Here is a 72,089-nt window from a genome sequence, read left to right as displayed (position 1 = left end):
ACAAGCACCAATGCTGCGCTCTTGGTGAGAGCTGAGCATTGCCCTGGGAGGTGTCCCACACCAAACCAACTTGAGCTAAGCTTGACCCATGCTCCAAACCAATTAAACCAAGGCCAACCAGATCCACTCTTCCTCAAATCCAAAGCAAGCAAAGCCCAATTAACATCACTCAAAGGCACAAGGATCAATTAGATGAGGAATTTCATTTAAATTGTAATTTGTTTTTAATTTCAATTTCATTTCATTTTCATTTTGTAAAAAGCCTATATAAAGGCATCTTTCTCATTTTCATGGGGGAGGTGAGCTCTAATAGAGAGCATTAGAAGGCTGGCTCCAAGAGGGAGCAAGGAGAATAGAGAGCTTACTTTTACATCTTAACTTGAATTGGAGAATTGAAGGAATGCTATTTCAATTCTCACTCTGAAATCTCTTTGTTCTTCTTCTAGATAATTCAAATTTCATTTGCTATTTTAAATCTTCTTCTTCTGCAACTTTAGCTTTTTTGTTTTGGATCTTGAATTGAGGTTGAAGAGCTCCACTGATTCAAATTCTGAGAATCATCTTCCACTCCTCCTCTCAATTGATCTAAGGATTAGGTTTTAATCTTCTATGCTGTTTTTAAATCTCATTTTCTTCTGCAAATTACTTTCTGTGGGATCAAGGAAGGAATTGAGATCTAGACTTGTTTTCTAGTCTCCTCCACTCCTAAGGTCTTCAACCTTTCTTTTAGCTATTGCAATTGAGCTAAGTTTCTTTCTGTCTTGTTCTTCAAGCAATTTTTCATTTCTGTTTGAATCTACTGCACTTACTTCATCTTTTACTTCTCTGCTTGATTTCACTTTACATTTTCTTATTGAAGTTTTAATTCCCAGCACCCAATCCCTTTTAATTTCCATGCAACTTAATTATTCTTCAATTGTTCTAAGTGCTGCTTATTTCTTTCCTTTAAATTTCCTGCACCCAATCCCCTTTACATTTGATGCAATTTACATTTCTTGTCATTTAAGATTCTGTCAATTTACATTTCTTACTCTTTAAGTTTCTGCTCATTTACTTTATGCAATTTACAATTCCTTGTCATTTACATTCGGTTGCTTCAATTTTCACTCAAATTCTCTTCAATGTTAGCTTGACTAAACTAATCACCCACTAAAGTTGCTTGATCCATCAATCCATGTGGGATCGACCTCACTTTAAGTGAGTTTTACTACTTGATGCGACCCGGTTCACTTGCCGGTGAGTTTTAGGTGATTGAAATTCGTTTTCCAAAATATCCATCAAAGTCCATGAAACTTGCAATTCTGCTGCATTAGAGAAACTAATTGAGGCTTAAGCTCAAAGTTGTTTGCTCCAATTGCAGGAATTGAGATGCTTCTTCCATAGAAGTCAGAAGTGGGTGCAGTAAAGTCACCAAGCATCTTCCTTGCATTTCCACATTTGTTGTTATTTTCGGCTGCCATAACTACTTCTTTTTCGAAAATTTCTGTTAGGTCCTCTCCAGCGTGTTGTGTTTTAGCTTCCTCTTCAGAGTCCTTTCAGGTTCAGGATCAGCTTCAACAAGAATGTTCTTATCCTTGTTCCTGCTCATATGAAAAAGAAGAGAACAGAAAAGAATAGGAATCATCTATGTCACAGTGTAGAGATTCCTTTATGTGAGTAGAAGAATAGAAGAAATAGAATGAAGAAAGGAGAAGAAGAATTCGAACACAGAGAGAGGGAGAAGGTTCGAATTATAAGAAGAAGAGAAGTATTAACAAAATAAATAAATAGAAAGAGATGAGAGAGAGAGAGTATTCGAAAATTAATTCAAAAGAAAAGAAAAATATTTTTGTTTTTATTTTAATTATTAGTTAGAATTTGAATTTAAGAAGAAAAATAAAATAAAATTAGAATTTAAAGCAATTAGTTAATTAAAAAGAATTTAGAAAAAGTTGTTAGTGGTTTTCGAAAGTTAGAGAGAGAAAAGTAGTTAGGTGGTTTTGAAAAAGATAAGAAATAGTAAACTTTTAAAATCAAACAAAAAGTCAAGTAGTTAATTGAAAAATATTTGAAAATCAGTTTTGAAAAGATATGATTGAAAATCATTTTGAAAAAGATTTGAAAAGGAAATTAAAAAGATTTGATTTTTGAAATTAAATTTGATTACTCGACTAACAAGAAACTAAAAGATATGATTCTAGAATTTAAAGATTGATCCTTTCTTAATAGGCAAGTAACAACTTGAAAATTTTGAATCAAAATATTAATTGTTAGCATTAATTTCGAAAATTATAAAATAAAAATAAGAAAAAGATTTTGAAAATCAATTTCTGAAGAATTTTCGAAAAACAGGAAAGAAAAATGAAAAAGATTTGTTTTTTTTGAAAAAGATTTGAAAAGATAGAATTTTTAAATAGAAATTTTGACATGACCAACAAGAAACAACTAGATTTAAAAATTTTTGACTAAGTCAACCCAAAATTTCAAAATTTTTTAGAAGAATAAGGGAAAGATATTTTTTTATTTTTAAATTTTTAATGAGAAGAGAGAAAAACAAAACAATGACACAAAATATAAGAAATTATAATCAAAACAAATAATGCATGCAAGAATACTTTGAATGTCAAGATGAACACCAAGAACACTTTGAATTTCAAGATGAACACCAAGAATATATTTTTGAAAATTTTTAAGAAAAGAAACACATGCAAGACACCAAACTTAAAAATTTTTAATATTTAGACACTATGAATTCGAAAATGCATATGAAAAACAAGAAAAGACACAAAACAAGAAAGTCATAAGATTAAACACAGAGAATCATCAAGAACAACTTGAAGATCAAACAAGAACACAATGCATATATTTTCGAAAATTTAAGAGAAGTTAAAACATGCAATTGACACCAAACTTAAAATTTGACACTAGACTTAAACAATAAACACAAAATTTTTGGTTTTTATGATTTATTAATTTTTTGTATTTTTTTCGAAAATTATTTAAAAAAAGAAAATAAATAAATTCAAAATTTTTAATAAGAATTCCAGGATTCATGCCATGCTAGTCTAAAGCTTCGGTCCAAAAGAATTAGACATGGCCAAATGGCCAGCCAAGCTTCAGCATAGAATTATGAATGAGAATCTGAAGGCTCATGCAATGTGATTCTAAAGCTCCGGTACAAAAGAATTAGACATGGCCAAGTGGCCAGCCAAGCTTTAACATAACAAATACAAGCATATCCTTTTTACAATGGAAGGTGGAAACCTCGGTCCAACAGATTAGACATTGCTTAACAGCCAGCCAGGTTTCACTATATCTCATGAAGCTCTAGAATTCATTCTTAAAAAATCTGAAGAACATTTTATTATTATTTTTGAATTTTTCAAAAATTAAAAATAAAAAGCTTAAACATAAAATAAAATTACCTAATCTAAGCAACAAGATGAACCGTCAATTGTCCAAACTCAAACAATCCCCGGCAACAGCGCCAAAAACTTGGTAGTGGGAAATCATGATTCACACTTTTCACATCTCCGCACAATTAACCAGCAAGTGCACTGGGTCATCCAAGTAATACCTTACATGAGTAAGGCTCGATCCCACGGAGATTGTCAGCTTGAAGCAAGCTATGGTTATCTTGTAAATCTCAGACAGGAGGATTAAAATGGTTACAAGGTTTTAATAATTAAAATATAAATAAAACATAAAATAAGATAAAGTTACTTATGTAATTCATTGGTGGGAATTTCAGATAAGCGTCTGGAGATGCTTTGTTACTTCTGAGCCTCTGCTTTCCTACTGCCTTCTTTCATTCATGCGTGCTCCCTTCCATGGCAAGCTGTAAGATCCTCTCAGTGAAAATGGTCCTCTACGGTTTCTGCACGGCTAATCAACTGTCAAATTTCTTGTCTCAGATGAAAAATACCAGGCATAGCTACCGCATGGCTAATCATCTGTCGGTTCCCGCTAGCATCGGAATAGGATCCATTGATCCTTTTGCACACTGTCACTATGCCCAACATTCGCAGGTTTGAAACTCGTCACAGTTATCCCTTCCCGGATCCTACTCAGAATACCGCAGACAAGGTTTAGACTTTCCAGATCCCAGGAATGCTGCCAATGATTCTACCCTATACCACGAAGATACTAATCTCATAGACTCGGTTCGTGTATTAGATATCCAAGAGAATATACTCCGGCTATCGTCCAATGACTACGTTGAACATCATGTAGACCGCTTTGTGGCTGTCATGCACGCGGATCTTGGCTAAGCGAGTAACGAAGATTGGGTGATTGTCACGAGTCACCCCTTCATTCTGACTTAACTGAATTAAGTACGAGGGTATATCTTGGAGAAGAAGTAGGCGTGAATTGAAAGAAAAATAATAGTACTTGCATTAATTCATGAAGAACAGTAGAGCTCCACACCTAAATCTATCGGGTGTAGAAACTCCACCGTAGAAAATACATAAGTAAAAAAGGTCTAGGCATGGCCATGTGGCCAGCCTCCAAACATGAACAATAGTCAAAAGATGTTCCAAAAGTCTAATCAAAGATCCAGATACAATAGTAAAAAGTGCTATTTATACTAAACTAGTAACTTAGGTTTACAGAAAATGAGTAACTAAGTGCAGATAGTGCAGAAATCCACTTTCGGGGCCCACTTGGTGTGTGCTTGGGCTGAGCATTGAAGCTTTTTCGTACATAGGCTATTCTTGGAGTTAAACGCCAACTTGGGTGCCAGTTTGGGCGTTTTACGCTAGAAAGTTTTAGGATGGCATTGGACGCCAGTTTGGGCCATCAAATCTCGGGCAAAGTATGAACTATTATATATTTCTGGAAAGCCCAGGATGTCTACTTTCCAACGCAATTGAGAGCGCGCCAATTGGGTTTCTGTAGCTCCAGAAAATCTACTTCGAGTGCAGGAGGGTCAGAATCCAACAACATCTACAGTCCTTTTTCAGCCTCAGAATCAGATTTTTGCTCAGGTCCCTCAATTTTAGCCAGAAAATACCTGAAATCACAGAAAGCACACAAACTCATTGTAAAATCTAGAAATGTAATTTTTGCATAAAACTAATAAAAATATAATAAAAAGTAACTAAAACATACTAAAAACTATGTAAAAACAATGCCAAAAAGGGTATAAATTATCCGCTCATCAAGCTCTCTTTGCAATCTTTGAGGGTATGGCAGAGGAGGGATGTAGTGTTTAACTTTCTTTCTCTGTTCTTGTGGAGGCTCTATCATGACTTGTTTTCCCTTCTTTGAAGCTTGTGACTCTTCATCCTTCTTTTTAAGCTCTTCTTAGTCCTTTTCTTTAATTGTCACTTCTTCCTTGCTGTTGGCCTTATCATCCTCTGCTGGCTTCTTGTTAGCTTCTTTGTTATTTTCCAATGTCTTTCCACTCCTAAACTGAATTGCTTTACATTCTTCCTTGGGGTCGGGAATAGTGTCACTTGGCAGAGCATTGGTTGATCTTTCAGCTACTGTTTGCTTGGACAACTGTCCAATTTGTCTTTCCAGGTTCCTCAGTGAAGCTTCATGGTTCTTGTTGGCCAATTCTTGGTGCTTGATCATTTTCTCCATCATCATCTCTAGGTTGGAGATTCTTTGAGATTCTTGGGGTGGTTGTGGCTGAGTATGGGATGTGGAAGGGGGATGAAATTTGTTTTGGTTAGTTGATAAGTTATTGGGTGGATAGAAGTTGGGTTGGGGTTTATTGTTTTGTGGTTTTTTGTATGGATTTTGGTTAGTGTTTTGATTGTTTTGGTGGTTTGTGTTGCGAAAATTATTTTGGTTGGAGTTCCTTTGCCAAGGTTGCTGGTTCTGGTTCTCTTCCCATTTCAGATTGGGGTGGTTTCTCCAAGATGAGTTGTAAGTGTCTCCATGAAAATCATTTGGTCCAGGACCTTGATTTTGCATGTACTGCACTTGTTCAGGCTGCTGTTCTTCATAGCTTTCCTCCTGCTGTCCCCACACCACTGGTGGTTGGTTAGTTGTGCCCACTGCTGCAAGTTGTAATCCATCCATCCTCGTTGACATCATCTCAATTTGCTGTTAAAGCTGCTGGTGCATGAGTTTATTCTGAGCTAATATTGTATCAACTCCTTCCAATTTAAATACACCTTTCTTTGGAGCTGCTTGCCTTTCAGAGGAGTAGAAGTACTCATTGTTGGCCACCATGTCTATAAGATCATGTGCCTCTTGAGCAGTTTTCATCATTTGCAAAAGATCCTCCTAATGAATAATCCAAAGCTTTCCTCGAGGGCAAGGACAAGCCTTCATAGAAATTCTGGAGCTCCACCCATTCACTGAACATTCCTTCTGGACACCTTCTGATCAAGGCTTTATACCTCTCCCATGCTTCATACAATGATTCTCCTTCTAGTTGTCTGAAGGTTTGCACATCAGTTTTCAGCTTAAAGACTCTTTGGGGTGGATAGAATTTGGCTAGAAATTTGCTAACCAAATCATCCCAATTGGTGATGCTTTCTTTAGGGAAGGTTTCTAACCAATGTAAAGCTTTGTCTCTCAGTGAAAATGGGAATAACAAGAAATTATAAATTTCAGGATGGACTCCATTGGTTTTGACAGTGTCACAAATTCTCAAAAATACAGAGAGGTGTTGGTTTGGGTCTTCAGCAGCACTTCCTCTATATTGACAATTATTCTGAACCAGGGTAATCAATTGAGGCTTGAGTTCAAAGTTATTGGCATGGACATTGGGGGTTAGGATACTGCTCCCATAATTCCTTGGCTTGGGGATAGTGTAAGAGGCTAAAACTCTTCTCTAAGGCTGGCCATTGTTGTTAGCTACATCCTCACGTGAATTTGGGATGTTACCATCCATCTATTGATCCTCTTCTTCTGATTCTTCTTCTCATATAGCATGAACCAACGTCTACCAATGGAAAGGCCAAGAAGAAGGGCCCATTATGGCAGATCCTGAGTGAAGGCTTTGAGAGATACATGCTTGTGTTTACTATAGGAAGGGAGTTGGGAAGCGTTTATACGCTGATTCGGAGGCGAGGCATGCTACCGAACGCAAAGGTTAAATTAAAGGAAAGAAAGACAATAAAGCCAGTAGTTGTGCCGATCTTGTTCGCCTGAGCGAATTTGTTAATTCAAAGAGATCCGGTGGTATTCAACCCCAGGCCAACGGCCAATTCTAGTCCCTTAACAACCACATCCGGATTCGTTGAGACATCAAATCAGTCCGAAGACACTAAAGGAAGATGTGGAAAGGGCTCATTATTACTTATTCTATTTTCTCCAGCCCTTTCCTCTTGCTTCTCTTCTCAATCTCAGGAATGTCCTCTCTGGCTCAGAATCAAAAGAGGTGGATGTACCTCTTCTTCCTCCTGGCATACAACACAAACAAAACCAGAAAAATAAAATAAAAAACACTCTACTGCTAGAGTGTGGTTAAGGTTAGTTGAAACAAAATCTAAAACAGTTAAAATGCTTCACAAAAACAAAGAAAAAAATACTCAATCTAGATCATCACGTACTTAATCATTGTCAATCTAAATCAATTCCCGGCAACGGCGCCAAAAACTCTACGAGGAAAAAAAAATGATTCCACACAAACTCACTGGCAAGTGAGGTCGATCCCACAGAGATTGATGGATTGAGCAACTTTAGTATGGTGATGAATTTAGTTAAGCGAATATTTGATGAATTTGGTGAAATTTGATTAACAGAATATAGATTGTAGCTAAGTTAAAGAGCAGAATAAAAATTTGCAGAATCTTAAATGCAGAAAAGGTAAAATTGCAGAAACTTAAAGTGCAAGAAATTAAAAGAACTGAAACTTAAATTGCAAGAAAAGTTAATAACTGAGACTTAAAGTGCAAGTAATGTAAATTGCTGAATTTAAACTGCTGGGAAACTAAAATTGCATGAGAAATAAAAGGATTTGGGTATTGGGAGTCAAAATAGGATTGGAAAGAGTAAATTACAGCAAATTAGAGAACCCTCAAATGAAGGAATGAAGAAAATAGGTAAATTAGGCTTTTAGTTTCAAAACAGAAATGGAAGCAGAAGAATCAAAGAAAAATGAAACTTAGATCTATTATGAAATCTTAAAAGAGAATGAATAAACTACATAAGAATAACAAAACAGAAAGAAAACTAGGATCTCAATTGCTCTCTTAACAAAAAAGAAAAAAAGAAATTGTAGAGGAAAGCAAAATAGAAAGTAAACTATGATCAGATCTCCAACTCATAAAACTATCAAAGGAAAAATAAAAGAAAACTCCACGATGAAGAAATTCAGAAGAATTCTTCAATCTCAAGTCCATGACCCAAAACAGAATAGTAAAAGTTGCAGAAGAGAGAAAACAAAACAGAAAGGAAAATTCAAATCTGATCTCAATTCTAAAATTCTAAAATGAAAAATTAAAAGAGATCCTTTCAATGAAATCAAATTCTTCTCTATTTATACACTTTCTACTTCTGTCATCCAATACTTAGAGTGGGCTTTTTGGCTTGTGAAGAAGTGGATCAAAATGGCACTTGGTTGCTGCCTCCAGGGGAACGTTGCGTTCTCAAAGTGAGCACAGAATTCATTCAACCACGCGTACACGTCTCTGATGCGTGCGCGTCCTTTTGACCTTTTTGCTCATCGACGCGTACGCGTCGCTTATGCGTACGCGTCACTATCAGTCTTCAGCTCCAGCATGCTCGCGCGCTCCTTTCACACGTACGTGTGCTTCAATGGCGTTTACTTAGTGAGCGCTACGTTGGCTTAGTGAATGCTGCCCACGCGTTCGCGTCCTCCACGCGTGCGCGTGGGTAGCAAAATACCAATTCCATGCTTCAGCATCACTCACGCGTTCACGTGATCCTTCCAAGTCCACCATCGACGCGTGCGCGTCATGTACGCTTGCGTGTCGACTCCAAAATTTTGCCTCCAAATTTAAATATACCCGAAAATATTGAGTAATTAAATGTAGCGCTCTCTTTGAAAACGAGCGTCATCCACTTCCACGCGTACGCGTCATGCACGCGTACGCGTGGGTCTTCGAAAATCGCCCCTGACGCGCGAGTGTCCCGTACGCGTGCGCGTCGTCAAGTGAGCATGGCGTTGTCCTTTTGAACGCTATGTTTCTGTAGTGCTTCTTCTTTTCTTCTTTTTCTCACCTACAATTAACCAAACAAACAATCAAAGTCTAACCAAAATCATAAGGATTAGCATCATTCATAATATTCACTTAATTCTTGAATAAATCTCATGATTTTGTATAAAATAAATTATGTTTGATTGAATCAAAATAAACACAAAATTCCACTCCAACCACTTACTTATTGTGTAAGAAAGTGCATAAAACCTAATGAAACAAATGAAAAATACTTGTGAAACTAGCATAAGATGACTTGTCATCAATCATAGGTTATATTCCCCTAGGAATAAGCTTGAATTGTGTATTTGGTTGGGATTGATGTGTGTAGTTGATGTGTTGTTGAAATTATTGATTTGTATAGTGAATTGTGTATTTATGAGTTATGTATTGAATTGATGAATGTTGGACCGGAGGCCGTGAATTTGGGCCGAAAGCCAGAAAAGGTAAGAATGGTAAGTTGGTGAATATATTATATAATGATGCATGAGTTTGAATGGAAAAATTTTGTATTGAGTGTGTGAGATTTGATAATGATTGTTAGAGTAGTGGAATTGAGAATTTGAGATGTGAAGTCGATAAATTTTGAGTTAAAATGTGTGAATGCAGCAGGTTTGAGTTTGGTTGATTGTGAGTCTGTGGATTGAAGTGGTTTGCGGTTATTTTGTTGATGTTAACACTGTTTTGGCTTGTGATCTCTTGGAAAAGTTGGTAAATTCTATTTTTGGTTAAAACTGATTTTTGGCCAACTTTGGCGGGCTGTATCTCGGTCTTCAGAGTTGGAAATTTTTTGAAATTTAATTTTTATGAAAATTTATTTATCGATCTTTCCAAAGGTTCAATGTTGGTTGAAAAATAAATTTTGTGAAAAAAGATATGAAGGTTTGAAATTTGGGCTGAAAAACTGGTTTCTGCAGCATATCAGCATTTTTCAAGTGCTTATATGCCATGCGTATGCGAACATAGGTTGCGTACGCGACTTTATCACGTTTACACTCTTGCGAACGCGACGCATGTCATGCGTACGTGATTGAGTGATGCCTGAGCATCTTGTACCCTTTTTCATATCATTTTTTAGTTGTTTTTAGTTGGATTTTATTTAGTTTTACTTAATTTTAGTACAAAATTCCTATTTGGATGCTACTTTGAGTTGTTTTAGTGTTTTTATGATTTCAGGTGAAATTCGGAGAAATTTGATATAGTTTTGAGCTAAATAGGAGAAGCTGGAAGCATCCCCCCTAGGCGCTAGAGCCACAATTCAGAAACGTTGCTGCCCCCTCTAGGGCGCTAAACTCCCATCTTACATTTAGCGCCAGGCCAGGCAATCCGAATTCACTCTCTTTGGGAATCTCAAGTGTATTTAGCATTTATTAGTCATATTTTATTTTCTTTTTGTAATTTTTATTTACAAATAATATCTTTTAGCTTTAGAATTTATTATTATTATTTTATTTTCGAATCAAATTAGGTTAGTATAAAAGGAGAAAGATTCACCCTTTGTGGGCATCTTGATTTTTCTCTCTCCCGCATGGTACCCTTTTGGAAGAACCCTAGTTTTCTCTATAAGTCATGAGCAACTAAACCTCTTTCGTTAAGGTTAGGAGCTCTGTTTATTTCTATAGATTAAGACTATTGTGTTTCTATTTTAATTAATGTACTGGTTCAATTTCAAGGATTGTTTTCGTTCTTAATCTTATGACGAGAGTATGACCCTTATTTTATATGAGTTCTTGTGATTCTCGAGAGAGTTATCTAGCTTGAACAACAGCTTGAAAAAAAATTCCTCCTAAATTTCTAATTACATGAACTAATTGGGATATATGACATATAATCCTGTTAGCTTTGGGTAATTAGGGTTTTTGTGGCAATAAACTAGTTTTGAACTTAACCCTCTAAAAATCGGAATTAAGTGACCACGAGAGTGGCGGTTAATGAAGGTTAGAGGAGGCTAAATCACTAAGAGATTAGGGTTTAGTCATTTACAGTTTGCCATGAATTGAATAATTCATTGCTAAAATAGTTGGTAAGAACTTTTAATCTGAAAAAGTAAACATCTCCGAAGCCTTAACTGATTTCTCTCACTGTTTTTACACTAAACCTCTTATTTGCTTTCTTTATTCTCTTGTATATTTTTTTATGCGAATTAAACCATCAAACAACCTTTTCTGTTTGCTTAACTAAGACAATTGGATAACCATTGTTGTTTAGTCCGACAATCCTTGTGGGATCGACCCTCACTCACCTGAGGTATTACTTGGATGACCTACTGCACTTTCCGGTTAAGCTATGGGTATCTAAATTCCCGCACCATGTTTTTGACGCCGTTGTCAAGGATTATTTGTGATTGACAACTACTAGTTTTCTAGTTGCTTAGATTAGGTATTTTTCTTAGTTTTGTTTATTTAATTTTTCTTTTAATTTTCAATTTTAGTTTTATTTATTTTTCCTTAATTATTGATTTTAAATTTGGTGTCCCTTTAGGGTTTTCTCCTTTTTATTTTCGAAATTTTTAGTGTCTTTCTCTCTGTTGTTTTTGAAAATTTTTAGGTTACTTTCTCATTCTTGTTTTCGAAATTTTTAGTTTAATTGCTTGCTTTGATTTATTTTTATTTCTTTTTATAGAGAATATCTCACTGGGAGCTCTCTATACTTTGACATAGAGACTCCCACTTTTTTTTGTCTCTTGTTTGTTTATGAGCAGGAACAGGGATAAAGAACCCCTTCTTGAGTTTGATTCTAATCTTGAGAGGACCTTAAGGCAGCGTTTGCAACAAGCTAAAGCCTACAAAACCGGAGAGAATCACAAGAAAACTTTTGAGAAGGAAGCTATGGACGCTAATAGTGGGAACCCGAATGCCAATAAGCAAGAAAGGAGGACGCTTGGCTTATATACACTGCACCCACTCTTGACTTCTGTGGCCACAGTATAGAAGTACCTGCCATTGGTGCTAATAATTTTAATCTTAAGCCACAACTGCTCACTCTAGTGCAGCAGAATTACCAGTTTCATGGACTCTCATAGAAAGATCTAAATCTATTCATCTCTAACTTTCTGCAGATCTATGACACTGTGAAGACGAATGAAGTGAATCCTGAGGGTCAAGCTCATGCTCTTCCCATTTGCTATGAGGGATAGAGCAAAGCAGTATCTTGATTATCGGCCCAAGGAGAGCCTGGACACATGGGACAAGGTGGTCACTGGATTTCTGACCAAATTTTTCCACCTCAGAACCTGACTAAGCTATGGGTGGATGTCCAGACCTTCAAACAGAAAGATGGAGAGTCCCTCTATGAAGCCTGGGAGAGATATATGTTGAAGATCAGGAGATGCCCTCCTGACATATTTTCAGAATGGACCAGGCTACAGATCTTTTATGATGGCCTCTTTGAGATGGCTGAGATATCACTGGACAACTCTACAGGTGGCTCTTTGCACATGAAAAAGATACTTGAAGAGGCCAATGAGCTTATTGAGATGGTTGCTATCAACCAATATCTATACATTTCTGAGAGGAACCCTGTGAATTCTAGAACTACTCAGAAGAATGGAGTCATTGAGGTAGACACACTGAATGCCATTGATAAACCCATATTTTATGATATATTTTGTGCTTAATCTGAGTGATTTATTCAATCCTTCACCCACTTATTCATATTAATTGTATGGTTTTACTTTCCCTTCCTTATTATGTGATGTATGTGAAAAACATGTTTCCTATGCTTAAAAATAATTATTTTGATTACCCTTTATTTCCATTTGATGCCGTGATTCGTGTGTTGAGTAGTTTCAGATCTTCTAAGGCAGGAATGACTTAAAGGATGGAAAGGAAACATACAAAAATGAAAGGAAAGCAAAAAACAGTGTTTTTGAAGAAACTGGCAGCCACGCGATCGCATGGGCGACGCTTGATGATTGGATTTTTGACGGTTTAGAATTTCACTAATGAAATCTCGTTGTAAAGTATAGTTTCTAAACCAAGCAATAATCCTTTCATACAAAAAGTTGTTTGTCACTAGTACAAACCCCTAAAATTTATAAACCGAAGTATTGGACCTCGGGTCGTTCTCCCTAGGAATTACAATAAAGTGTCTTGTTATTGGTTATGAGTTATTTTGGGGTTTTGGATAAGAAGCATGAAAAGTAAATGGCAATGAAAATAAACTAACTACTATAAAAGCTCTTGGCAAGGTATGAGAACTAGAAATCCTATCCTAGTCATCCTTCTCAATTGTGATGAGAATTGTTCATTGCTCCCACTTAGTTAACCTCTAACCATGGAGGAAAGTCAAGTGGATGAATCAATTTGATTCCTCAAGTCCTAATTAACTCCTAAAGGAGAGACTAGCTTTAGAGGCATTCAAGTCAATTAGCAATCTCTAATTATCAATCGAAAAAGGAATTAGATTACTCAAGAGTCACTAATCACTCTACCTAGGCCAGGAGGAACAAAGTCTATACAAAAATCCAACCAAGCATTTAATCAAACACTTGGAAGGCACAAAAGAAAAGTATAGTCAATCACAACAAGAATGAATTCTAACTACAATTGAATGTAAAGAATTAACAACAACAATCAAGAAAATCACAATTATCACGAATTACCTCAAATTGCATTATTAAAAGGGAATAAAAGAAACAACAATCTATCCAAAACAAAGTGAAGAATTACAAGAACTAAAGTACATAACTAGGGAGAGGAAGAGGAGAAGATTAAGAATTGGCAAAGGAGAATTGAATTAAGGCATGAATTAAACCTAGATCTAAGAAGGGATATTAACCTAAACCTAATCCTAATCCTAGAGAGAAGTGAGAGCTTCTCTCTCTAAAACTACTTAAAACTAAAGCTATCACTTCCTTCTTCTCCAATTGTTATGTCTCCCTTTAGGCCTTGATCCTTTTATTCCTTTCTATCAGCAATTGGCGCCAAAAATGGGTTCAGAAACCCCTCAAAATCGCCAGGCACGTGTTGTCTTAATGAAGTCATGTGCAGACATCGATGCGTGCACGCACGGTACGCGTGCGCGTCCCTGGCTGATTCCGCAATGTGCGCGCGAGAGCCTTGTGCGCGTGCGCGTGCTTAGCCGTAATCAATTCTTTGGCTTTTTGTGCTTCTCTCCACTTGCATGCTTCCTTCCTTGCTTCCTTTGATCCATGCCTGGCCTATTTCAATCCTGGAATTACTAGCAAACACATCAAGGCCTCTTATGGAATCAAGGAGAAATCAAAATTCATCAAAATAAGGCTTAAAAAGCATGTTTTTACACCTAAGCACAAATACGGGAGAGATAACAAAACCATGCTAATTCATAGGTTAAATGCGAGAAAAGGTCATCAAAATACTCTAAATTCAATACAAGATAAACCCTAAAAATGGGGTTTATCAACCTCCCCACACTTAAACCTTAGCATGTCCTCATGCTAAGATAAGAAGGAACTAAGGGGTATGACATTTATTAAATGCAACTAAACTATATGAGTCCTATCTAAATGCAACTACCTAAAGTGAGTGCAAATGCTTAGTTCAAACAAATCAATTCCCAAGAGACATGTATAGGCACAATAGCTAAGGCAATAGGAGTTAAGTCCAATCCACAATTGTATTGAATTATCAAAAAGAGTTCAAACTTGCAAGAATATAAATAATATGGGTGAGCACATGTACTTGAACTTTTGAACCCTCACCGGATGTGTATCCGCTCTATTCACTCAAGTGTTTAAGGGTTAATTCACTCAATTCTCTTCTAATCATGCTTTCCAAAATTTGATTTTCTTCTAACAATCAACACCTATCCAATGCATGCATACATTCATCATGAGGTCTTTCATTTAGGTTGTAATGGGGTTAGGGTCAAGGTAGGATCATTTATGGTTAAGTGGACTAGAGTTTAGATCTTTGATTAGCATAGACTTTCCCACCTAACCTATATAATGACCTATACAATTAAGTACTAATCTAACTACCCATTCCTCACTTTTTCACATACTCATGCATTTTCTTTTCATTTCACAACACTTATGCAGTGATTCTTATTGAGCTTCACTTTGGGACATTTTGTCCCCTTTATTGCTCTTCTTTTTTTTTCATTTTTATTTCTTTTTCTTTTCATTTGTTTTTCCTTTTCTTTCAAACTATACACAAGAACATCAATACATAAGGTCTATACATTCAATCAATACATGAGTATGTTCCCAATTCTTAAATATGGAAGTGTACTACCCCTTTTATCCCATCCAATGTTCCCAAGCCTCACCAACCTTGAGTAATAGACACTCTCACTAGCCTAGGCTAATCAAAGATCCAAACAAGGACTTTTCATTGGTTTTCCGCCTTGGGCTTGTAATATGCTAAAATGAGAGTAAGTCGGTTAAGCATAGGCTCAAAATTGGCTAACAATGGAGAGTAAAAGGTAGGCTATTTGGGTAAGTGGGCTAATGAAATAATGGCCTCAATCATACAAATGCATGAATACAAGAAATAATTGGACATATAGAATCAAGCAAATCAAGGATCACAATCATAGAAAGAGAACAATTGCACACAAGAATGGAAAATAAGTGGTTATAAAAATGTAACCACACCATAAGGCTCAAGTCTCACAAGCTTGTGTTCTTAGTTCAATACATGCTTCACAAAGTATGAATTCAAGCAAGTTTCACCAAAAATTTTCTTCAATCAATTGGGTTAGTGTCCTATGTTCTATAATTAAAATTCTTGGAAAATCTCAATATTTGACTAAGCATTGTTGTGATTGAAAAATTCAAAAATTATTTTCCTTAGTTTACCTTTTTCTTTTTCACTTAAACCGATTTCTTATGTAAGAAGGGTGACTAAGTTTTCACTTAAAACATTATTTCTAATCACAACCACAAACTAAAACGAAAGATATGCAAAAGAATATATGCAAAAATGTATAAAGAAAAATCCAACTAAAATATGGAATCTATCATCTAAAACATCTAAAGATATCCAAAAGCATCAAAATATCTAAAATCCAAAATAAGTAGTAAAGGTATCCAAAATGGCAAGAGTATCCAAAATAAACTCTAGATGCATCAAATATATACAAGAGCTATGCAAAGTAAGGTAACTCAGAAGGTAGCCAAAATGTTCACCGGTCCTCTAATGATGCTACCGGTGACCTCCCCACACTTAAGACCAAGCATCGTCCTAGATGCTAAACCGGAGGATCAGTGGAAGGTACAACGGTAGCTGCTGAATCTATCTGAGGCTGTGGAATCGGCTCCTCATGGATCCGTGGAAACTCTGTGGTGTCAGGCGCAGCTGGAGGTGCATCCTGCTGAAGCGGCTCATCCGCAGCCTCCTCCTGATGATCCTGCTCATCAGAGGTCGGAGAGTCTGGAAGCGGAGGTAACTCAGCGCCAAGGGAGATGAGTGCCTGATCCATCCGATCCAGTCGGCATCTGACATGGAGCCTCTCGCGCTCCAAGAACCGAAACAGACGATGGACCAGTAGGTAAGTGGGCTCGGGTGCTGAAGGAGGTGGGGCTGCTGTCAAAGAAGATGGTATAGCTGCCTCGACTGCCGCTCTAGCTCGAGAACGGCGGCTAGTCGGGGGCCTCTCGTGCACCCACACACCCCAGGGAATAGTAACTTCCTTGTCGTCGTCATCTGGAGGTGGTGGCGTCACGTCATTGTCCTCCCACGGGACATCAGCTAGCTCAGCTAAGCTAGTAACTAGTGTCGAAAACGGTAACAAGCCGCAAATATGAGCTCTCCACATGCTATGCCTAATTAGTCGGGGAAAATATACTTTCTTCCCCTCCATGACACACCCAATCAAGACTAGCATATCCATCAGAATCTCTGAAAAGTGAGTGGTAGGGAAGACATATTGGGCAAATATTTGTTGCCAAGTCCTAGCCTCCCTAGTCAGATATGCAAATAGCATGCCCTTGGGCTTTGTGTTGCTCGAATCCATTACCCAAGAAGCATCTGGTGTAGTAATTACGCGCCTAAGCGCCTCATAGTTGAAAGTCATGAAGAGGAGAGCTACCTCTGCCTGCTGGTAGGCACAAGTCTCAGGAGTACCAACTCTGCAGAGCAGTGCATCCCTCAAGGCATCCTCAGTGATCATAATCTCTCTACCCCTCAAGTATACTGAATCCAAGCTTGGTCGAAAGAAATTACAGTAAAATTCCTTGACCCACGAGATGTTAATCCGTCCCAAGTCCCTATCGACGAAATCCAAGCCCAGCTCAGAAATACGGGCGTTTATGGCACGCCTCACATCATTGGGAAGATTCAGCTTCTTCTCAATATTCAAATTTTTCTTTGCATAACGGGAAAGGCGTAGCTCGCAGTAGAGATTTGGAAATTTGGTTGGATCAGTGGACGGGAGTAACTGATTTTCTTTCTCCTCCTCATTCAGCGGATTCCTCGCATAGTTAGCAGATGGTGGGGGTGTAGAGGTCTTGGAGCGCTTCCTTTTTTTGGAAGCAGTGGCTATAGCTTTTCCTTTATCCGACATCCTGAAAACATAGATAATATAACATAAGCCTATAGCCAAGTAGATACAAAGCGCTCAAAGCAAAGCATATTCATGAAGTGAATAAAGGAAGAAGGTTTCTTGGAATGCAAGCAACAGAATACAAAATTCAAATCGAACTTCAAACCAGGAATGCAAACCATGTCTTGCACACTATTCATTAATTGAGTTCAGAAAGCACCATATCCAAAAGAATGACATAAAGAGTTAGGTGGAAAACCAAAAGAAGTTAGTTGGTTGAACGAGTTAGACTTAGAAAGCAGTTTGAAAATTAGTGATATGGTAATTACTATCTCAATTTAAAATGAGTGAACAAAACAATGCTGTAAGCACGTTCACAATCATGAATTGCAACAAGTCATTGATGATGAAATATGATATTGCTAGAAAGCAACTAATATGAAACAAAACATCAATCAATGTGAACGATCACTAGTAATGTATAACTTCCAGAGAACTGCAAGCCATGGTCAATCAAAAAGCTTATTCAACCATGCAATGCATAGAAGCAAATCAACATGAATAACAAACAGGAATATGGAAACATGACCAAAGAACTTGTTCTTGAGAAGTTTTCAAAAACCATGTAAGCAACAGAGCACTAATTTAACAGAATTCATCAACTAAGGCTGTTACATTCATCAAATAAGTTCAATATAAAAACTGTGGTTAATGAAAATCCGGCAGCATTTCAGCAGCAAATTGGCTAATCCCCAAAATTAAACGGTCGAAGCAGATTCCATACGGATTCATTAAGGAATCAGAAAACAAGCTAGTAATGCAGCACAAACAGCAACGAAACAGAGCAACTCCACAGTGACAGGAAAGCAAACAATGCCTAAATCCACTATTCAGCCCAGATTCGCTAACCACCTAAATCAAACTAAACTAACTAACTAACCTAATTCTAACTACATTAACAAAAACAAGAAGAGGCAGGAAAGGGAAATAGAACAGGGGGTATGGAACCTGGCGTGCTGGAAACTGAGCGGAGCAAAGGGAAAGAAGGTGAAGCGGAGTGGTGAAAAGAAGAACTGGCCGGGGCAGCGCGGTTGAGCTTGCGCTGGCGACAGCGGCAGTCGCGGCGAGTGGCGCTGGGCGGCACTGGGACGCTGAGAGACAGATGGGTAGAGACAGAGAGGAAGGGTGAGTGGAAGAGAGGGGTCGATGAAGGGAGAAGGGCGAGGCAATGACGGCGGCGGCGTCGATGTAGCGCTCGCCGGAGGTTGCTGGGAATTGAGTGGTGGGAGAAGAGAAATGGAGCGTTAGAGGGGAAGAAGTGTGGTGCGCGAATGCGCTAGGGTTCACGTCTCTGGGGTAACTGAAAATTCGAATCCGCGCGTGCGTGCACTGTGCGCGTTCGCGTGAGTGGAGGGAATGGAAGAACGGTGCGGAAGCGCCATGCACGCAGGCGCGTATGTGAAGGAATCGGGATGGACGCGGGCGCGCAAGGCGTGCCTCAGCGCAGATGTGCTGGGCTGGAGGCTTAAAAGAGGCCCAGAGTTGGCACAACTCTCGGGTCCTTTGGCCTTGGTGATGCTAATACGCATCGACGCGCACGCGCACTGTGCGCATTTGCGTGAGTTGAGTTGAGCTGGGGGCTTAAAGTTGGCCCAGATCCAGCGCAACTCTCTAGTTTTTGGCCCAGAAGTCGTAGCAGCGGATCGACGCGTATGCGGCAGGTGCGCGCACGCGTGCATTTCCTGATAGCTTTATAGGCGCGCACACACGTGGTGCGCGTCAGCGTGGAATGAAATGGGCTCGAGGCACAAGGCTGGCCTAAGAGAGGCCCAACTCTCTGGAAAATGGGTGATGAGGCGTCCGCTCAGGGGCGCGTGCGCGTATGGTGTGCGCACGCGTCCTTCCCACCCTTCTTCTCTCTTCTCTTTTTTTTTTTCAAGCAGAAAAATTATGCTCAGGTACTCCCTAGACTGCTCACAACTCTTTATTCAATCAACCATCATACAATTCACAAAAATGCAATTTGATATTATTCATCTACTACTAAACACAACATACACGTGACTAGGCTAACAATTAAGTTGTACAAACAAATTATGTGAAACATCTACCTACAATGGTAACTCAAATCACTTATTAGGCAAATTTAAAAGAGAATGGAAAGAGTTTACCATGGTGGGGTGTCTCCTACCTAGCACTTTTAGTTTAAGTCCTTAAGTTGGACATGTTGAGAAGCCTATTGTCATGGTGGCTTGTGTTTGTATTCGTCCTTGAATCTCCAAGGATCTTTGCTTCTCAATTGGTTGACAGAATTCCCAACCATTTTCGTCAAGCTTGGGCACAGTTCTACCCAAGATATGAGTCCCCATAGTTGGTCTTCACATAGCGAACCGGGATCCCATATCTTGTTTTCGCACCCGTCTTCGATTTGGTCTTCATACTCTCTCTTTCCGGGTGGTTGACATATAGAATTCTCTTTAACATACCAAGCCTTCCGTCGAGACCCTTGTAAAGTGGCATTCTTCCAATCATCGTTCCTATACCTTGAAGCTTTGACCTTAATGGGCCTGATTCCTAACTTGCAACCACTACACAACTCATTCTTGCTTTTAATTCCACAAAGAGCTCTAAGTTGTCCATCCGTTTCAATCAAACCATATTCAAGCGAGAAAGCGAAGCTTATGGATAGGAATGTTACCCACTTGAATGTTGTGTTGGATGGTGACTCAGGAAGGGAGACCTCCCCACACTTAGACAATGCAAGGTCTACTTCCTTGTGCTCTTCTTTGTGTATTTCCACCTCTTTACGAGCTTCCTTGATTTCAACCCTTCCCCTTTTATCACATAGCTTGGTGTTGTCTTCAAGAACTTTCATTTCTTGCCTAATGGGAGGTGGTTCAATTTTGGATAGAAATTCATTGATGAATAAATCCATTTCTTGGTTAACCTCTTCATATTCTTCAATTTCGATATACACCATGCCAACGTTTTCCTCTTGGTAGCTCTCTTTCTCATTGCTCACCAAGGGTATGGGAGGTTGTGCACACTCTTTTATACTTTCAACTCCATGTCCAATGGGAGAGGATTCCATTGTAGAGAGAAATTCATCCATGATTGAATCCATCTCTTGATAAACTTCTTCCAAGTCTCCAACGATGATATGCCTTGGGGGTTGCGCACCTTCTTCAACTTCAATATCAAGCTCCTTGGAAGAGTGCTCCATGAGACTACATTCCCTTGGACTTTCAACATCTCCTAAATCTTCAACCACTTTTTCCTTTTCTTCAATGATTATAGCTTCCTCTAGTTGCTCCAATACAAAATGGCATTTCTCATCCCCCACCGGAGTTTCCAATCTCTCCTTCATGCTTTGCTCTTCTTTTGCGGTTCCACATGTGGCTATGGAAGCACCTTGAGTATTCAAACATTGGTGGGCGAAAGTGTGCACCACCTTAGTCAAATTGGCCACAAACTCAAGTGTATCCTGCTTCATAGCTTCTTGTCCTTGAAGTAACAAAGTGAGAGTATCGTCTATTTGGGCTTGGGGTGGGTAGGAAGGTTCATCATTTTGGAGAGAGGGTTCATAGTAGGAAGGTGATTCTTCTTGGTAAAGGTATGGAGATGGTGAGTATTGAGGTGGTTCATGGTAGTAATCTTGATAGGGTTGTGGTGGTTCTAAAGGTTCTTGCTCATAATGATCACAAGGATGTGATATGGGTGATTGGTCATGTGGTGGATATGGATCATAGGAAGGTGCTTGGTATGGAGAGGCTTGTGAGTATGGTTGAGCATCATGTTGAGGATAAGGTTCATAGGCATATGGTGGTTGATTATCACAAAAGGGGTCACCATAGCCATTGAGTTGACATGCATTAGGATGGAAATTATACCTATAAGTATCCGGAGGTTGTTGCCAATAGGAGTGATCAATTCCTTGAGGCTCCTCCCATCTTGGAGTGTTCCATCCTTGGTACATGTTAGTATTGAAGTTCACATTCCCTACAACACAATTAGAGCCAAACTCATAGCCAAAGTGAGAATTCATTATGGAAAAATAAAATAAAAATAACAAAATCTAGTAACCAAGCAAAAGACAAACTATTTACACTATTCACATATGTACAATAACCAATAACATAACACCATTGCAAATCCCCGGCAACGGCGCCATTTTGATGATTGGATTTTTGACGGTTTAGAATTTCACTAATGAAATCTCGTTGTAAAGTATAGTTTCTAAACCAAGCAATAATCCTTTCATACAAAAAGTTGTTTGTCACTAGTACAAACCCCTAAAATTTATAAACCGAAGTATTGGACCTCGGGTCGTTCTCCCTAGGAATTACAATAAAGTGTCTTGTTATTGGTTATGAGTTATTTTGGGGTTTTGGATAAGAAGCATGAAAAGTAAATGGCAATGAAAATAAACTAACTACTATAAAAGCTCTTGGCAAGGTATGAGAACTAGAAATCCTATCCTAGTCATCCTTCTCAATTGTGATGAGAATTGTTCGTTGCTCCCACTTAGTTAACCTCTAACCATGGAGGAAAGTCAAGTGGATGAATCAATTTGATTCCTCAAGTCCTAATTAACTCCTAAAGGAGAGACTAGCTTTAGAGGCATTCAAGTCAATTAGCAATCTCTAATTATCAATCGACAAAGGAATTAGATAACTCAAGAGTCACTAATCACTCTACCTAGGCCAAGAGGAACAAAGTCTATACAAAAATCCAACCAAGCATTTAATCAAACACTTGGAAGGCACAAAAGAAAAGTATAGTCAATCACAACAAGAATGAATTCTAACTACAATTGAATGTAAAGAATTAACAACAACAATCAAGGAAATCACAATTATCATGAATTACCTCAAATTGCATTATTAAAAGGGAATAAAAGAAACAACAATCTATCCAAAACAAAGTGAAGAATTACAAGAACTAAAGTACATAACTAGGGAGAGGAAGAGGAGAAGATTAAGAATTGGCAAAGGAGAATTGAATTAAGGCATGAATTAAACCTAGATATAAGAAGGGATATTAACCTAAACCTAATCTTAATCTTAGAGAGAAGTGAGAGCTTCTCTCTTTAAAACTACTTAAAACTAAAGCTATCACTTCCTTCTTCTCCAATTATTATGTCTCCCCTTTAGGCCTTGATCCTTTTATTCCTTTCTATCAGCAATTGGCGCCAAAAATGGGTTCAGAAACCCCTCAAAATCGCCAGGCACGTGTTGGCTTAATGAAGTCATGTGCAGACATCGACGCGTGCGCGCACGGTACGCGTGCGCGTCCCTGGCTGATTTCGCAATGTGCGTGCGAGCGCCTTGTGCGCGTGCGCGTGCTTGGCCGTAATCAATTCTTTGGCTTTTTGTGCTTCTCTCCACTTGCATGCTTCCTTCCTTGCTTCCTTTGATCCATGCCTGGCCTATTTCAATCCTGGAATTACTAGCAAACACATCAAGGCCTCTTATGGAATCAAGGAGAAATCAAAATTCATCAAAATAAGGCTTAAAAAGCATGTTTTTACACCTAAGCACAAATACGGGAGAGATAACAAAACCATGCTAATTCATAGGTTAAATGCTAGAAAAGGTCATCAAAATACTCTAAATTCAATACAAGATAAACCCTAAAAATGGGGTTTATCAACGCGGCCGCATGCCAGCGCGAAAAGGCATTGACGCGGCCGCATGACTGACGCGACCGCGCGCCTCGAGCGAAACACATATGACGCGGTCACATGACTGACACGACCGCGTGACAAGGAAAACTCCGAATGACGCGACCGCGTGACCCACCCGGACGCGTGACAGAGGCCACGCACCAGGAATTGCAGAAAATGCTCATAGCGAATTCTGAAGCCCTTTTTGGCCCAAATCCAAGTCCAGAAGGCATAAACCAGAGGTTATGAAGTGGAGGAATGCATCCATTCACAGAGAGTCTCCACTTTAGTTAGTTTTTCATGATTTAGATTTAGTTTAGAGAGAGGTTCTCTCCACTCTCTCCTCTCTTTAGGATTAAGATTTAGAATTAGGATTTTATTCGCTTTCAGGATTATCTCTTTATTAGGTTCAATATTCCCTTTTATTTACTTTTGCAATTTAATTTATGAATTCTTCCATGTTACAGATTACTCTTTTGAATTAATGTTATTTGAGGTATTGATGCATAGAAACTTGTCCTTTAACAAATTTCCTTTGGCAAGTATACCGAATTGTCGTCAAGTAAAAACTCACAATAGAGTGAGGTCGAATCCCACAGGGATTGACTGGTCAAGCAACTTTAATTGGAGGAATGTTCTAGTTAAGCTATGCAGAAATTTGGGTTGAGAATTGCTGGAAATTAAATGGCGGGAAAGTAAATGGCAGAAAATAAATGACGAAAAGTAAATTGCAGAATCTTAAATGGGGAATGGGAGTTTAGCATGAAGGTAAATAGCAGAAAGTAAATAGAATGGGTAAGATCAGAAATGGGGAGTTCATTGGGCTTAGGAGATGTTGTATTCTCCGGATCAAGTTCATTTTCATCTCTTCCTCAATCAATGCATTCATTGATCTCCTTGGCAATCTTAAGTGATTGAATTCAAATTCCTTGGTAACTCAATCTCTCAAATCAGATCAATAGCCAATTCCTTGGTCTAATTGCTCATGAGAAGAGATGATGTATGGTCACTGATTATACCACATGTATTTCCGAATCAAAGTGTTGGTAGGATTATATGTCACTATATCCATCCAAACCCAAATTTGGTCCAACATGAGAAAGCATTTCTAGCATGATCTCTTCATTCCTCTTCCAAGGTTCAGAAGAGATCCAAGTATGAATAGCTTCTTTCCCAAGACAACTATCCAATTGGATGAAGATTGAAAGCTTTCTAGTAAAAATCAAGAGAAAAGAGAGAAGAAGAATAATGAAAACTAATATTGATCCATCAAATTACAACAGAGCTCCCTAACCCAATGAAAGGGGTTTAGTTATTCATAGCTCTGGGAATGAAAAGCATAGATGGAGAGTACATTCTGAAAGTTAAACTAAAAGTTGCAGAGAAAGTAAAATACAGAGAGTGATTCTAATAATGCCCCAAAAAGCTCCTCTCTAGTTCAAAGTTCTCCCTATTTATACTATTCTTCTGATCTTTTAGTTGGCTCTTCAAGTCTTGGATATGGGCCTTTGGATCTTGAGTTGAAGCAGTTATCTTCTTCAGTGGGCTCAGCTTTACTTGCAGAGAGAAAGTGTGAAGTAGGCAGGGATTCTAGCTTAGGACGTTAGTGGCGTTAACGTTAAGTGAAAGTGTGGGTTCGAGAACGTTAGTGGCAATCACCTTTTTCACTAACGTTCCAATCCCAAGGATGATCCACATTAACTTCAACGTTAGTGGCATCGTCGTGACCACTAACGTTGCCTCTTGGTCCTTCGCACACGTTATTGGGACTTACTTTTTCCAATAACGTTGAGAATTCTCCTTTCTCCCTATGTTAGCGTTCACGTTAGTGTGGCTAACGTGACCCTTAACGTAGGCTTGCCACATCTTCGAGAACGTTAGTGACACTTACCTTTGTCACTAACGTTCTAAAACGCCCCTACTTCCCAAGTTAGAGTTCACGTTAACTAGGTTAACGTGGCTTCTAACGTGGTATTGCTAGCCATTTCCAACGTTAGTGACAAAGGTGAGTGTCACTAACGTTGGCTCATTATCCCTTTTACTCACGTTAGCTTCCACATTAATGTAGTTAATGTGGGAGTTAACGTGGCTCATAGTGGCTCATCCCAACGTTAGTGACAAAGGTGAGTGTCACTAACGTTGGCAATTCTTTGCTTCCTCTATGTTAGATTCCGCGTTAATTGAGTTAACGTGGCAACTAACGTGACTCAAAGTGGCTTAGCTCAACGTTAGTGACAAAGGTGAGTGTCACTAACGTTGGCCATTCTTTTGTTTCCTTACGTTAGAGTCCACGTTAACTGAGTTAACGTGGCTCTTAACGTGGCCAATATGAGCTTGGTCCAACGTTAGTGACAAAGGTGAGTGTCACTAATGGTGGCCTCATTTTCTTCTTCCACGTTAACTACCACGTTAATGTAGTTAATGTGGCAATTAACGTGGGCTATGATGACTTCGAGGACGTTATTGGCAATTACTTTTCTCATTAACGTTTCAAGCTAGCTCCCCTTCCACGTTAGAGGTCACGTTAGTTAGACTAACGTGGCTGCTAACGTGGTTCTTCCTTGCTTCCTTTGTCCTGAAATCAAGCAATATAGTGCATCAAAGTTCTATGAGATATGCATCATCCAATTTGTCATTCAATTTATGCATAACTCTCATGAATTCATATAAAAATCACAATGTTTTCTTGAATCAAGATGTAAGTGAAATTCTACCCAAAACTTACTTATTTCCTAAGAAAGTGCATGAAACTACCCTAAAACCATAAAGAAAAGGTCAGTGAAACTGGCCAAAATGCTCTGGCATCACAACACCAAACTTAAAGCTTGCTTGTCCCTAAGCAAGTACTGGAACAAGAGAATGATGAATGAAATGCTAAGAGATATGAGTCATTATTGTGGAAGTCATGTCCTTGGTTTTATGGTAGTTTCATGTATAGCAACTTAGGTTCATTCCTTCACTGGCTTTCAGACCTTTATCATGTCTTGAATACTCACTTGATTGCACCCTATGAGACTTTTATTCATTGATCCTTTTATTGTTTTCAGGGTTTATTGCATCCTTAGGCTAAGTGCTTTGTGAGGGGGCGACTCTTTAAAATAAGCTTTCAGCCAACACTCCCGAACCAGTTAGTTCAAGATGCTAGGTGTTGAAGCACCCCTAAGGACTTACTCCCTCAAGTCTCTCTCCCCCATACATGCACACCACAGGCACATGGTTTATTATTTTCTTTCCTTGAGGTCTTGGTGTCTGGTGCACGAATTGTGAATCACACTTTTCACAACTCGTACCACTAACCAGCAAGTGCACTGGGTCGTCCAAGTAATACCTTACGTGAGTAAGGGTCGAATCCCACGGAGATTGTTGGTTTGAAGCAATCTATGGTTATCTTGCAATTCTTAGTCAGGAAGTCAATTATATTTATCAGTTGAATTGCGAATAAACAAGAGAGCATGGGTTAAAGGTTACTTGTTGTGCAGTAATGGAGAATATGTTAGAGTTTTGGAGATGCTTTGTCTTCTGAATCTCTGCTTTCCTCTGTCCTCTGATTCACGCACGCACGTCCTTCTATGGCAAGCTGTGTGTTGGTGGATCACCGTTGTCAATGGCTACCATCCATCTTCCAGTGAAAAGGGTCTAAGTGCGCTGTCACCGCACGGCTAATCATCTGTAGGTTCTCAGTCGTACCGGAATAGGATTTACTATCCTTTTGCGTCTGTCACTACGCCCAGCACTCGCGAGTTTGAAGTGCGTCACAGTCATCCAATCCCAGAATCCTACTCGGAATACCACAGACAAGGTTTAGATTTTCCGGATTCTCATGAATGCCGCCATCAATCTAGCTTATACCACGGAGATTCTGATTAAGGAATCTAAGAGATATTCATTCAATCTGATGTAGAATGGAGGTGATTGTCAGACACACGTTCATGGATTGAGGAAGGTGATGAGTGTCACTGATCATCACCTTCTCCATAGTTAGGCGCGAATGGATATCTTAGATAGGAACACGCATGTTTGAATAGAAAACAGAAATACTTGCATTAATTCATCGAGACACAGCAGAGCTCCTCACCCCCAACAATGGAGTTTAGAGACTCATGCCATCAAAGAGTACAAAGTTCAGATCTAAAAATGTCATGAGATCCAAAATAAGTTTCTAAAAATTGTTTAAATACTAAACTAGTAGCCTAAGTTTACAAAAAGTGAGTAGACTATGACAGATGGTACAGAGATCCACTTCTGGGGCCCACTTGGTGTGTGCTGGGGCTGAGACTTAAACAATTCACGTGCATAAGGCTGTTTTGGGTGTTCAACGCCAGGTTTGGATCCATTTCTGGCGTTGAACTCCAACTTTTAATCCTTTTCTGGCGCTGGACGCCAGAATTGGGCAGAGAACTGGCGTTGAACGCCAGTTTACGTCATCTATCCTTGAGCAAAGTATTGACTATTATATATTGCTGGAAAGCCCTGGATGTCTACTTTCGAGAGCTATTGAAAGCGCGCCATTTCAAGTTCTGTAGCTCCAGAAAATCCACTTTGAGTGCAGGGAGGTCAGAATCCAACAGCATCAGCAGTCCTTTTTCAGCCTGAATCAGATTTTTGCTCAACTCCCTCAATTTCAGCCAGAAAAATACCTGAAATTATAGAAAAACACACAACTCATAGTAAAGTCCAGAAATATGAACTTTTCCTAAAAACTAATGGAAATAAACTAAAAACTAACTAGAATATACTAAAAACTATATGAAATTAACCCCAAAAATCGTATAAAATATCCGTTCATCACAACACCAAACTTAAACTGTTGCTTGTCCTCAAGAAACTAGACAAATAAAATAGAAGACTAATAGGTTGAGAAGCAATAATATCTCAGAGTTTTTGAGTGAAGCTCAGATTCTAATTAGATGAGCGGGACTAGTAGCTTTTTGCTTCCGAACAGTTTTGGCATCTCACTTTATCCATTGAAGCTCAGAGTGATTGGCATCTATAGGAACTTAGAATTCAGATAGTGTTATTGATTCTCCTATTTCAGTATGATGGTTCTTGAACACAGCTATTTCATGAGTCTTGGCCGTGGCCCTAAGCACTTTGTTTTCCAGTATTACCACCGGATACATAAATGCCACAGACACATAATTGGGTGAACCTTTTAGATTGTGACTCAGCTTTGCTAAAGTCCCCAATTAGAGGTGTCCAGAGTTCTTAAGCACACTCTTCTTTCTGCTTTGGACCTTGACTTTAACCGCTCAGTCTCAAGTTTTCGCTTGACACCTTCACGCCACAAGCACATGGTTAGGGACAACTCGGTTTAGCCGCTTAGGCCAGGATTTTATTCCCTTAGGCCCTCCTATCCACTGATGCTCAAAGCCTTGGGATCCTTTTTATTACCCTTGACTTTTGGTTTTAAGGGCTATTGGCTTTTTTTTTTTTTGCTGCTTTTTCTTGCTTCAAGAATAATTTTTTTTTATTTTTCAGATTATCAATAATATGTCTCATGTTCATCATCCTTTCAAGAGCCAACATATTTAACAGTCTTAAACAACAAATTCAAAAGACATATACACTGTTCAAGCATTCATTCAGAAGACAGAAAGTATTGCCACCACATGTAACTAATTAGAATTTCTCTTGTTAAAAACTCGAAATTTTATTGCCTCTTATTCAAAAGATCTACTATTTTATTCATGTTTGCTAATGATGAGAAAAATAAACTATGGCTTAATTGGAGATAAAATCAAAATAGATACTAATTACTACTATATGACTCCTAAAGTGAACTTCTATAATGACACTATCATAGAGTTAAAGCAGAAATTGGAATTTAACAACCTTTATTCTGGGAAGTGGGTGTTCCTCTGATCTGTGGGGTGCTTGGTCCTTCAAGAGATAACTTCTGGCGCTTCAATTCCCTTAAGTCACGCCCTTGCTCCTCTTGTTCTTTAAACAAATAGGTAAGAATTTGACTGTGTTCCTTCTGTTCTTTTATTATTTGTTCCATAGCCTCCCGTATCTTGGTAACAGACGTCTCAAGATACTCCCAGTATTCAGATTGAGGGATTTCTAGGAGAAATTCTTGTGTTTTCTTCTTGATGGGATCGTCCTGTGCTTGTTGTTTTTCCATTGATGCTTTGGTGATTGGTTTCTCAACTGAGATATACTCAGTTATTCCTATCCTTACTCCAGCATCCTTGCAGAGCAGAGAAATCACGCTTGGATAAGCCAACCTGGCCTCTTTAGAATTTTTGTTAGCAATTTTGTAGAGTTCAGCTGAGATCAGCTGATGAACTTTCACTTATTTTCCCATCATGATGCAATGGATCGTCACTGCTCTTTTGACAGTGACTTCAGAACGGTTGCTAGTGGGCAACAGAGAATGCCCAATGAAGTCCAGCCATCCTCTGGCGACTGGTGTGAGATCTTCTCTTTTGAGTTGATTCGGGACACCCTTTGTGTTGGTGGTCCACCTGGCTCCAGGGATACATATATCCTCTAGAATCTTGTCCAAGCCCTTGTCTGTTCTCATCATTCTTCTATTGAAGGAGTCTGGATCATCTTTCAGCTGAGGTAGCTTTAAGATCTCCCTGATCCTGTCAGGGTGGGTATGAACAATCTTTCCTCTGACCACGGTCCGATAGTCATAGAAAGCAGTCCCAGATAGTTTCTGCTTGTCTGTTTGCCACATATTACCATAGAACTCTTGGATCATGTTCCTCCCCACTTTCGTTTCAGGATTAGCTAGGACTTCCCAGTTCCTGATTCGAATTTGTTCCTGGATCTCCGGGTATTCATCTTCTTTCAGATCGAATCTAACTTCCGGGATCACTGATCTTAGACCCATTATTTTGTAATAATGGTCTGCATGTTCTTTAGATAAGAACTTTCCTTGATTCCAAAGTGGTTTTGGAATGCTCTCTTTCTTGCCTCTTGAAGTGGGTTGTTTTCCCTTAGGAGCCATGCTCTTAGTGATCACGGATAAACACACCAAACTTAGAGGTTTGCTTGTCCTCAAGCAAAAGAAAAGAAAGGAGAGGGATAGAAGGAGAGCTAGGTGCAATTGTTGATGGAGGAGGGTAGAGGCCGAACCCATATATAAAGGGAGGGGGGTGGGTTCGAAAATTTTGAAAAGATATGATAAAAAGATTGATTTGGAAAAGATAAGATAGAAGATATGATAAGAGAGGATATAGTTTAAAATTGAAAAGATATGAAAAATTTTTCAAAAAGATAAATCTATATTTTGAAAAAGATAATGTGGAGATTTGAAAAAGATATTAGTTGAAAAAAATAGATTTGTTTTGAAAATTTGAAAAAGAGTTGGAATGAATTTGCAAAAGAGGGTTTGTGCTTATGGATTAAGATACATTTGATATTTTTAAGGTAGGGTTTTTAGAAATTAGGGATTTTAGAAATCAGGGTTCTTAACATGTTTATGCAAGAAATCATGAATTGGAGCATGAAAATTAAGATTAAAATGGAAAATATGAAGAAAAAATGAATTTACCTCCTCCCCGCCATCCTGGCGTTTGAACGCCCAAACACTGCTTGTTTTAGGCGTTCAATGCCCAAATGCTGCTCTCCTGGGCGTTCAACGCCCAGTTGTTGCCCTTTTCTGGCATTGAACGCCAGATAGCTATCTTTACTGGCGTTTATCTGGCGTTCAACGCCCACTGGATGCCCCTTTTGGGCGCTGAACGCCCAAAATGGACTTTCACTGGCGTTTTCTTGCCAGTGAGCTCTTTTTCTCTGTTTTGAATGCAGATTCCTTCTGTAACCCTGTGAATTTATGCAATTGATTCTTTACCTTAGTGTCAGTGAACTTTATATAAACAAATAAAAATAAAAATAAAAATAGGGCAAAATGCTTAGAGGATTGATGCCCCATGGCTGGGTTGCCTCCCAGCAAGCGCTTCTTTATTGTCTTTAGCTGGACCTTGCTGAGCTTTTAGTCTAGCTTCAGCCTTGAGCACTCTTGCTCAACGTTGCCTTCAAGATAGTGCTTGATTCTCTGTCCATTGACAATGAACCTCTTATCAGAATCAATATCTTGAAGCTCTACATAACCATATGGTGATACACTTGTAATCACGTATGGTCCCCTCCACCGGGATTTCAATTTCCCGGGGAATAGCCTGAGTCTAGAGTTGAACAGCAGAACCTTCTGTCCTGGCTCAAAGATTCTAGATGACAGCTTTCTGTCATGCCACTTTTTTTATTTCTCTTTATAAAGCTTGGCATTTTCGAAAGCTGTGAATCTGAATTCCTCTAGCTCATTTAGCTGGAGCAATCTTTTTTCTCCTGCTAATTTGGCATCAAAGTTTAGGAATCTGGTTGCCCAGTAGGCTTTATGTTCCAGTTCCACGGGCAGGTGACATGCCTTACCATACACAAGTTGGTATGGAGAGGTCCCTATAGGGGTCTTGAATGCTGTTCTGTAAGCCCACAGAGCATCATCCAAGCTCCGTGCCCAATCCTTTCTACGAGTACTTACTGTCCGTTCTAGGATTCTCTTTAATTCTCTGTTAGAGACTTCAGCTTGCCCATTAGTTTGTGGATGATATGGAGTAGCCACCTTATGGCGAATTCCATACCGAACCATGGTAGAGTAAAGCTGTTTATTGCAAAAGTGAGTGCCCCCATCACTGATCAGTACTCTAGGGACACCAAACCTGCTAAAGATATGTTTCTGGAGGAACTTCAGCACTGTTTTAGTATCATTGGTGGGTGTGGCAATGGCCTCAACCCATTTTGATACATAGTCAACTGCCACCAGAATATAAGTGTTTGAGTATGATGGTGGGAAATGTCCCATGAAGTCAATTCCCCATACATCAAACAACTCAATTTCCAAGATTCCTTGTTGAGGCATGGCGTAACCATGAGGCAGATTACCAACTCTTTGGCAACTGTCACAGTTACGTACAAACTCTCGGGAATCTTTATAGAGTGTGGGCCAATAGAAGCCACATTGGAGGACCTCGGTGGCTGTTCGCTCACCTCCGAAGTGGCCTCCATATTGAGATCCATGGCAATGCCATAGGATCCTCTGTGCTTCTTCTCTAGGCACACACCTATGGATTATTCCGTCTGCACATCTCTTAAAGAGATAGGGTTCATCCCACAAGTAGTACTTTGCATCAGTAATTAATTTCTTCTTTTGTATCCTGTTATACTCCTTGGGTATGAACCTTGCAGCTTTATAGTTTGCAATATCGGCAAACCATGGTGTTTCCTGGATGGCAAATAAATGCTCATCCGGAAAAGTCTCAGAGATCTCAAGAGAGGGGAGGGGCGTCCCTTCTGCTGGCTCTATCCGGGACAGATGATCAGCCACTTGGTTCTCTGTCCCTTTTCTGTCTCTTATTTCTATATCAAACTCTTGCAGAAGCAACACCCATCTGATGAGCCTGGGTTTTGAATCCTGCTTTGTGAGTAAATATTTAAGAGCAGCATGATCAGTATACACAATCACTTTTGATCCTACTAAGTATGATCTGAACTTGTCAATGGCGTAAACCACTGCAAGTAATTCTTTTTCTGTGGTTGTGTAATTCTTCTGGGCATCATTTCGAACGCGACTAGCATAATAAATGACGTGCAGAAGCTTGTCATGCCTCTGTTCCAACACTACACCAATGGCGTGATCACTGGCATCACACATTAGCTCAAATGGTAATGTCCAGTCTGGTGCAGAAATAACTGGTGCTGTGACCAGCTTAGCTTTCAGCTTTTCAAACGCCTGCAGGCACTCTGTGTCAAACACAAATGGCGTGTCAGCAACTAGCAGATTGCTTAGAGGTTTTGCGATTTTTGAAAAATCCTTTATAAACCTCCTATAAAATCCTGCATGCCCCAGAAAGCTTCTGATTGCCTTAACATTGGCAGGTGGTGGTAATTTTTCAATTACCTCTATTTTTGCTTGATCCACCTCTATTCCCTTATTTGTGATTTTATGTCCAAGAACAATCCCTTCAGTCACCATGAAGTGACATTTTTCCCAGTTTAAAACTAGGTTAGTCTCTTGGCATCTTTTCAGAACAAGTTTCAGGTGATCAAGACAGGAGCTGAATGAAACTCCATATACTGAGAAGTCATCCATGAAGACTTCCAGAAAATTTTCCACCATATCAGAGAAAATCGAGAGCATGCATCTCTGGAAGGTTGCAGGCGCATTACACAGCCCAAATGGCATCCTTCTATAAGCAAACACTCCAGATGGACATGTGAATGTTGTTTTCTCTTGATCCTGAGGATCTACTGCAATCTGGTTATAGCCTGAGTAGCCGTCCAAAAAGCAGTAATAATCATGACCTGCTAGTCTTTCTAGCATCTGGTCTATGAATGGTAAAGGAAAATGATCCTTTCTGGTGGCTGTATTGAGCCTTCTGTAGTCAATACACATGCGCCACCCTGTAACTGTTCTTGTAGGAACCAGTTCATTTTTTTCATTATGAATCACTGTCATGCCTCCCTTTTTTGGGACGACTTGGACAGGGTTCACCCAGGGGCTATCAGAAATAGGATAAATAATCCCAGCCTCTAGTAATTTGGTGACCTCTTTCTGCACCACTTCCTTCATGGCTGAATTTAGCCGTCTCTGTGGTTGAACCACTGGTTTAGCATTATCCTCCAATAAGATTTTGTGCATGCATCTAGCTAGGCTTATGCCCTTAAGGTCACCTATGGACCACCCAAGGGCTGTCTTGTGTGTCCTTAGCACTTGAATAAGTGCTTCCTCTTCCTGTGAATTTAAGGCAGAGCTTATGATCACTGGAAAAGTGTCACCTTCTCCCAGAAATGCATATTTCAAGGATGGTGGTAATGGCTTGAGCTCGGGTTTAGGAGGTTTTTCTTCTTCCAGAAGAAATTTTAGAGGCTCTTTCATGTCCTCTGAATCCTTTAAATCAGGCTGAACATCTTTAAAGATGTTTTCCAACTCCGATTCGAGACTCTCAGCCATGTTGATCTCTTCTACCAAAGAGTCAATAAGATCAACTTTCATGCAGTCTTTTGATGTGTCAGGATGCTGCATGGCTTTGACAGCGTTCAACTTAAACTTATCATCATTGACTCTCAGGGTTATTTCCCCCTGTTGGACGTCAATGAGGGATCGTCCAGTTGCTAGGAAGGGTCTTCCTAGAATGAGAGTAGCACTCTTGTGCTCCTCCATTTCCAGCACAACAAAGTCAGTGGGAAAGGCGAATGGCCCAACTTTGACAATCATGTCTTCAATCACGCCTGATGGGTATTTAGTGGAGCCATCAGCAAGTTGGAGACATATCCGGGTTGGTTTAACTTCTTCAGTTAAGTCAAAGCTTTCTGATAGTGGATGCATGTATTAGGTTGATGCTTGCCCCAAGATCGCATAAAGCTGTCTTGGTGCATTGACCTTCTAATATGCATGGTATCAGAAAACTCCCAGGGTCTTTAAGCTTTTCAGGGAAGCTCTTCAGAATGACTGCACTGCATTCTTCAGTGAGGAGAACCCTTTCTGTTTCTCTCCAATCCTTTTTATGACTCAAGATCTCTTTCATGAACTTGGCATAAGAAGGTATTTGCTCAAGTGCTTCTGCAAATGGAATCTTTATTTCAAGAGTCCTGAGATAATCTGCAAAGCGAGCAAATTGCTTATCCTGCTCCTCTTTCCGGAGTTTTTGAGGATAAGGTATCTTGGATTTATATTCTTCAACCTTAGTTGCTATAGGTTTATTGCCTACAGTGGTTGAAGAAGCCTTTTTAGAGGGGTTGCTATCAGCATTTGTGTGTGTCTGATCCCTCACTGGCAATTGAGTGCCAGAGTTAGAAACTGGAGTGACGTTAGATGCCAACTCCTTGTCTGTTCCTGGCGTCTGAATGCCCGAAATGTGCCCATTTTGGGCATTCAGCGCCAGATCTTGCCCATTTTGGGCGTTCAACGCCAGATCCTTGCCTATTTCTGGTGTTGAATACCAGTCCTGCCTTGTTTCTGGCATTGAACGCCAGTCCTGAGCATGGTCTGGGCGTTCAGCGCCAGCCTTCCACCAATTTTCTGGCGTTTTAGTTCCAGAATTACTTTTCCCTGGGCTCTTACTGTCCTCAGGTGAATTTTGGATGGTTTGCTCATTTCTTAGCTTTTTACTGCCTTGAGGTGGGGTATTTAATATTTTCCCACTTCTTAATTGAACTGCTTGGCATTTTTCTGTTATTTGCCTTGACAGCTGCTGCTTTGTTTGCTTAAACTCTTCTTCCATATGTATATTAGCCATCCTTGTCTCTTGTAGTCTATCTTTGAATTTGGCTAACTGCTTTGTTAGAAAGTCCAATTGCTGATTGAATTCAGCAGCTTGTTTTACAGGACTGAGTTCAGCAGTTGCTGTTTTAACCTCTTCTTTCATGGAAGGGTCACTGCTCAGGTACAGATGCTGATTCCTAGCAACTGTATCAATGAGCTCTTGAGCCTCTTCAATTGTCTTTCTCATATGGATAGATCCACCAGCTGAGTAATCTAGAGACATCTGAGCTCCTTCAGCAAGCCCATAATAGAAGATGTCTAACTGAACCCACTCTGAAAACATTTCAGAAGGGCATTTTCGTAGCATCTCTCTGTATCTCTCCCAGGCATCATAAAGAGATTCACTATCTCCTTGTTTAAAGCCTTGGATGTCTAGCCTTAGCTGTGTCATCCGTTTTGGGGGAAAGAATTGATTCAGGAATTTTTCTGTCAACTGTTTCCATGTCCTTATGCTGGCCTTAGGTTGGTTATTCAACCACCTCTTAGCTTGATCTTTTACAGCAAATGGAAACAGTAATAGCCTGTAGACATCCTGATCTATTTCTTTATCATGTACTGTGTCAGCAATCTGTAGAAACTGTGCCAGAAACTCTGTAGGTTCTTCCTGTGGAAGACCGGAATACTGGCAACTTTGCTGCACCATGATAATGAGCTGAGGATTCAACTCAAAGCTACTGACTCCAATGGAGGGTATGCAGATGCTACTCCCATATGAAGCAGTAGAGGGGTTAGAATATGACCCCAGAGTCCTCCTGGACTGTTCATTTCCGCTTAGGTCCATGATGGAGAAAGGGAGATGATGTAAAATAGAGAAAATATTTTTATTTATTTATTTATTTATTTATTTCAAAAATAAGATAAAGATAAATAAAAATGGGTGAAGATTTTCGAAAAATTGAGGAGAGAGAAAGTGGTTAGGAAGTTTTGAAAAAAATCTGAATTTTAAAAATTGATTTTCAAAAAAGATGCTTTAAAATAGAGAGAAAAGATATTTTTAAATTTTAAGAGGAGAGAGAAAAAAAATAAGATAGCATAAGATTTAAAATTTTTAGATCTAATGCTCCTTATTTTCGAAAATCTTTTGGGGGGAAAACTCCAAGGAACACCAAACTTAAAAATTTTAAGATCAAGATACAAGGAAGACTCAAGAACACTTTGAAGACTCACAAGAACACAAGAACATGAATGAAGAACACCAAACTTAAAATTTTAGAAAACCAAACTAAAATTTTCGAAAAACACCAAAAAATCAACAAGAAAACACCAAACTTAAAGTTTGGCACAGGATTTAATAGAAAAATTATTTTTGAAAAATATTTTAAAAAGAAAATAAGAATTCTAAAATTTTAACACGACAATAATAAGAGACTCTAAACCAAAAAAGAGAAATTTTTCCTAATCTAAGCAACAAAATAAACCGTCAGTTGTCCAAACACGAACAATCCCCGGCAACGGCGCCAAAAACTTGGTGCACGAATTGTGAATCACACTTTTCACAACTCGTACCACTAACCAGCAAGTGCACTGGGTCCTCCAAGTAATACCTTACGTGAGTAAGGGTCGAATCCCACGGAGATTGTTGGTTTGAAGCAATCTATGGTTATCTTGCAATTCTTAGTCAGGAAGTCAATTATATTTATCAGTTGAATTGCGAATAAACAAGAGAGCATGGGTTAAAGGTTACTTGTTGTGTAGTAATGGAGAATATGTTGGAGTTTTGGAGATGCTTTGTCTTCTGAATCTCTGCTTTCCTTTGTCCTCTGATTCACGCACGCACGTCCTTCTATGGCAAGCTGTGTGTTGGTGGATCACTATTGTCAATGGCTACCATCCATCCTTCCAGTGAAAAGGGTCCAAGTGCGCTGTTACCGCACGGCTAATCATCTGCAGGTTCTCAGTCTTACCGGAATAGGATTTACTATCCTTTTGCGTATGTCACTACGCCCAGCACTCGCGAGTTTGAAGTGCGTCACAGTCATCCAATCCCAGAATCCTACTCGGAATACGATAGACAAGGTTTAGACTTTCCGGATTCTCATGAATGCCGCCATCAATCTAGCTTATACCACGGAGATTCTCATTAAGGAATCTAAGAGATATTCATTCAATCTGATGTAGAATGGAGGTGATTGTCAGACACACGTTCATGGATTGAGGAAGGTGATGAGTGTCACTGATCATCACCTTCTCCATAGTTAGGCGCGAATGGATATCTTAGATAGGAACACGCATGTTTGAATAGAAAACAGAAATACTTGCATTAATTCATCGAGACACAGCAGAGCTCCTCACCCCCAACAATGGAGTTTAGAGACTCATGCCATCAAAGAGTACAAAGTTCAGATCTAAAAATGTCATGAGATCTAAAATAAGTTTCTAAAAGTTGTTTAAATACTAAACTAGTAGCCTAGGTTTACAAAAAGTGAGTAGACTATGACAGATGGTACAGAGATCCACTTCTGGGGCCCACCTGGTGTGTGCTGGGGCTGAGACTTAAACAATTTACGTGTATAAGGCTGTTTTGGGCCTTCAACGCCAGGTTTGGATCCATTTCTGGCGTTGAACTCCAACTTTTAATCCTTTTTTGGCGCTGGATGCCAGAATTGGGCAGAGAACTGGCGTTGAACGCCAGTTTATGTCATCTATCTATGAGCAAAGTATTGACTATTATATATTGCTGGAAAGCCCTGGATGTCTACTTTCGAGAGCAATTGGAAGCGCGCCATTTCGAGTTCTGTAGCTCCAGAAAATCCACTTTGAGTGCAGGGAGGTCAGAATCCAACAGCATCAGCAGTCCTTTTTCAGCCTGAATCAGATTTTTGCTCAGCTCCCTCAATTTCAGCCAAAAAAATACCTGAAATTACAGAAAAACACACAACTCATAGTAAAGTCCAGAAATATGAATTTTTCCTAAAAACTAATGGAAATAAACTAAAAACTAACTAGAATATAAAACTATATGAAATTAACCCCAAAAAGCGTATAAAATATCCGCTCATCAGTGTCCAGCACCTCTTTGGGTTACTAAATGTTCTGTAGCCAGGTTACTCTTGATAATGGATTTTCAGTTGATAATCCTGGGTTAGTTAACCCAAGTTACCAAGTGATGAAGCACTCCTAAGAACTTATTCATCCAAGCAGATCCTTGGTATAAGAGCACCACAGACACATCCCTCAAGGTTCAAACCCTTGGTGCCTAGCCTTATCCTTTATTAACTTTTCTTTCTTTTTCAACTCTTATTGTTCTTTTCCCTTTTTCTTATTAGGATCTTATTATTTAGCTAGCCTCATGGGGTGTGTTTCAAGCATATGATTCAAGACAGATAGTTGCCTTCCCACCTTGTTGGTGAACCAACTTAGCTAAGTGATTACTACACCACAATCTAAGAACTTACTCCACAACTTGAACTCCACTCTGGTCTTTCATAACATCTCTTTTTATTTGATTCAAAAGGAGACAAGCAACACAATAAGCAAGATGGAATTGAAAACAGGCAATTTGACTAGTAATCATAGACCTAAGCAAGGAGAATACTAAAAACAGAATTGAAAATCCTAAACTACCATGAAAGCATGTTCTATTTCATACATGATTTTCCTTATTTAAAACTTGAAAAAGATGGGACAATGAGGGAACTCCACCACCTTTTACTCTTGGGGGTGCTCATGCTCTCCTTCCTGTTTGTCCTCTTTGTATTTTTCTTGAGTGCTTGCACTCCCACTTCCCTTGCTTTTTCCAATCAACTTCTTCCAGAAGCCAGCATCTTCCATCTTCTTCTTCAATGTTTCCTTCTGTTGTTTCACCTTCCTTTCCTCTTGTTCTGTAAAATCTTTTTGGACCTCATCATACTTGGGATTGCAGAGTGTAGATTATACATATGACTAGACATGTAGTTCAACTTGGCTTGAGTGTTTATGTTGAACTCCTCCCTATGTAGTTGTCGTCCTTCATTAAGTACACTGAACTCATTGAATGCCTTCGTCTGAGCTAGCTGACGTTGGTTGAGTTCTTGAAGGCGTTTGTCTTGATGCTCTTGCCTTTCAGTCACCTGATTGATGGCTTGAGTGAGCTGGGAGTAGTGTTCCATTTGCTATTTCTGCCACTCCCCTTGTTGATTCATCCAATTGGAGAGGAGTTCTTCTTGACGATCCATCCTTTGGGCTTGAATGTGTAGTTGTTGCTCTTTCCCTTCCATATATCTCCTTGCCTAGTCTTCAATGGCTCCTTGAATGTGATTCAGATTTAAATTGGTTGGGTCATAATATTCTTCTTGTTGGTGTTCTTCCTGATGAGACTCTTCTTGGTGAGATCCTCCTTTTGGTTTTGGCTTTCCTATGTGAGGTCTTCTTTGTTGTTGGGCTGGTGTCACATGAGTTAGACGCTGAAATGTAATTAGCCTCCCAGGATTTAACCAATCTGGGTTGCTATCCTCGAAGACAACCTTGGCCTTCGTGCACAGTCTGAGGATGGTACTTGGGTACCAAAGCCTGGCACCCGAATCAATCTTCTCAACTGACTCTTGAATCCCCTCAGCTATAAGTTCGTGCACATTGATATCTCCACCTTGTACTAAGTAATGTACCATAGTAGCTCGAGTGACGTTGACCTCAAAATTGTTCACTGCTGGGAGGATATATCTCTTCACGAGTTCAAACCATCCCTTGGCTTCAGGGCTGAGGTCTCCTCTCTTGATGAACCTGGGTCTCTTATCCGCATACCTTTCCCAGTTAGCTCCTATAACACATATGTCATTCACAATTTGTTCAAGTTCATCATTGTCAGGGCTCTTACTTACTCTTGCTTGATAACCAAGCTCATCAAAATGTGGTGATTTCAACTGAAGAGTCCTTGTTATAGCATTGGGGCTGAAGTCCACCTCTCTCCCTCTTACGTAACTTTTGAAGGTGGGGCCCTTAGTTTTGTCTTCTCTAACCACATTTGCATAGAACTCTTTGATGAGGTTTGCATTTATCTTCCCCTCCGGGTTCGTAAGCCTTTGCCAACCCCTTTGTTCAATCTTCTCTCGAATTTGTGGGCACTCATCCTCGTCAATTTGGAATATTAACTCAGGCAGTATCTTCTTGAGCTTTATCCGTTCAAATTCGAGTTCATGGAATACAGTTTTGAATCTCCTCTCATCGAAAGGGGTGCTCTCCACCGGTTCCTTCCTCTTTTGCCTTTTGGAGCTTGATGATGCCATGAGTCTGAGTTGATGTGTGAAGAGGGTGGAAGGTACGGATAGATGAGGAATTCGGTTGGTTAGGACAAGGTGTGATGAAGGGATTTAGATGCCGAAGGTGTGTAGTGTAAGGAATGGGAATTGGAATGTGAAGGGAAGTACGGACTAGGACTCACTTATATAGGAAAGTGATGAGTGAATGAAAGGTGTGGATTGATGGGGCGGTTGTGTGATGGACGGATGGGGTTTAGCATGGGTGAGCACAAGGATCACCAACTTTATGATGGGGTTGGTTCAGTTTCCAAGCTTGTTCTTCTTCCAATGTTGCATGGCAACCATTCCCAATGCAATCCCCTTGAAGACACGTGTATAGTATCTTCCTTTTGTGTTATCTGAACCCTTCAATTGCCCCATCAATGCTCCTACAAAATAAAAGAAATGTGATTAAAAACACACTTGTAGAAAGTGGCGGCAAAATTAAAAGGCTAACTAATTTTTAAAGTTTTTGTTTTAACTAACTAAGTGCTATTCATGAGTGCAGACCAACTGACTAACTCAACATCCATGTATGCAACATTGGCAACACCAAACTTAGTTTGGTTCCATGTGGTGTAAAAGATTTGTTCAAAGCCCCTAAGAGTGACATGATGTGGGTTACATTTATGTTCTCTTAGTGTGCCTTGAACACCAAACTTGTTCCTCACTATATGTTGCACACAAGGATTCATTCAAGTGAATATCAAGTTGATTTGAAATTCATGAACCTTGCATTATTAACTATTTTTAAAAGCATGTAAAACATGGGTTGCCTCCCATGAAGCGCTTCTTTAGCGTCACTAGCTTGATGTTCTGCCTTTATCAGGGTGGTTGGTAGTGCTTCAAGTCATCCCCCCTTACAGTAAATCTATCTCCATTGGCTTCATCAAGGATCTCCACATGTTCTAGGGAGAGAACTCTGTTGATGGTAAAGACTTTAGGTAGCTGAGATGGGATGGTGGGGAGATTAGAGGGAATAGCTGGAAAGTAAGCTGAGATCACTTTATCTCCTGGAGAGAAATCTTCTGTAGGGATCTTCTTGTTCCTCCATCTCCTTGGTACCTTCTTCTTTGCTGTTATCCTGCTCTTTGTGGTCTCTTTTCCTGTGGAGATTTTGTTGCCGGTCTCATGTGATTCTGGTGGTTTTGGCTCCACTTGAGTTTTCTCTAGCTGTGACAGCTGTTGATTATCTTGTTTTTCAACCAAGGGGACTCCCAGATGTGCTGGTTGTGCTTCAGTGCTTGTTTCTTCTATCAGTATCTCACTGTGATCTTTTCTTGGTTCTTGGTTCTCTTGATCTATTTCGTGTGAGGGTTTGAAAATATTGAATGTGAGTTGTTCATCATGGATCCTCAAAATTAGCTCTCCTCGCTCCACATCTATAAGTGCTCTGGCTGTGGCTAGGAATGGTCTCCCCAATATGATTGGATGGAGATGACTTTCCTCCATTTCCAATATGACAAAATCTTTGGGAAGGAAGTAGTTTCCAACCTTCACCAGCACATTTTCAACCACTCCTACTACTTGTTTTTGAGTCTTGTCAGCCAGCCTGATGACTACATCTGTGGGTATTATCTCATTGATTTGCAACCTCTTCATAAGGGATAAAGGCATCAAGTTGATGCTTGCTCCCAAATCGCAAAGTCCTTTATCAAACATGGTTTCTCCTATGACACAGGGGATGTGAAAACTCCCTGGGTCCTTCCTTTTTGTAGGCAACTCGGGTTGAATGAGGGCACTGCACTCCTTATTCATCACTATTGTTTGTCTTCTCTTGAGTGAGCTTTTCCTGGTCAGCAGCTCCTTCATATACTTAATGTATGAGGGCATTCGCTGAAGGGCCTTGATAAATGGTATGTTTACATGGAGGGATGCAAACATGTCAAGAAACCTTGAGTATATTCTCTTCTCTACACAGCCATTTAGTAAGTGGGGAAAGGGTGCATAGAGTCTCAGCAGCTCCTTCTGTGTCAGCTCCTTCTGTGTAATTGTGGTTTCTTGATGATTCTCCCCCTGCTTTCCTGCTGAAGTATCTTCAGGTTGTTCTAGTGGGTTGTTCAGCTCTTCCTCAGTCTCTTTATCACTTATAGTAACCATCTTGCAATCTTCCCATCTGACTTTCTTTGCTTCACCTCTCGGATTTTTCTCTGTGTCACTTGGGAAGCTATCAGTAGGTTTGGGAATCTTCTCAGATAAGTATCCCACTTGAAATTCCAGCCTCTTGATGGTGTCTCCCTGGTTCTTCATACTGGCTCGCACCTCCTCTTTGAACACCTTGTTATCTTGAAACTCTTTGCATATGCCTTCAAGTATAGTCTCAATCCTTGAGAGTCTATCTTCAGATAATGGTGAGTTGAGGTTGGAGGGATGAGAAGGGCCATTTTGGCTTTGGTATGGATGTTGAGGTGTGTTGTTAGGTGGGTGTTGATAGATCTTTGCGTGGAATGTTGGTGGGCTGCATTGTTGTTGGCGTTGTGGCCTCTCTGATCTTGGTCTTGGTCTTGTTGATTTCCCCACCCAAAGTTTGGGTGGTTCCTCCAACCAGGATTGTAGGTCTTGGAGTATGGATCATGTGCTTTCCTAGGTGAGTTTCCAATGTAGTTGGCTTGTTCTTGCTCATCCTCTGCCTCTGTATTCACTCCCTCTTGGGTTGCTGATGAGGTGGTGATTGCTGTTACTTGGTTCCTCTCCATCTTCTTGGTAAGATCAGCCAGCTGCTTGGTGATAAGCGTGTTTTGGGCTAGTAGTGCATCCACATTGTTTAGCTCCATCACTCCTCTAGTGTTGCCTCTTTCAGAAGCATAGAAGTAGTCATTCTCGGCTATAGTCTCAATGACATCTATGGCTTCTTCAATGGTCTTCTTCTTGTTCAGAGATCCCCCAGATGAGTGGTCTACTGCCTTCTTCGATTCATAAGAAAGACCTTCATAGAAAATGTGCAACTGCACCCATTCATTGAACATATCTGGTGGGCACCTTCTTGTCAGGTCCTTAAACCTCTCCCATGCTTCATATAGAGTCTCACCATCTTGCTGCCTGAAGGTTTGTACCTCAGCTCTCAACCTGTTGATCCGTTGAGGAGGATAGAATCTTGCCAAGAATTTGTTCACCACATCTTCCCAGGTTGCTAAACTCTCCTTTGGAAAGGATTCTAGCCATTTAGATGCCTTGTCCTTGAGTGAGAAAGGGAACAGAAGTAGTCTATAGGTGTCAGGATGAACACCATTAGACTTCACAGTATCACATATCCTCAGGAAGGTGGTTAGATGTTGATTGGGGTCTTCTTGGACACTCCCTCTGAATGAACAATTGTTCTGAACAAGGGTGATGAGCTGTGGCTTTAGTTCAAAGTTGTTGGCATGTATGGTTGGACTTTGGATGCTACTTCCACAATTTCCTGGGTTTGGATTGATGTACAAACCCAGAACCCTTCTCTCTTGCCCAGCCTAATGTGCTAGACCTTCTCGGCCATGGTTGTGAGTCTCTTCTTCATGATGGTTCTCCATATTCTCATCCATATCTGGTTCAAAGTACTCCTCCTCATCCTCAGCACCAACTACTCTCTTTCCTCTTGCTTCCCTCCTTAATCTAAGGAAAGTCCTCTCAGGTTCAGAATCAAAGGAAATTGAAGCCCCGCTTCTTCTAACTGTCATACAACCAACAAGGCAACCGCAAGAAAGAAAGATGCAGATAGTAACTTCTTCAGAAATGTTGTTAGTGTGAGTGATGCAATATATCAAACAGTTAGTGGGTTAGTGGCTGAATTGTAAACAAGTAAGAAAATGGGTAAGGAAAAGGGAAGAAAATAACTGAACAGAAAGTAAATTACTCAAATAAACTTAAATCAAATAAAATAAAAACAAATGCTCAATCTAGTTATCCACCAATTTAATCATTGTTGATACAAAATCAATCCCCAGCAACGGCGCCATAAACTTGATGCATGGAAACTTGTCCTTTAACAAATTTCCTTCGGCAAGTATACCGAACTGTCGTCAAGTAAAAACTCACAATAGGGTGAGGTCGAATCTCACAGGGATTGATTGGTCAAGCAACTTTAATTGGAGGAATGTTCTAGTTAAGCTATGCAGAAATTTGGGTTGAGAATTGCAGGAAATTAAATGGCGGGAAAGTAAATGGCAGAAAATAAATGACAGAAAGTAAATTGCAGAATCTTAAATGGGGAATGGGAGTTTAGCATGAAGGTAAATAGCAGAAAGTAAATAGAATGGGAAAGATCAGAAATAGGGAGTTCATTAGGCTTAGGAGATGTTGTATTCTCCGAATCAAGTTCATTTTCATCTCTTCCTCAATCAATGCATTCATTGATCTCCTTGGCAATCTTAAGTGATTGAATTCCAATTCCTTGGTAACTCAATCTCTCAAATCAGATCAATAGCCAATTCCTTGGTCTAATTGCTCATGAGAAGAGATGAAGTATGGTCACTGATTATACCACATGTATTTCCAAATTAAAGTGTTGGTAGGATTATATGTCACTATATCCATCCAAACCCCAATTTGGTCCAACATGAGAAAGCATTTCTAGCATGATCTCTTCATTCCTCTTCCAAGGTTCAGAAGAGATCCAAGTATGAATAGCTTCTTTCCCAAGACAACTATCCAATTGGGTGAAGATTGAAAGCTTTCTAGTAAAAATCAAGAGAAAAGAGAGAAGAAGAATAACGAAAACTAATATTGATCCATCAAATTACAACAGAGCTCCCTAACCCAATGAAAGGGGTTTAGTTGTTCATAGCTCTGGGAATGAAAAGCATAGATGGAGAGTACATTCTGAAAGTTAAACTAAAAGTTACAGAGAAAGTAAAATACAGAGAGTGATTCTAATAATGCCCCAAAAAGCTCCTCTCTAGTTCAAAGTTCTCCCTATTTATACTATTCTTCTGATCTTCTAGTTGGCTCTTCAAGTCTTGGATATGGGCCTTTGGATCTTGAGTTGAAGCAGTTATCTTCTTCAGTAGGCTCAGCTTTACTTGCAGAGAGAAAGTGTGAAGTGGGCAGGGATTCTAGCTTAGGACGTTAGTGGCGTTAACGTTAAGTGAAAGTGTGGGTTCGAGAACGTTAGTGGCAATCACCTTTTCTACTAACGTTCCAATCCCAAGGATGATACACGTTAACTTCAACGTTAGTGGCATCAACGTGACCAGTAACGTTGCCTCTTGGTCCTTCGCACACGTTATTGGGACTTACTTTTTCCAATAACGTTGAGAATCCTCCTTTCTCCCTACGTTAGAGTTCACGTTAGTGTGGCTAACGTGACCCTTAACGTAGGCTTGCCACATCTTCGAGAACGTTAGTGACACTTACCTTTGTCACTAACGTTCCAAAACACCCCTACTTCCCACGTTAGAGTTCACGTTAACTAGGTTAACGTGGCTTCTAACGTGGTATTGCTAGCCATTTCCAACGTTAGTGACAAAGGTGAGTGTCACTAACGTTGGCTCATTATCCCTTTTACTCACGTTAGCTTCCACGTTAATGTAGTTAACGTGGGAGTTAACGTGGCTCATAGTGGCTCATCACAACGTTAGTGACAAAGGTGAGTGTCACTAACGTTGGCAATTCTTTTCTTCCTCCACGTTAGATTCCACGTTAACTGAGTTAACGTGGCAACTAACGTGGCTCAAAGTGGCTTAGCTCAACGTTAGTGACAAGGTGAGTGTCACTAACGTTGGCCATTCTTTTGTTTCCTTACATCAGAGTCCACGTTAACTGAGTTAACGTGGCTCTTAACGTGGCCAATATGAGCTTGGTCCAATGTTAGTGACAAAGGTGAGTGTCACTAACGTTGGCCTCATTTTCTTCTTCCACGTTAACTACTACGTTAATGTAGTTAACGTGGCAATTAACGTGGGCTATGATGGCTCTGAGGACGTTATTGGCAATTACTTTTCTCATTAACGTTGCAAGCTAGCTCCCCTTCCATGTTAGAGGTCACATTAGTTAGACTAACGTGGCTGCTAACGTGGTTCTTCCTTGCTTCCTTTGTCCTGAAATCAAGCAATAAAGTGCATCAAAGTTCTAGTCCAAGTTATGAGATATGCATCATCCAATTTGTCATTCAATTTATGCATAATTCTCATATATTCATATAAAAATCACAATGTTTGCTTGAATCAAGATGTAAGTGAAATTCTACCCAAAACTTGCTTATTTCCTAAGAAAGTGCATGAAACTACCCTAAAACCATAAAGAAAAGGTCAGTAAAACTGGCCAAAATGCCCTGGCATCAGGTATTTCAGTTTAATCTTGCTTTATTTTATTTATGTTGCTGTTATTCCCATCTGAAGACATTTTTTATTCCAGTAGATTTACTTTTCTCCTTTTGGTCTTGGTTAAGAAATCAGTAACTCAGGAGTTATCAAACTCAAACATGATTGATAATTGTTATCTTTGTTAATTAAATTGAACTTCAATAATCCCAATCTTTTCTTAGGAAATAAATAGGATCCGAAGATCAAACCAATTAAACCCTTGACCTTCCTTTGCCTTAGTAAAGTTAACAAAGTGGAATTAAGATTCAATTTTCATCATCATTGATAAGGATAGCTAGGATAGGACCTCTAATTTCTCATACCTTGCCAAAAGTTTATTTACAGTCATCTATTTATTTTACTTGCCATTTAAATTACTTGTTCTTCATTTACTTTAATTGCTAATTAAACCATTCGCTCCTCATTCTCAAAACCCCAATTTACAACCTCCATAACCAATAATAAGAACATACTTCCCTGCAGTTCCTTGAGAAGACGACCCGAGGTTTGAATACTTCGGTTATCAATTTATTTAGGGGTTTGTTACTTGTGACAACCAAAACGTTTGTATGAAGGGATTTCTGTTGGTTTAGAAACTATATCTACAACGCGACTATTTTTATAAATTCTTTACTAGCAAAAATTCCAACGTCAAAATGGCGCCGTTGCCGGGGAACTGCAATCGTGTGCCTTATTATTGGTTATTGTAAATATTTTTCTTTTACTTGTTTATTTGTCTTTATTTTCCCCTTTTTATTTCTATTAGCTACTATGAATTCTCACCCCTTTCGCTTTGAGTTTGGTTCTAATGTTATTGAAAGGAATGGAAGTTATAACAGGAACATGCATCAAGGTCAGAACAATCAAAGATGGATGGAGCCAAGAGGATCTGATCAACCCTTTAGGCAACAACACCCTCCAAGATATCATGGACAAAGACCATTCTACAATGCATACCAAGCCAATAGACATGGTGGATAACCTTGTAATTACCCAGAAGCCCCACCATGTGCTTATAGACCATCTTCTCAACATAACTTCGAACCACCACACTCACAAGCTCCTTTTCACCATTCACCACCGTATGATCCTCATCTACCCCGATTTCAATCCAATTACTCCCAAACATCACCACTTCCCCATGTACCATATCCAAATCTATCACCCCGAGAATCAGAGGTTCGCCTCAAGGAAACAGTATATTAACTTCAAATAACCCTTCATCAACTGGAGCAAGCAGTAAGTCTATTATCTTTTAGATGTTCGAAAATTCAAGGACCTCCCACAGCCCCATGTGGATAATCTAACGAAGAGCGTAGCATGAAGGAGATACTAGAAACTCCAGTGGACAAGACAGAACATGGCTTCATCCTGGAACAAGTAGAGGAAGCTGTCATTATTAAAGAAGAAGAGTTGGTTGAAGACTTAGGAGACGCTGAACTTCCATGGGAATCCAGAGTTGTGGAAAATTCTGTCAAGGACATTACAATTGATGCTAAGGAGGATAGTGCCCAACCCCTATGTAATGAACTTGCATCCGCGAGTGAATTCTCTGAGATCCAAGAATCTTCCCCAAGTGAATACGAAGATGATACGGAGGTAGATTTCTCTCAACCTCCAGTCTATGACTTAAGTGATGAGGAAGACATAGATGGCTTTGATAGGACATGGATACATTTGAAGAATCTTGCAAAGAAGTGGAGAAATTCACAGAAGAGAACAAGGGAATAGAACTCACAGAACCACGAGAACCACCTATCCCAAGGCCATTACCACCCAATACAAGTTTCAAGTGGGTACAATCCTTAACCTTTAACTGTATTTTTCCTCTTGAATATGGTTTGCTTGAAACAGATGGCCAGCTTAGAGCTCTCTGCGGCTTTAAGAGTAAGTGGGAAATGGCTCGTACTCAGAGCTGGTGCACAAGGTTTAATAAGGTTCCACGCTTCAACTCGAAGTGCACGGATTGGCATCATGATCAATCGGATGGATCTCGGAAAACGTTTGGTTATCCTGGTGAGAATCTAATTTCTAAACCGCCCAGATGGAAAAGTATAGATCAAGATGAAGGCGGATTTAAAAGCAAAATTTGGGATCTTGGAATCTATGCTGACAATCATCACCCCGGGAGCCTGACAATCTGTTTGAAGCTGCTCAGAAGCTTCACATGCCTAGTTTGGGACTCCGGAGGCTATTAGCATTCCAAGCGTTGGTGGAGATTTCTGGATGAATTTAAGCACAAGCCACCATAATAGGAAGCTCATCCAATGTCCAACTTAAGGACTTTAACTAAAAGTGCTAGGTGGGAGACAACCCACCATAGTATGATTGTTCCTTTTTTTCAATTTTAATTTTATTCCGTTTTGTTTATTTTTGAGTTTTATTTTATTTTACTTCATTGAACCTGGAATCATGCATAACATTCATACTAGCATTGCATTCTGCATTTTGCACAAAAAAAGGGTGTGCGACGCAACCGCATCATTCATGCGATCGCGTCAAGTTACGAAAAACACTTCCCACGCGACCGCGTCATTCACGCGGCCGCGTGATCTGGAGATCGGCATAAAGATCCAACGTCCAGAAAGTTAGGCTGGAATCGTGCGGCCATTGTGCGTTTTGCACAAAATGCCCACGCGATCGCGTCACTTGCACAACATCAATCCCACGCGATCGCGTGAGCGACGCGATCGCGTCGTATGGATTACACAACACCCCTAGAAGAGACAGAGAGTTACGCTGAAACGACGCTGGATTCGTGCATTTAGCACAATTTCCAACGACCCGATCGCATGCCCCAGGCGATCGCGTCATTCACTCTTTTAGCTATCCCATGCGATCGCGCCACTCACCCAATCGCGTCGACCCCCATTTCACTCCAGCCACGCGACCGCGTTCCCCATGCGATCGCGTGGATTCAAATTTATAACCCCCCAGTCACGCGAACCCTACCATTCGCGCCCCCTCCCCCCAAACCCTTCTCATTCCTCTCTTCTTCTCCGATCACACCACCACCACCCAGCCACCATCACCGAACGACCGCCACCCCGCCGACTACCCAGACACCGCTGCCACCCACCCCTTCCTTCCCCTCCTCTTTCTTCTTCTTCCTTCTTCTTCCTTCCGCCACCGCCCCTGCCCTCCTCCGCGATCACCACCACCGCGCCGCCGTCACCGCCCAGTGCCACCCACGCCCCCTTCCTTCCCCTATTTCCCCCTACCCCCATTACCCCTACCTTTCCCTCCCTGCCTCCGAACAGCAGCCACCGCCGCCGCGCCACCCTCTTCCGCCACACCAGACACCACCGCCACCATCTCCAGCCACCTCTCTGCCCCACTCTCCTTAATTCGCCTACCAGGTTCCGACGAATGCCACCCTTCTATCCATTCTTAGTTAATTCATATTTTTCTGTTTATGTTCATATTTAGGCTAGTTAGTTATGCATGTTGTAATGGATTCTAGGTTGTTAGGTAGCCTAGGATGTGGTTAGTGGATTTAGGTCTGTTTATTTGCACTGTTCGTGTTTCTTGTTTTATCAATTTGCAATTCTGCTGTTGCTGTGAAGTTAGTAATTTTCATATGCTGCTCTTCAAGTTCATGCTGCTATGCTCTTTCTTATTCATACTATTTAATTGCAGCTTTAATTTTAATTCATATGAACTATTCTGTTGCTGTTTATTTTCCGGGACAATCCAATTTTAGCCGGAATGCTGCCCAAATTTCTGTAAAATGTTCCCATTCATGTCTTGGTTTTGGCATTTTCAACTGTGCTTTCCTTAGATTTAACCAAACCAATTCATGAATGACAGGGCAAGCTTTCCTATTCTCTTTGATTTCCTGGTTCATAAATTGCATTTTTGATGCTTAGATTCCAATTTATTTTGCTATTTCTATATATATCTGAAACATCATCAACCTAATTTCCTTATTTGGTTATGAGTTACCTGTAGCCTTTAATTGTGAATGCTTGTTACTTAGAAACTTATCATTATGCCACTTACATTAACCCACTTTTTACTAACTCACTAATTTTAACTTCTTACACTCTTTTTCAATTCTAACCAACCTAACCTTTCATACTCTCTCTTCTTGGTTTTTCACTTTCTCTTTAACCTTCTAACCATGGCATACTGATAATTTTTCCTAATTAACATGCCTTCTATTACATTTTGGATTGTGAATTCTTCTTTTTACACTTTTAACTCCTATACAATCCTTAATGCACATTTACTTAACTTATTTTCCTTATCCTATTGCTCCTCTGCCACTTTGTGTTTCTTTTGACTATTTGCCTATTTGTTTTCCTGTTTTTATTATATCCTGGTTTTCTGTTTTTCAGGATGTCTGCCACCCAGAGAAAGGGAAAAGCAAAGACAACTACTGGCAAACGTAAAAGAGGAGAATCCGATATGTCCATCATGGATATCATGCACGATGACTCCTGGCGGGAGAAAAACTTTACCCCGCAGGAGAAGGCCGACCAGCTACTCCCTGCTACTGATCCAGTAAAGTTTGCAAACCGATACTGTGAGCTGAAGTATCCGGTGTTTGCAACTTCTAGGAACCTATACCTGGAGAGGACTTTGAAGATCCCAGAAGAACTCCAGCAACACACCTCTGATCAGATCAAACAAAGAGGCTGGTTCTTCCTGGAGAGAAACCTGACTGAGGTCAATGCATCTTGGATCCTGGAATTCTACTACAATTACTTCAAAACTTCCCTAGATGCAGTGAACCTTAGAGGGAAGCAGATTCTGGTCACTCAAGAAGCCATAGAAGATGTTCTGAAACTTCTGCCTAAATCTGATCAGTTGGATGGTTATCAAAGAGCTGAGGAGGATATGCACTTTATGAAGTTGGATTGGGATGCAGTCAAGGCCAGGATAGCCCTTGACCCGACCGTTCCTTGGATTATGGGTCAGAACACTACCATGCCAAAGGGAATCAAGCAGATTTACTTGAATGATGAGGCTCGGCTATGGCATCAGATACTTAGCAACTTCATCATGCCGAGCACTCACGAGACTGAGATACCTGCCGCTATGATCACCCTCCTATGGTGTGTGATGGAGGGTAAGGACCTGTACCTGCCACGCTTTATCCGATACTATATGGCCAGGGTCCACGTCCGAGGCACTCTTCCCTTTCCTTATCTGATTACACAGCTAGGCCGTCGAGCTGACATGCCTTGGGAGGATGCTGATGAGAAGCCACCTGCAGTAGAATGCAAGAAGATTATCCCTCACAGCAGGAACTTTCTGGCTTTGGGCTACAGACCTCCTTTCCTCACTGCTACTGCTGAGACAGCCACACCATCTGCCGGCCCCTCTTCCTCTATAGCTACCCCTGCCACCACCACTGCACCTCCACCTGCCCCAGAGCCCGTCTATCATCTAGTGCACCACCTGTTTCGATGGCTTGACCAGATGGAGCGTCGCAACAAGCGACGCTATGAGCACCTGAAGCTGATGATACGATCTGGCGACATCCCCTCCGAGCCTGACACACCATCCGAGGCATCTGAGGAGGAAGCAGATGATCACGAGGCAGAGACCCATCCACAGAGCGAGGCTACGCAGGCAAACACAGAGCAGGCCACATCACATCAGGAGGCTCCACCTCAGATTCAGGCTGTAGACCCCGAGATCCCTATCCAGTCAGCACCTCCTCTGCAGCAGGCAGATCCTCAGACCACCACCACAGAGACTCCAGCTACCCGTCCTTCCAGTGATGACACCTCTTCACACCCTGCTTGAGTGAGCATCAGGGACGATGCTTCATTTTAAGTGTGGGGAGGTCGCCATCTCTGGCGTACATTTTTTTCTGTGAACCACTACAGACTCTTTTTATTTTATTTTGCTACTTTTCTGTATTTTTATTTTTATTTTTATTTTTCTTTTCTCAATGCTTATATATTGCTATTTTTATGTATTTTTACTCTATTTCTGCATTTTGTACCTTAGTTCATATTTTAGCCATTTAGTTTAGTTGCAATTCTAACTTATTAGTTATAGAAATTGTGGATTAATTAGTATAGCTTACCCCTTTTTAGCATAAGATAGCTCAGTTCAAATTGAAAAATATAAAAAGGGAGTAAACTAGGAACTTGAACATAATAAGAAACATTCCACACGACTTGTATATATAGCATTACATGTTAGTTAGTTAACAACATTTCATCAAGGAGAAACACTAGAACTTTAAAGCCACCTTAAGTTTTACATTGAGAATAATGGGAACTTTTAATTTTACTTGCATGAAATACATAATTGATAAATGATTTTTGAGCTAGAGAACACACAGCCTGTGAGTTTTGAGCTTAATTGTATGGTTACATTCAAACCATAATTTTTATTCCTGTGTGTTCCATCCTTCTTATTTATTCTAATGTTCTTTACTTTGTTTTAATCTATATGTCCGATTATAGAATAGAAATACATACCAAGAGAGTGATTGAGGCCATTATTTGATTTTAGCTCACTTATCCCAAAATAGCCTACCTTTTACATCACCCTTGTTAGCCCCCTTGAGCCTTTAAATCCCCTCTTATTCTATCAGCCACATTACTAGCCTTAAGCAGAAAAACAAATTAAAAATCCCAAGTTGAATCCTTGGTTAGCTTAAGATAGAAATTGTTTAATTGTTTAAGTGCGGGAAACCTATTGGGAACATGGATGATAAAAACAAAAGGTAGAAAAGTTGAAAAGAATAAAATAATTCAAAATAAAAGTTTTGGGAAGCATGCTCATGTGAAATCAAAATAATTGAATTACCATGTGCATTAAAAAAAAGTGTTATTTTTTAGTAGTTGAATTAAAGGGACACAAAAGAATCCCCTAAGTTTTAAATAAAGCAATGCACATGGGATAAAAATAATAAACATTGAAACATGAGCATGTAACATCGAAAGTGGAAAAATATGGGAAAGTAGGTAAAGAAGCTTTGCTTTACAAAACATGTATGTTAGGTGAGATCTTAGACTAATTAAGGATTCACTTATTAGCTCACTTAGCCTTATACATATACCCTTACATTTACCTTGGCCCCATTACAATCTTAACTAAAGACCTCATGATTTTTGGTATGTCTATATTCTATAATTGTTGATTGGTTAGATGAAGAACAAAGTTATAGAAAGGAAGGATAAAAAGAAGAATAGAGTGATTAACCCAATAAACACTGAGTGACTAGAGAGTAAACACAAAATCCAGTGAGGGTTCAATAGCTCATTAACATATATATCTGCTGAAATTATTAATTGTCTTGCAAGTTTATAAAATGTTTTTCCCTCCCATTTCAATTGTAAAGGCACTTTATCAAATATCTAAGGTTTGGCTATATATATATATATATATATATATATATATATATATATATATATATATATATATATATATATATATATATATATATGACTCCTTGAGAATGTGAATTAATTCAACTACATGCAAGCTTTATATACAAGTGAATAAAAATTAGAATTGCATGATGCATCTAGGTAGTTGCATTTAGATTAGATTGCATTGCATGGCATTCCACCACTTTAACATAACATTACTTTTGGACTTAGCATGAGGACATGCTATTGTTTAAGTGTGGGGAGGTTGATAAACCCATATTTTATGATATATTTTGTGCTTAATCTGAGTGATTTATTCAATCCTTCACCCACTTATTCATATTAATTGCATGGTTTTACTTTCCCTTCCTTATTATGTGATGTATGTGAAAAACATGTTTCCTATGCTTAAAAATAATTATTTTGATTACCCTTTATTTCCATTCGATGCCGTGATTCGTGTGTTGAGTAGTTTCAGATCTTCTAAGGCAGGAATGACTTAAAGGATGGAAAGGAAACATACAAAAATGGAAGGAAAGCACAAAACAGAGTTTTTGAAGAAACTGGCAGACTTGGACATGCTACAAAAGAAAGTGGTGGTGGTTGGGAGTGACTGGATTGGAATTGGGGTGGTTCTATATATGGTTCATATGGCTCATAAGGTGGTTTGTATGGTGGTTGAGGGTTAGGGTCATATGGAGGTGAATGGCGGAAAGGGGCTTGTGAGTTTGGTGGTCCAAAGTTATGTTGAGGAAAGGGTTCATAGGCATATGGTGGTGGTTGTTGATAATTAAAAGAGTGCTCACCAGAGCCATTGCCTTGATATGCATCACAAAATGGTTGTTGATGGTCCATTGGAGGTGGTTGTTGCCATGAGGGTTGATTAAATCCTTGTGGCTCCTCCCATCTTTGATTCTTCCAACTTTGATGCATATTTTCATTATAGTTTCCATTCCTAACAACAACATTGGAATCAAACTTGAAGCGAGAGGGGTAAGAATTCATAGTAACTAATAAAAATTTAAAAACAAAAATAAAAATAAATTGAAATTAAAAGGTTATTTAAAATTTGAATTTGAAAATTAAATTTTGAATTTGAATTTTAAATTTTTGAAATTTGAATTTTTGAAATTTGAAAATTGAAAAAAAAATTTTGAAATTTGAATTTTGAAATTTGATTTTTTTGAAATAAGATAAGATAAGATAAAAATTTTAAAAATAAAAATCTGAAATTTATTTTTCGAAAAAATTAATTAAAAATATTTTAAAATAATAAAATGACACCAAATTTCAAATTTTTAGATCAAAACGAAGAAAACAACTAAGAACAACTTGAAAGTCAAGATGAACACTAAGAACAAATTTTTGAAAAAATTTTTTTTTAATAACTAAATAAAAACAAATAACCTCTTAATTTATGGAAAAGCAAAAATAAAAATAAAAATAAAAACAAATAAACAAGCAAAAAGCAAATATTTACAATAACCAATAATAAGGCACACGTTTGCAATTCCCCGGCAACGGCGCCATTTTGACGTTAGGATTTTTGCCAGTAAAGAATGTCATAAAAATAGTCGCGTTGTAGATATAGTCTTTAAACCGACAAAAATCCCTTCGTACAAACGTTTTGGTTGTCACAAGTAACAAACCCCTTTGAAATTGATAACCGAGTATTCAAACCTCGGGTCGTCTTCTCAAGGAATTGCAGGGAAGTATGTTCTTATTATTGGTTATGAGTTTGTAAATTGGGGTTTATTAGCAAGTAAGGTGGGAATATGTTATATGACAAGTTCTATTAATGTATAAGATAAGAAGCAACAATAGTAAATGGCAGAGGAAATAAAATAATAATAATAAAAATAAACTCTTGGCAAGGTATTAGAAATTGGAGGTCCAGACCAAATTATCCTTATCATTGATAATAAAAATTGAATCTTCAAGTGACTAATTAAATTGATCTTCGAATCCTATTTATTTCCAAAGAAAAGATTGGGATTATTGAAGTTCAATTCAATTGACAAGATAACAATTAACACTTATGCTGTTGAGTTGGATAACTCCTGAGTTATTAATTTCTTAACCAGAGCCAAGAATGTAGAAAGCTAAATTAAAATCACAAATATCTGGAATACCTCAGATAAAATACATTCCAAGCAGTAAAATCTAACATGTAAAAGTTCATAAGCCAATTGGGCAACATAAGTCAAATACAAATAAAAGCATTAGAGTATCTGAAAGTAAAAGAGAAATATGAAGAAAAAGGAATATTGAACCTGGATCGAGAGTTACTCCTAAAACTAAGAGAAATCCTAAATCCTAATCCTAAGAGAGAGGAGAGAACATCTCTCTCTCTCTAAAAACTACATCTACTCCTAAAATTGTGTATTATGAGAACCTCTCCCTGAATGGATGTATTCCCCCACTTTATAGCTTCTAATCTGTGTTTTCTGGGCCGCAAACTGGGTCAGAAACAGCCCAGAATTCGCTGGTTGCAAATTCAGATTTGCTGATTTTCGTCACTTGCGACGCGGCCGCATGGAGCACGCGGTCGCGTTGCCTAGCGTCAGAGCAACCATGGCCTATTATATATCAAATCGAAGTCCCGGACATTAGCTTTCCAACACAACTGGAACCACGTCGTTTGGACCTCTGTAGCTAAAGTTATAACCGTTTGAGTGCAGAGAGGTCAGGCTGGACAGCTTACAAATTTCTCCAACCTCTTGCATTCCTTCCACTTTTGCATGCTTTCTTCCCATCCTCCAAGCCATTCCTGCCTTATAATATCTGAAAACACTTAACACACATATCAAGGCATCTAATGGTAATAAGAGAGGATTAATAATAAGCAAATATAAGATCAAAGAAGCATGTTTTCAATCAAAGCACATAGTTAGCAAGGCAAATGTAAAACCATGCAAATAGTATGAATAAGTGGGTAAAGAGTAGATAAAAACCACTCAATTGAGTACAAGATAAACCATAAAATAGTGGTTTATCACGCGCCTCGAGCGAAACACATATGACGCGGTCGCATGACTGACGCGACCGCATGACAAGGAAAACTCCGAATGACGTGACCGCGTGACCCACGCGGACGTGTGACAGAGGCTACGCACCAGGAATCGTAGAAAATGCTCATAGCAAATTCTGAAGCCCTTTTTGGCCCAAATCCAAGTCCAGAAGGCATAGACCAGAGGTTATGAAGTGGGGGAATGCATCCATTCACAGAGAGTCTCCACTTTAGTTAGTTTTTCATGATTTATATTTAGTTTAGAGAGAGGTTCTCTCCTCTCTCTCCTCTCTTTAGGATTAGGATTTAGAATTAGGATTTTATTCGCTTTCAGTATTATCTCTTTATCAGGTTCAATATTCCCTTTTATTTACTTTTGCAATTTAATTTATGAATTCTTCCATGTTACAGATTACTCTTTTGAATTAATGTTATTTGAGATATTTCAGTTTAATCTTGCTTTATTTTATTTATGTTGTTGTTATTCCATATGAAGACATTTTTTATTCCAGTAGATTTACTTTTCTCCTTTTGGTCTTGGTTAAGAAATCAGTAACTCAGGAGTTATCAAACTCAAACATGATTGATAATTGTTATCTTTGTTAATTAAATTGAACTTCAATAATTCCAATCTTTTCTTAGGAAATAAATAGGATTTGAAGATCAAACCAATTAATCCCTTGACCTTCCTTTGCCTTAGTAAAGGTTAACAAAGTGGAATTAAGATTCAATTTTCATCATCATTGATAAGGATAGCTAGGATAGGACCTCTAATTTCTCATACCTTGCCAAAAGTTTATTTACAGTCATCTATTTATTTTACTTGCCATTTAAATTACTTGTTCTTCATTTACTTTAATTGCTAATTAAACTATTCACTCCTTATTCTCAAAACCCCAATTTACAACCTCCATAACCAATAATAAGAACATACTTCCCTGCAGTTCCTTGAGAAGACGACCCGAGGTTTGAATACTTCGGTTATCAATTTATTTAGAGGTTTGTTACTTGTGACAACCAAAACGTTTGTACGGAGGGATTTATGTTGGTTTAGAAACTATATCTACAACGCGACTATTTTTATAAATTCTTTACTAGTAAAAATCCCAACGTCAGCCATCCTAGCTTAGAACAAGATCACGTCCCATCAAATTAGTATGATCTTTCAGCACTTGAGTGGGATGCATGTCTCAGCTATCGATACCCAAGATGCATCCCATGATATGAATGGAAGCTACAACCAAGGGGGTGCTTATGGCTATGCTCAACCCACCAATGAGAAAGTTAATTACATAGGCAACTCCTCCAGAAATCCCAACAATGATCCATATTCGAATACTTTCAATCAGGGATGGAGGAATCACCCTAATTTTGGATGGAAAGAGTAGCCACAGAAGCCCCAACAAAATTTCAACAATAACCAGGGTGGCTCTCATCAAAATAGGTTTAACAACCGAAAATTCTCGCCCTCTCAGCAACAACAAGCCCCTTCTCAGAGCCAAGACACTCCTGACTTAGCCACACTGGTTGCTGAACTTTCCAAGACTACTCATAGCTTTATGCAAGAGGCAAGAGCTTCAATCCGGAACTTGGAAGTACAAGTGGGTCAGTTGAGTAAGAGGATACCTGAGAGACCTCCTAACACTCTTCCCAGTAAAATAGAGGTAAATCCAAGAGAAGAGTGTAAGGCCCTCACTATTGCTAAGGAGGCCGAGCCTAAGGAGATACATGTTGCTAAGGAATTGAAGGAAGAAAAGGCTCAAGGCAAGGCTAGAAGCACATTGTTACACACCCCATTGATAGCACAGGAGCTTGAAGTACCACACCCTCAAAAGCATCAAGAGGAGACCAAGGATGATCAGTTCACTCAGTTCTTAGAAATCTTTAAAAAGTTACACATCAATATTCCTTTTGCTGAAGTGTTGGAGAAGATGCCTCCCTATATGGCCTTCATGAAAAAACTATTCTCTAAGAAGAAATCCTTGAAGGGAGATGAAACTGTGGTCTTGACCAAGGAGTGCAGTGCACTGATTCAGAGGAAGCTTGACGATGCCCAAATTTCATAGGTTAGGAATTTTCCATTAAAATAGAATTGGCGTTGTAAGTATATTCCTAACCCGACAATTGACCATCAATCAAATGTAAATCTAAAAATGTCACAATCAATACAAAAATAACCGGGAGTTTTAAATTCCGGGTCGTCTTTCCTAGGAGTTGCAATGAAATGTCATATTATTGGCTATGGGAATTTTTTGGTTTTTGATTGTAAGAGGCAAGAAATGTAAATTGCAATAAAATAAAAAGGAAAGCAAGTAAAGGCAATGAAAATGGAAATTAAATGATAAAAAGGACTCTTGGCAAGAAGTGGGTAATTAAGGATTCCTATCCTAGTTGTGGACCACAAACATGGTAATTATGTGTGAATTAATCCCGATTAGTCAATCCTACATCGAGGATAAGTCAAAAGGGCATAATTGATTCCAATCCCTAAGTCCTAGTCAACACTAATGGGTCACTTAGAGTCAAGGGAAACTGATAAACCACTATTTTATGGTTTATATTGTGTTTAATTGTGTGATTTTATCATGATCCTTACCCACTTATTCATTAAATTGGCATGCATTTAGATTTCCTTCCTGAATTTATTACATGTTTGAAAACTGCTTCCTAGAGACTTTAAATATTTATTTTTAATTCTCCTTTATTCCATTTGATGCCGTGATCTGTGTGTTAAGTGTTTCAGACTTTATAGGGCATGAATGAGTTGGAAATTGGAAAGGAAGCTAGCAAAATTGGAAGAAACACAAGAATTTTGAGGAGATAACCAGCGAGAAGTGACGCGGTCGCATGGCTCACGCGACCGCGTGAAGGAGAGCAAATCGCAACGACGCGGTAGCGTGGACAACGCGAACGCGTGGCGAGGAAAAACGCGAATGACGCGTCCGCATGGATGACGCGATTGCGTGACATGTGCGATCTGCATAAGCTGCAGAATTCGTTGGGGACGATTTTGGACCCTATTTCGGCCCAGTTTTCGGCCTGGAATAGCATACTAGAGTCAGAGAACATGCAGAAACAAATAACACATTCATTCAGAGACAGTGGGAGATCTAGTTTTACTCTCTTAGGTTTTTCTCTCTAGGTTTTAGAATTTTAATTTTCAATTGATCTTAGCATTGGAACATTGAGAAGAGTTATTTCCTCATCAAGACTTCGTCATTCTAGTTCGTTTTCTCAACTTGATTTTATTCTTCCATGTTCTTTGCTTTGTTCAATTTTGTCATTCAGATACTTTTATGATTATTTAATGCAAGGATTATTTCTTTTTAATTCAATTTCAATTCCAATAATCATGTCTTCTTTTAATTCCCTTTCATGTGCTATGGATTCTTTATTTAAAATGCGTGAGTAGTTTCTCTACTTGATGGGGAGTTGATTAAAAGGAACTCTTGAGTTGGAAGGATTGAAGGAAAAATTTGTAATTGGGTTAAATGTTGGATTGCTATCCTGTCACCAACGCCAATCCCTTTGAACTAAGTGGGTTGCAACTTGTGAACAGATCTGACACTCCAACTTGTTTGACTTTCCCTTACCTAGTAAAGGATAACCAAACAGAACAACCATTAATTATAAATTAATTTTACAATCACTCCATCAATAGTAGAAATTTCAACCAATCAACTCCCAGTCAAGGCTTTTATTCATATTAATTAAATTTCCTCAATTCACATTCCAATTTGCTTAGCTCAACTTCTTTGAACATCTGATTAATAAGATAGCACACTTTTCTGGAACTCGTTGGGAGACGACCTGGGACTTAAAACTCCCAGTAATTTTTAATTTAATTCTCTGTGACATATTTCTAAATTGATAGGCAGATTTTCGGTGAATTAAGAACTATACTTGCAATGTAACCATTTTTAATAATTTTTAATTCACCAGCTTCTGCGTCTCATCAGAAACCAAACCAATTAACAATCCTCACACAATGCGGAATGGACATCCACAACTCAATTTCACCCAATCATCCAATTTCCCAACCAAGAGCAGGAAAAACTAGGCAAAAACCCAAACAAGTATTTTGTCAAACACTTGGAGGGCATGAAAGGAAAGCATGATAAAATGACAAGAAGCAATAAATGCTACAACTACCAAGCAAGGAAAGTAAAGATAGCAACTCAATAAAGCATTAAATGACATGAAACATAAATTACATTAAATGTAAATTAAAATAACAAGAGTGTGCATAAACATAAAAAGCAAGGAAAATGAGAAAATAACAAGGTAACATAAGGAAATTAAGACAATAAAACAAAAAAAGATAGAAGAAACTAGATGAAAACAAGAAATAAACATAGAAATTACAAGAAATTAAACTAAGAAACTCTAGGTTCTAGAGAGAAAGGGGAGCTTCTCTCTCTAGAAAACAACCTACATAATGCTAAACTAACCCTAATTTCTCCCCCCTCCCCTTTCACATGGAGTGATGCCTTCTTTGATATAGGAAGAATCAGCTTCAGAAAGTCCAAAAACGGGGCTCTGGAGGCCCAGAAGTCGCTCCCAGTGATTTCCATTGAGTGAGTCACGTGCTGGGATGTGTGCGTACACACAGGTGTGTGCGTACGCACACATGCTGATTTTCTTCTTGTGTGTACGCACAAAGGGTTGTTCGCATGCACACTCCAACGTGTGCTTCTCCTTTGTTTTCTTCATGTTTTCTCCTTCTTCCATGTTTTTCTTCCACTCTTATCAAGCCATTCCAACCAATTATACCTGAAATCACTCATCAAAACCATCAGGGTATCGAATGGAATAAAAGTGGGATAAAAGTGATTAAAATAAGCACAAAATAGCATGTTTTCACAATTAAGCTCAATTAAGGAAGAGAACATAAAAGCATGCTATTTGGATGAATAAATGTGGGTTTATATGATGAAATCCATTCAAATCAAACCAAAATATATCGTCAAATATGGATTCATCAAAGCTACCCAAGAAGATGATAGACCTTGGAAGCTTCCTGATTCCTTGTACCATTGGGACTATTACTTTTGAGAAAGCACTGTGTGATCTTGGTTCAAGCATAAATTTGAAGCCTCTGTCTGTGATGAAGAAGCTGAGAGTTCAAGAGGCACAACCTACTAGGATAGCATTGGAGATGGCTGACAAGTTCCAAAAGCAGGAGCACGAATAAGCAGAAAATGTCCTGGTCAAGGTTGGAGGCCTCTTCCTCCCTGCAGATTTTGTGATACTTGACATGGGAGAGGATACAGATGACACTATTATAAGCGAATATTTTATACCCTTTTTAGGTTTATTTTCTTAGTGTTTTCAGTACATTTTATTAAGTTTTATTATGTTGTAGTAAGTTTTAGTGTAAAATTCACATTTTCGATACTACTTTGAGTTTTTATGGTTTTCCTATGATTTTAGGTGATTTTTGGGTGAAAATGGCAAGTTTTGACAAAGTCTGATTTAGAAGCAAAGAAAGGATAGCAGATGCTGTCAAATCCTGACCTCCATGCATTCAAACGAGCATTTCTTCAGCTACCAAGGTCCAATTGACGCGCTCGTAATGGCGTTGGAAAGATAACTTCCAGGGCTTTTCAGCAATATATAATAATCTATACTTTTCTTTGGAGACGATTGCCCAAAATGGGCGTTGAATGCCCAACTTACCCTCTTTCTAGCATTCAATGCCCAAACAGGACCAACCTCCCAAGTTGAACGCCTAAACTGGCATTCAATGCCACCAAGGGAGCGTGGAAGTAGTGTGGACACCCCTAGTGGGGGTTCAACACCCACTCATCCAAGTTAGATGCCAGCTCAGCCCAAACACTCACCAACTGGGCCCATAAGTGGATTTTCGCACCTTTCTGCTTAGTTTATTTCATTTTTATAATTTTTAATTATTAGATTAGTATATATAAGCGAAGATCACTGATGTTTAGAATCTTCAGCCTCTCAAAACTTATCACAGTTTATTTTCTATATAATATGAGCGGCTAAACCTCCTAGGTTAAGGATAGGAGCTCTGCTCATTCCTATGGATTAATATTATTACTTTTCTACTCTAATATATGTTTGATTCCATTCTATGATGTATTGTTTTTCTTCATCTTTATGAATTTTGGGTAGAACGAGAGTATGACCCCTTATTCTACATCAGTTCTTTACAAATCCTAACCAGGATAGTATTGAGCTACAGCTTGAGAGTACATCACATGTTCCAACAAGTTATTTGGGCTAATTGGGATACGTGACATGAAATTTTGTTAGTCATGGGAAATTGAGGTCCCTGTTGCGCTAAGGCTAGAATCATAGAGCTTCATTCTCCGATCCGGAAGATCCGACCTTGTCTGTGGCATTTTGAGTAGAATCATCAGAGATTGAATTGTGTGAGTGATGAGCGGATATTTTATACGCTTTTTGGCATTATTTTCATATAGTTTTTAGCATATTTTGTTTAGTTTTTATTAGGTTTTTATAGTTTTAGTGCTAAAATTATATTTTTGGATTATACTATGAGTTTTTATGTTTTTGGACAATTTCAGGTATTTTCTGGCTGAAATTGAGGAGCTGGAGTAGAAGTCTGATTCAGAGACAGAGAAAGCACTGCAGATGCTGTCCGGATGTGACCTCCTTGCATTTGGAAGAGATTTTCTGGAGCCATCGAAGTCCAAATGGTGCGCTCTCAACGGCTATAGAAAGCTGACTTCTAGAGCCTTTTAGCGATATATAATAGTTCATACTTTGCTTCGGATTAGGAGGCCCAAAATTGGCGTTCAACGCCAGCCACCTGCTCCCTTCTAGGCATCCAACACCCAAAGAGCAGAGACCAATGTACAAACGCCCAAAGAGGACCCCCTAGCTGGTGTTCCATGCCCAAGAGACCTTATAGCACGTGGATCTCATCAAAACTCAGCCCAAACACTCACCAAGTGGGCCCCAGAAGTGGATTTTAGCACTAAATAGACTGTTTTACCCTTACTAATCATTTGTTTAGTATTTAAAGTGTATTTTACATAATCATTCGAATAATATACTACCATTCAGCATATTTTTGTGTATTACTTTGTTTTTCACATCAGTATGAGTTTCTAAACCTCCTAGGTTCAGGGGAGGAGCCCTGCTGAATCCTATGAATTAATAAAAGTATTACGGTTTCTCTTTGATCTGTGTTTGATTAATTCTAAGATGTATATTCGTTCCTCATCAATAAGAATGTGTTGAACTGGCATAAGGTTATCACATTCTACTTGGGTTCAGAGTGCGTGTTTCATCGGATAATAATGAACCACTAGCTTGAATATACGTCTCTCAGACAGCTAATCCATGACTTCGTTGGGGACTTCTCGAGACATCAGTTCAACCAATTTTCGGGGAGATTAGGGTCTCTGTGGTAGAGGCTAGAACCCAAGGTGCAACATTCTCTAATCCAAAAGATCTGACCTTATCTGTGGCATTTTGAGTAGGATCATTAAAGAGAATGAACTGTACGAGCTTCACCCTCAATCAGAATGGATCCGCACTAAACCTAGGGTTCAGATCTGGAGGAGTATTGGTAGCTGCTCAAACCAGTGTCAATCACATACAGCCTGCAATTGAAGAAATCACTCACAAGCAAAGAGAGCAGTAATACCAGAGTTAATTCAGAAAGACAAAGCAACTCCAAGCCTCATCCATCACAGATATTCATCTAGGTTTTAAGGTTATCATTATAATTCCATCTTCCAAATCCAATTCTTCTATCCGCCTGACTAAGACCTGCAAGATAACCATATCTTACTTCAAACCACAATCCTCATGGGATCGATCCTGACTCACTCAGGTATTACTTGGACGACCCAGTGCACTTGCTGGTACTACAGTTATACGAAAGTATAGGGTTTGCGTACATGCTCACCAATGAGCTTCACCCTCATCCAAATTGACTGACCTGTTCGGGCGTTTGGTTTGGATAAGAATAGATTAATGACCACTGCCCCTGGCTTAATCACTTACAGCCTTACCATTGAATGAATCACTCATTGTTAAAGTAGTCAGTAAGAAGTATTAATCCAGAAGAACAAGCATCTCCGAGGCCTTAACTGATTTCTCACTATTGTTTTTACATCAATTCCTTATTGCTTTCCTTATTATTTTGTTTATGTGCCTACAACAACAACAATCAACTTTCTATTCATCTAACAAAGATTTTTAGGATAACCATAGCTTGCTCAATCCGGCAATCCTCATGGGATCGACCCTCACTCACCTGAGGTATTACTTGGATGACCTAGTGCACTTGCTGGTTTAGTTGTGCGAGTTTCATTTTCGCGCACCACACTATCATCCTAGAAAGGTCATTCCTAGCCACTGGAAGAGCCCTAATTGATGATAAGAGAGGTGAAATGGTGCTGAGGCTATGGGAAGATTATTTGGTGTTCAAGGTTTTAAACCTCCACCACTCTTTGGAAAAGGAGGTACTGATGATTGGACTTTTGACGGTTTAGAATTCACAATAAATTCTCGTTGCAAGTATAGTTTCTAAACCAACAAATAATCTTTTCATACAAAAGATTGTTTGTCACAAGTACAAACCCCTAAATTTATAAACCGAAGTATTGAACCTTGGGTCGTTCTCCCTAGGAATTACAATAAAGTGTTCTTGTTATTGGTTATGAGTTGTGTTTGGAGTTTTTGAGATTTTAGACAAGAAATATAAATGACAAGGAAAATAAACTAACAACTAGGAAGGTCTTGGCAAGGTTTGGTGGTCAAGGATCTCTATCCTAATCACTAACCACAACATGAGAATTGGCAAGGATCAACCTCATTAAGTCATCCTCTAACTAATAAAGGAAATTCAAATGAGCTATGTCAATCCAAGTCCATAATGCCTCCCAATTGTCAATCACTTGGACATTAGTAACTCAAGAGTTCCTAAGTTACCTTCCCAAGCCAAGAGGAACAAAATCTACTCTAAAATCTTCTCAAGCATTTCATCAAACACTTGGAAGACATAAAAGAAAAACATAGTAAAATTGCAAGGAATGTAAATCTATACTACTCAATTGCAAGGAATTAAACAATCAACAAATCAAATCAACAATAAAAGAACATGAAAACATAAATTGCATTAAAGAGAAATAGAAGAACAAAAGTGCATGAACATAAAAGTAGATAATTACAAGAATTAAATGCTAAACTAGAGAGAAGAGATGTAGAAGAAGAAGAATTGATAAAGGAAAAGTGAATCAAAGCATGAAATTAACCTAGATCTAAGAAATTCTAAGCTAGATCTAACCTACTCCTAATTCTAGAGAGAAGTGAGAGCTTCTTTCTCTAAAACTACTCTAAACTAATCCTAATGTATAAAAATGAGCCAAAAGATATGTTTCCCCTCAATCCTTGGTCCTTTAAAGCATTTTGGGCGCCAAAGTTGGTTGCAAACTGGCCCCCACAGCTCCTCAAAATCGCTGGGCACGTTTTGTATTAAAATATCATGTGTGGCCACCGACGCGTACGCGTACAGCACGCATGCGCGTCCCTTGCGTTTTCGCAATCCACGCGTGCGCGTACGGTGCGCGTGCGTGTGGATGAAGATATCCAAATCTTTGGCTTTTTCATGTGTTCTCCACTTTGCATGCTTTCCTCTCCATTCCCTTGATCCATTCCTAGCCGTTTCAACCTGAAATCACTTAACAAACAAATCAAGGCATCTAGTGTAATCAAAGGTGAATTAAATTTAGCTAATTAAGGGCTAGAAAGCATGTTTTCATACTTAAGCATAAATTAGGAGACAATAATGAAACCATGCTATTTCATTGAATAAATGTGGGTAAAAGGTGATAAAATCTCCTAAATGAAGCACAAGATAAACCCTACAAATAGGGTTTATCAGGTTCTTACATACAGAGCTCAATGCTTAAACCTTCTCCCTTGGTGGAAAGCCATACAATTCCTCCTGACATCAAACCTAAGTTTGGTGTTGGACATTCACCACTCACTAAGGAGGAAGGCCCCAAGAAGAAGGTACCCAAGGGCTGGAGGAACAAGAAGATCTTTACTAAGGACTTCTCACCTAGCATGAAGGTGGTATTCACTAGAAGTCTGGTCATACCACATACGGTGAATAGGATTCTGTCTCTGGAGCATGTTGAGTTAATTCATGATAGCACAGGGAATAATTTCACAATGAGGGGTGAAGATATGAGCCCCTATGATCCTCCTCCTTAGAGAAGCTGCCCGTCAAGCTAGTGACAGTAAAGAAGCGCTTGTTGAGAGGCAACCCGACCACAAGTATCCTTTAGTTTATTTTTGTTTTATATCAGTTTTATTTCAGTTGGAGTTTTATTTTATTTTTCATTAATCTTTAGAGTTTTCTTAGGTTTCTTAATATTTGTGATCGTGTACAGCACTTAGAACAGGGACAGGGAGACTCAGACTGAAAAATAGAACACTTTGGAGCAAGAATGTTGGGCACTAAATGCCATGGAGGGAGTTTAGCACCAGAAGAGGAGCAGAGCAGTGGTGCTAAAGGCCAGGGAGTGCATTTAGTGCCAGAGAGGGAATAAGGATGTAGGCGTTTAATGCCCAATATGGGCGTTTTCTTCAAGATTTGGCACCCCCCTTGGGGCACTAAACACTAGCCCCAGCGTTTAGCGCCAGGGTGCTCATCCCCCCCCAAAAAAAATATATGATCCTCTACTGGCGCTAAATGCCAGAACCGGTGTTTAGCGCCCAGCATGCAGATTTCGAGAATGAATGAGGTGTAACGGCCAATGGTTAAACCCTAACTCCCAACCACCTAAACCATTCAAACTTATCCATTATCTCTCCTCCTTTCCCACTTTTTCATCCACATTCATCCATTCCATAAACCATCAAATCCCTTGATTCTCTCAACTCACCTCCTACTCCACCCTGTCCACTCTCATCTATCCCATCTATCTCTCCTCCCAACAACCCAAAATTCAAATTCAATGTCCTCCCCACCCATACCCCATAACCGAACTTCCCCCTTCCCCACCTATAAATAACTCACTTCCCCTTCACTTTCACCACATCTCCAATTACTATCGTCTCTTACTTACTCTTCACTATACACACTCTCCATTGCCCTTTTCTTCATCCATCTTAGCCAACGCCATAGCCCCCCTCCTTCACTTCTTCTATTTCTTTTCTCTATTTTCTTTTTTTATTTTGCTCGGGGATGAGCAAACCTTTTAAGTTTTGTGTTAGGTGATGAGCGGATAATTTATACGCTTTTTGGCATTGTTTTTACATAGTTTTTAGTATGATTTAGTTATTTTTTAATATATTTTTATTAGTTTTTAAATAAAAATCACATTTCTGGACTTTACTATGAGTTTGTGTGTTTTTCTGTGATTTCAGGTAATTTCTAGCTGAAATTGAGGGACTTGAGCAAAAATCAGATTCAGAGGCTGAAGAAGGACTGCAGATGCTATTGGATTCTGACCTTCCTGTACTCAAAGTAGATTTTCTGGAGCTACAGAACTCCAAATGGTGCGCTCTTAATTGCATTAGAAAGTAGACATCTAGAGCTTTCCAGAAATATATAATAGTCTATACTTTGCTTGAGTTTAGATGACGCAAACTTGGGTTCAACGCCAGCTTCATGCCCTATTCTGGAGTTAAACACTAGAAATAGGTTGCAAAGTGGAGTTAAACGCCAGAAACAGGTTATAAACTGGCGTTCAACTCCAAGAGAAGCCTCTACATGTGTAAAGCTCAATGCTCAGCCCAAGCACAAACCAAGTGGGCTCCGGAAGTGGATTTCTGCATCATTTACTCATTTCTGTAAACCCTAGTAACTAGTTTAATATAAATAGGACTTTTTACTATTGTATTTACATCTTCGGATCTATCTTTGATCAGTTTTATGCTATCTTAGACCTTTATGGGGGCTGGCCATTCGGCCATGCCTCAACCATTATCACTTATGTATTTTCAACGGTAGAGTTTTTACACACCATAGATTAAGGTGTGGAGCTCTGAAGAGAGAAACTCTCGCGCGATCTAGAATTTTCACAATAAATTTGCGTTGTAAGTATAGCTTCTAGGCCGACAAGAATTCCTTTCTTACAAAAGTTTTGGTTGTAACAAGTAACAAACCCCTTTGAAATTGATAACCGAAGTATTTAACCTCGGGTCGTCTTCTCAAGGAATTGCAAGGAGGTGTTCTTATTATTGGTTATGAGTCTTGTAAATTGGGGTTTTGGAGTTTGGGCAATGGGCACAGATATAATTATAAATTAAAGCAATAAAAATAAATAAGAGATTTTATGTAATTAAATAAAAAGCTTTGATTAGGAGAGATTAATCGGAAGTTCTATCCTTGTTGGATTTTTCTCTAGATCAATTGATAATTAAAGGTTGCTTCTACTTAGTTATCATTTACCAAGTAAAGCAAAAGAAAGACAATTAAGTTGGAAGTCTACTTCTATTCACAAGTTCTAATCCTCTCCCTTGGGAAGGATTAGCGTTAGTGACTAGAGAGCTAGCCAACAATAAACCCAATTACAATTTAACTCTTGAGTAATTCAACTCAAGGGTCTCCAAATATTAATCAACTCCAAAATCAAGTTGGGAACCTACTCCATTGACATGGATGCCAATTTCATATAATAAATGACTGAATAAATACTTGAGGATAATCAAACAAATAATGGGGTAAATAGAAAAATACTCTTTGCATTAATAATGTCATAAAAGCTTTCCAATTGTAACTCTGAATAAGGATTAAAGATATCAAAGAGTAAGGAAATAGAAAACAAACTAGAATAATAAAGTCCTCAATGGAGGTAGTAATATCCAACTCAACAGCATAAAAGTAGAAATCTTAATCCTAAAAGAGAGGAGAGAGCCTCCCTCTCTAAAAGCTACATCTAAAACTAAAAATTATGAATTATGAGCTGATGTATATAAATGAATGGATTCCTCCACTTTATAGCCTCTAATCTGTGTTTTCTAGGCCACAAATTGGGTCGAAAACAGCCTAGAAATCGCTGGAGAAGAAATCTGCCACGCTGATTTTCGTCATTGTGACGCGTCCACGTGGAGCGTGCGTTCGCGTCACCTAACATCAGGGAAACTATGGTATATTATATATCAAATCAAAGCCCCAGACGTTAGCTTTCCAACGCAACTGGAACCGCATCGTTTGGACCTCTGTAGCTTAAGTTATGACTATTTTAGTGCGAAGAGGTCAGGCTGGACAGCTTTGCAGTTCCTTCAACTTCTTGTATTCCTTCCACTTTTGCATGCTTCCTTTCCATCCTCCAAGCCATTCCTGTCCTGTAATCTCTGAAATCACTTAATGCACATATCAAGGCATCTAATGGTAATAAGAGAGGATTAAACATAGGGAACTTAAGGCCAAAGAAGCATGTTTTCAATCAAAGCACATAATTATGAAGGCAAATGTAAAACCATGCGAATAGTATGAATAAGTGGGTAAAGAGTTGATAAAAACACTCAATTGAGCACAAGATAAACCATGAAATAGTGGTTTATCAATCTCTCCATACTTAAACAATAGCATGTCCTCATGCTAAGCTCTAGAGAAACTATAAAGTAGTGAAGAAGAATGGTAAAATGTATAAAATGCAACCTATCTATATGAATGCAACTACATGCTAAGATGTTTCTACCTACTTGGTTAAAAGTAAATAAGTTCTCCAAGACAAATATGAATCAAATTCCACTAATTCAAATTATATAATAATGAAGTACAAATAGACTTGCAGAAGATAATAGCTCATGAAAGCCAGGAACAAAGAATCGAGCATCGAACCTTCACCGGAAGTGTACACTTTAATCACTCATGTGTTTAAGGTTTCGATTCTCTCAATTCTCTACTAACCTTGCTTTCTAAGGCTTGCTCTTCATCTAACAATCAACAAAAATTTAATGCACAAAAACACATATCAAGAGGTCTTTTAAGGGTTGTAATGGGGTTAGGGTCAAGGTAGGATTGTATTTGGCCAAGTGGACTAAAATCTGAATCCTTTATTAACTTAAATTTTTCCCACCTAACTTAAGACAATCCATGTAATTACAATGCAAAATCTAACTGCCCATTAACTATGTTTCCACATATTCATGCATCCGATTTTGAGTACAGTACATATGCATTGCTTTCATCACTTAACTTGGGGCATTTCGTCCCCTTTTACTTATTTGCTCTTTTTCTTTTCTTTTTCTCACTTCTTTTATATATATATTTTTTTTTCGTTTCTTTTATTATATATATATATTTTTTTTCTTTTCTTTTATTTTTCTCAATGCATATGATTAAATTATTGGATGCATGAATCATGTCCTAAACATTTCTTTCACATTTTCAAAAAATTCTAACATACTCAATTCTCAAACCAAATGTTTTCAAACCCAATTTTTCCACACTTAAATCATAAGCACTCTCACTAGTCTAAGCTAACCAAGGATTCAAATTAAGGACATTATTGTTTTTCGTTTAGAGTTAATGATGTGCTAAAGTAAAGAACAAAGGAGTAAAAATAGGCTCAAAATTGGTTTGCAAAGAATAATGAAAAGGGTAAGGCCATATGGGTATGTAAGCTCAGTGAAATAAAGGCCTCAATCATGTAAGTGTATGCATACATCAAATAATGGAAATATAGAATTAAGCAAGACAAAAATCACAATTTTAGAGAGAGCAACACACACCAAAAATAAAATTTTGGTTGATAAAATGCAACCAATCAAATAGGC

At 39.0% G+C, this 72,089-nt stretch overlaps 1 non-coding gene across 1 annotated transcript; it reads left to right on the top strand.

The window, feature by feature from the left end:
- Positions 1-43,683: 43,683 nt before the first annotated feature.
- LOC112752786 (small nucleolar RNA R71) lies at positions 43,684-43,790 on the top strand. Its single transcript, XR_003177202.1, has one exon. It is a non-coding gene; the product is annotated as a small nucleolar RNA R71 (small nucleolar RNA).
- Positions 43,791-72,089: the final 28,299 nt, after the last annotated feature.

The sequence above is a fragment of the Arachis hypogaea genome, chromosome 15 (assembly GCF_003086295.3).
Source record: "Arachis hypogaea cultivar Tifrunner chromosome 15, arahy.Tifrunner.gnm2.J5K5, whole genome shotgun sequence".
Lineage (NCBI taxonomy): Eukaryota > Viridiplantae > Streptophyta > Magnoliopsida > Fabales > Fabaceae > Arachis > Arachis hypogaea.
Note: the sequence above shows the minus strand (reverse complement) of the source record. Positions and strands in the feature narration are given on the sequence as shown.